Source organism: Callospermophilus lateralis, chromosome 6 (assembly GCF_048772815.1).
Source record: "Callospermophilus lateralis isolate mCalLat2 chromosome 6, mCalLat2.hap1, whole genome shotgun sequence".
Lineage (NCBI taxonomy): Eukaryota > Metazoa > Chordata > Mammalia > Rodentia > Sciuridae > Callospermophilus > Callospermophilus lateralis.
Genome location: NC_135310.1, coordinates 158,169,779 through 158,241,867, shown reverse-complemented (window position 1 = coordinate 158,241,867; position 72,089 = coordinate 158,169,779).

Genomic DNA, 72,089 nt, shown 5'->3' with positions numbered 1-72,089 from the left:
ATAAAAATCTTCAATGATATTGTAACATTGATAAACATCGAGCTGTGCAGCAAGTTTGAGTTGATGACATATTAGAGCAACAGAGATAACAAAAACCTGTAAGTGAAACTGGAATTCTAATCGTGGAATGACGGACAAGACTTATTAACTGAAGGATACGACTCTCTTCAGAGGTTAAACCTGGAAGTTAAGTCCACTCAAATTCTAGGGACCAGAGGAGGGTCTCAGAGTCCTGAGCTTTGTTCCCTCTGATTCCTACAAAGTATTGCACTGAAGTCAAGGCTGAGCTTTCCACAGGCCCATGGATCGAGGCCCACCGATCCTTAATGACACCCAGTGGTTCGACATAAAGCTATCTTTATGCAGACAATCATGAATTTATGTTTCATGTGCAAACGTTTGAACCCATTAAAACCAACACCTGGGTAGTCACTGCTGATGAGCTTTCTGGGGTCTAAGTCTACTTTCGATTTCCCAGTTTTCCAGAATTTGAGATCAGGGAGATTAGCTAAGGACGGAGTTAACAGACTTACGCCTTCCACAGAACCATTACAAAACTGTCTGCTGATGAATCAAAAAAATAAAATAAAATAAAATAAAAAAGTTTACTTTTTTTGTCCCGATTTGAACTTTTTGTGGAAGGCTGCTGAAGGACTGATTCTGTCCCTGCCCAGGGAGTGTTCTTCCAGTGACCGGCCAACCGCCACTCACGGTGCAGCCTGACCTTTGGCTGCCATGAACAGCGCTTCCCCTAGGAGGCCCAGGTCTCAAGAGAACGCACTGGCCACGCTCCTAGGGATTGGTGGACATGAAAGGTCAGTAGGGACATCTCCAGGAAGGGATACAGCCCAGGCGAGGCACTGCATAGAGGGTCACTTTGGAGAATGAAAGTCTCTGTCTTTAGCTGTGTTTTTGTTTATCAAATCTGCATTTGATGGCTTGAGCTCTCCAATTAGTCACTTAAAGTGAACTGATTTAGATGCCCTTCTACTTTTGTTTACAGATTAGAGTAAGGTTCTGTCTCTTCACTGTTTATGCAGCTCTGTGCTAGCGTTTTCTTGAGTCTGCAACTAAATTCTAATCCTGCAGCTAAGTCTTCAAACTGACTTTACATATATGTATGTTTAGGGAGGGGACGTAACTCAGAGATAGAGTGCTTGCCTGGCATGCCCAGAGCCCTGGGTTCAATCCTCAGTACTGTAAGGAAAAAAAAATAAAAGGCTAACAGTGGCAATGCCTTCACTTTAAAGAAAAAAACATTTCTGTGGCCAGTACTTTCTTTGTGATGCTGGGGATCTGATAGGGGACAGACAGTTACGAATAGTGAAAACACTAATTTAAGGGAATAATTCTATAAAATAGGCCCACTCTGCTGACCCCCACAGGCTTTCTTTTCCAAGAAGCAATTTCCTGCAGGTCTGCCTGGCTTAGGTGGATAGACTATGTAACATTCCTCAGCGAACTACCTGTTATCTGCAGGAGAAATGAAGGCCTGAAATAATGTCAATAAGGGGCACCCAAGTTACCCTGAAGACTGGGCCCTTGGGGACCCTTTTCATAGACCAGCTCCTGAATCTCAGATGATAAGGATGATTCCCCTTCACCATAAAATCTGTAAAAATATATGGTTAAGGATCCAAGTAGTACCTGTCAGATTGGGCCAAGGTGACCTAGCGTTGTCATGGCCCTGGGTACTTGAAAGCCTGATGTCACTCTGCGCTATCGACATCAAGAGGTGGACCTGGGCCGGGCTCTATGGAAACTGCTCTGGGATCCCTCATAAAAGTGGGGTACAGGAGAGGCACAGTGGCCCTGCCCTCTCTTCTCTGAGAAGCCCCACTCTACCCCTTGAGAGGGTCCCATTCCCTTTTCTTTTCCCTTCAATACACTCAAGCTGTTACTCTGAGCGACACGTCTGCAGTCTTTCCCACTTGAGCCCCCAAATTGGGATTTAAAGGGAGGGGGTCTTTGTGCTGCCCTCAGTTTCCCTGTAGAAGGCCAGAGGGAGCCCAGGTCCTCACCAGGAGGAGACCCCCACACTGAGCTGCTCCCCAGTCCTGGGATCGGTACATTCTTTCAGGCTTTTGGGTGCACTCCACAGAGTCTGAACCCACAGTCACTCTGGGCAGCAGGAATCAGGCCGCCGTGCACGCCTGTGGGATGGCCGTGGTTGAAACCGCAGCTCTCATAACTGGAGAGATGTTAATGGTTTATTTTTAAAATATTTTTCTCTTTGCTTTCTTTCTCTGCCTCGTCAGTTAAGAGCTTGTGCATATTCTCTGGGACATGTACAGTGAGAAGGTCCTTCGTGTTCATTGTGAACCTTCTGACTGCCTAACGGCAGCCGGCAGAGGTATGATTACCCGCAGTTCATCTTTGCAGAAACCCAGGGGCTGCAGGGCAAGCAGAGCAGGGACCCAGACCTGCCGCCCACTGAGCTGCTTCCACAGCTCCGCCAGCCACCTGGGTTCTGCCCATTTCTCTCCACAGTTCATTTCATTAAGTATATTTAAGAATGTTAAGAGAAGTCTCTGGACAGGGTTTCCTTTTGTCACATATGAGATGACTGATGACGGAGTGAGACAGTCTCTTCCTCCTTCATTCCACGCACCAAACCTCTCATTCGCTGAAATTGCATTAAGCCTCTAACCCAACTAAGCAGCAAAACATGATGTTTTCGTTTCTCCAAACCACCAAACCTTGCTCCTAATATCTTCCCTCCTGTGGAGTCTTTGTTGCCTTTGGTTTGACCCCAAAATATGAAACTGCCTATTCACGAGATCTCAATGACCAGGCTGCAACATTGAAGCAGGGCCTCAGACTTCAGGGGCTGACGGCGAGGGTGCAGGCGTGCTCGCACACGTGTGTGACTCCTCCTGCTGTCATCAGAGAGAGAGCCTCAGGTTGAGGGACTGGGGTGGTTAGTGCTCTAGCCTCCCTAATGGGTGGCCACCTGAGCATCCTGCATCCTAACCTGCAGGAAGGTGAAACAGGGCCTGAGAGGAGTTGAGGGCTGACTTCAATTTACTTGTTTTTTATTCCAAAGGGGAACAGACCTCATGCTTTCCTTCTTCTTATGTGTTATTAAAATAGTTTCAGATATGAATTAATAGATGAAAAACAGACAATTCTAGGGAAAATTTACTGAATGTATTTTATTATTATTGGATTTTTGCAGTGAAATCTGGAACATCAAGTCCCCACATAAATGGATCATTGCTGAATATTTTTAATTAATTATAATTCATCTGAATTATTCTGTAAGCTCAGGTCTTGTATTTTGAAAACTAAAATTGTCATCAGAGACACTAATAACATGTGCCATCTAACGTGGGAATTCAGAAAGTAAGTCAGGCAGCCCTTTTCTCTCATCTGTGCCTCTTACCAGGGACAGGTGTAACCTGATGATTAAAGAGTTAGTACCCCAAGCAGCAAGAGAACCCTGAGTGTCTAGGCACCTAGGAGAACTTAAAAGGCAGAAAGCAAAAAATGGCAAGACTGCAAGGAGAAGTCGAATAATTGACAATTATAGCTGAAGACTTCAACATTCCCTTCTCAAAGACAAAACCAGTAGACAGAAAATCAGCACACATACGGAAGAACTGAGCACCCATCAACCTGATGGATCTAGCTGACATTTGCAGACCCTATCCCTGAAGTACGACATATACTTTTAAGTGCATATATGGAACATTCATGAACATAGGCCCTCGGTCATAAAGTAAGTCTTAAGAAATGTAAAACCTAAGTTGAGATCATGAAAACTGTGATTTTTTGTGAGAAGAAAACATGAATAGAAAAGAAAGACACTCCTTGACTTCTTATCCAATCAGATGGCTCTCTCCAGAGTCTTCAGAGACAACACCCACAGTCCACAATTTCCCTGATTTGAGGAGTCTGTTGTCAGTATCAAAATTAAACTGGAAAGCAGGATAAGAAAGATAACAGGAAAATGTGCAAACATAGGAGATTTAAAAATAATCCAGGGATGAATAGAAAAATCTCCAGGATGATTATAAGCATTGCAAACTCAATAAAAATGAAAATTTAAAAGTGCTGAGTCAGTGGTAGAGTTCTTAAAGGAGAGGAAGAAAGAGCAGAGGTGTGCTTCAGTGCTGTGAGGAGATGGCAGAGTAGTGGGCAACCACAGGCCAGGAAGTGGGCAGCAACCTTGGCTGCCTATGGGAATCGCCTGAGCAACTTTGACAACTTCTGGTGTGGGCATCCCCTCTCAGAGATTCTGATTTACTTGATGTGGGCATAGCTTTGTCACTGGAAGGTAAAACTGCTGGTCCACAGGGTAAAGTCCTGGCTCATGCACTTGGCATAGAAGGTCCTCTCTGACCTCAGTAAGTTCTCTTGTGTGCTTGCTTTTCACCCGTTTTTCCCCCACCCCAGTTGCAAAGTCCTGAACATGTATGCCTTGCTATTTACGTTCCTGTGACTTTACATGTTATTTCCTCTGCTCACAACGCATTTCTTCTTTCTCGTACAGCTAGAACAGTCCACTCATCTTCAATACTGCGGGTAGTCAGCCTCCGAGATGGCCCCAGTGATCCCTGCCTCCTGTCGTCATGTTCCTGTGAGGTCCCCTTCCCTACTAGGGAGGGTGGATCTGTGCAACAATTTGATAGTGTGGAAATGACGACGGAGTATTATTTCCAAGGATGGTTCCTAAAACAGGCTGTGGCTTCCTGTGACCTCTCTTGGATCCCTTGCCCTCCGAAGACTCCATGTGGTAGGGAACTCCTCTTGACGGCAACCTCATGGAGAAGCTTTGACCAAGAGCCACCCAGCCACACACGCTAGCACTCCTGAGTCGTTGAAAATGGACATTTGCTGTTCTAAACTATTCAATTTTGTGATAATTTATAATGCAACAATATATAACCAATTAAAATTCTAAGCTCAAAAAATAGAAAAAAAATGCTGAAATTTGTGGGATTCAGCTAATGCAGTGTTAAGAGGAAAATTTAGAGCATTCTAAGTTTATATTACTAAAGAAGAGAGATCTTAAGTCAACATTATAAACTTTCACCTTAAGAAATAAAGAGCAGATATAAGCAATCTAATTCTAAAATTCATAAGGCAAGACAAAAGAACCAGGATAAAGATTTATATCTATTTACCTGGAATAATATACATATATGTTATATGCCATAACTAAATATATTAGGGTATATATTTTTATGGAACAAAACAGGATTGATAAAGAATACAGTTGATGGCGTCAGACCACCCACCATTACCACTTCCTCTAATGTTCCAGTGATACAGACAGCATGGTCTTCATTATAGACCAACAAAACGGAAGAATATTCAGAAATAAATCCACAGAAATATAACTTTTGTGATAAAAGTAGAAAAATATTTCAATGAAAAAGTGTAGTCATTTCAATAAGTTTTGTTGAACCAACAGAGCATCCACAGGTAAAAAAAATTACCTTAACTTAAACTCATATAAAAAATATACTAAAAATGATTTAATGTAGATTAAACCACCATAAAACTTCTAAATAAGGACAAAGCAGAAGAGCTTCATGACTTTGGGTAAGCCAAAAACAAAACACAACAAAACAAACAAACAACAACAACAAAAAAAAACCCATGATCTACAAAACATTGATAAATTAGACTTCATTGATATTTTAATATTTTTCTTTGTGAAGGACACAAGAAAATTTAAACAAAACTGAGCATGCTACAGAGAAGGAGAAAATCTTACAAAATAACATTTCCAAAAAGGACTAATATTCAGAATATATGTTACTCTCAGTATTCAGTAATAAGAAAAATACTAATTTTAAAATGGGCAAAACACTTGAAAGAACACTGCCTCAAAGGAGATGCAAAGACGACAAAGGAGTATGTGAAGAAATTTTCAACGTTGTTGGCCATTAGAGAAATTCAAAATGAAAACGTGATGAGATACTACCACATACCTGTTAGAATGCCAATCTGAAAAATAAACTTAAGACCCATCCTGCGCATCGCCGTGGAGTAGCTGAGCAGTGGAACTTCCGGGCACTGCGAAAGGGATGCGAAGTGTCCCAGGCACTCTGGAAAATGGTGTCAGCTTCTCATAAAGCTCAATGCCCACTTGCTGGACGGCCCTAATGGCACTGTCCTGGGAGAGGAGAGATGGAAGCAGACTGGGGCAGAGACAGACACCAGGCAGAGACCTGGACACCCCTCCTGCCCTGCCATGATAGCACACAATCTCAGCTCCGGGCTGCAGGACTCATCTTCCCGGGGCTCCTTCCCCCTTCTCTCTGCTTCCCGGGCCCTGAGCTGAGCAGCTCTCCTGCGCTGGGCCTCCCCCATGATGGGCCCAGAGCAAGGGAGTCGGCCGGCTATGGACTGGGACCTCTGACACCTGAGCCCCAAGTAAACTTCCTCCTTTAAGCTGTTCTCCTCAGGTGTTTGGGTCACAGTGATGCAAAACTGACTGAAACAAGGTTATGCAAGCGCAGCTTAATCGTGATATCACTGAAGTAAAAATAATGAAGGAGCTCAAATCAAAAATAATCAAGGAACACAAATTAAAAACGATTAAGAAGCACTGCACCAAATATTCACTGAAGTTCTTTCTAAGTCAATGGTTCTACTGTTTTAGTGGACATATATTAGGTAATCATTTAAAAATACAATACCATTTCCTGATAAGCATTGAGTGAAAAAAAGTTAAGCCAAATAAAGAGTACAGAAAATAAAAATAGTAAAAACAATAAAATGTTAAACATAAATATGTCACCCTTAGGAAGAAATAAGGATATATTTAACCTTAAATCCAAAAAGCATCATTTCCATGGAGAGGGAATTAAAATTAATATATATATATACTTCATTATGTGAAAAAATTTGAAGAAACATGAAGCAAGATATTAGTTATTCCTTTTTTTATTTCTATAAGGAAATACCTGAGGCTGAGCACCAAGTAAGAGAAGATAGTTTCAGCTCACAGGTTTGGGAGCTGAACACTGAAGTAGCATGCAGTGTTGAGGGCCACAGCCGAGTCAGGGTGACGCATGGCATTTTTGCCAGAAGTAGTGGTTGCGAGGTGACGCTAGTGAGCCATTAAGATGATGACTTTTGAGTTCTCGCGGAGTTCCCGTTGAGTTCCAGTTGAGCTCTCGCGGGGATTCCTGGAGAGTTCCCATTGGCTGGGGAAGTGCCGGAGGAGGGATATTTCCGGTTGCTGGTTCCTGGAGGGGCCGCATGGCGTTCGAGGAGAGTTCCCGGGGAGCGTGTGTGGAGTGTGCTGGTGGAGTTCAGAAATAAAGTTTGTTCCTGCTTCAGTGGCTGGTGATCTGTGCCCAGCCAGACTGCGGCAATGGATCTGGCTCTGGGGGCCCCGGCAGGACAGGAGGCCAGAGTGATGCAGCGCCAACCTCGGGTTCTCAGGACAGCTTGCTATGCTCAGTGCTCGCTCAGGTTCACTGCACTAGGATTTTCGAGGGCATGTCCTGTGGGATCTCATCACCATACTGAGGACCCCGTGTCCACCACAGGCTGGCACGGTGGTTCACATCTGTTACCCAGTGACTCCAGAGGCTGAAGCAGGAGAATCACAAATTTGAGACCAGCCTTGGCACTTTAGTGAGCAATTTAGTAAAATTCTGTCTTAAATTTAAAAACAAAATTTTTCAAGGACTGGGGATATGGGTAAAGTACCCCTGGGTTCAATCACCCCTGCCAAAACAATAATAATTTAAAATAAAAATGAAACCTCTAACACATGACCCCCCTAGGGAACATAACATACCAAAACCATGGCATTAATTAATGAAATATCAGATAGTTTTTATCTATTAAATATCTTTCTTTCTTTTTTTGTGGGGGGGGGGGTTTACCAGGGATTGAACTCAGAGGCACTCTACCATTGAGCCACATCCCCAATCCTATTTTGTGTTTTATTTAGACATAGGGTCTCACTGAGTTGCTTAGTGCCTCACTTTTGCTGAGGCTGGTTTTGAAATCACAATCCTCCTGCCTCAGCCTCCTGAGCTGCTGGGATTACAGGCATGAGCCACCAAGCCTCGATTATATCTATTAAATTTCTAATCCTCTCTTTTTACCCAGAGAAACATCTGAATTATATAGCTAACTATAGACCTTTCTTAAAGATTTGCTTTTATTTTTGATTCCTTTCTTGCTAACTTAAGATTGCTGAGTAAGGAAACCTAACTACCATTAAAAAACTAACTAACCTCCATTAGAAAGAAGTTCCATAATAATATTGACACTCCTGGTCCAAGCTTCACTAAAGTACTTTGCAAGCATTTATTTTGCAAATGATATCCCAGGGACTAATGTAATAACTGTCACACAGCAGGTCCTCAGAGAATAAATCCTGGATGGTTGTATTTTTCTTGAATATTTGATCCCTATTTTAAGATGTGGGAATTTTTAAATGAGGACAGACAAAGGGGTTTATTCTCATGGAGTTTACCTGGAAGAATGTCAGTTCAGAGACTTGGTGTTCAAATCCAGGCCCAGTTACCTACCTACTTCATAGGTGGCTGTGAAGACAAAGGAGATAATGATGGTTATCCATGCAACTAGTGAGGTGCCAAGTGCATATTTTAATACATGTTTTGACATGATTTTGCATATTTTCCAGTGCTGGAGATTGAATTGAGAAGTAGTGTTTACCACTGAGCTACACACCCAGCTCTTTTTATATCTATTTTGAGACAGGGTCTGAGTTGCCCAGGCTGGCCATGAACGTGATGCCTTAGGTTCCAGAGAATCTGGGGTTACAGACAGGTGTCCTCATTATCTCTGGCACTGTGATTGTATATTCTTATTATTGTATATACAATAATAACTTTTTAAATTGAGAGAGCAAGGAAGGGTGGTGGGAAAGGTGACTTCAAAATGGAAATAACATTTACAGATGGTCATGAGAAAAACCGGGCTAGTTATGAAGGGGGCAAAGGTTTTTAAGCAAATCAAGGATGTGGCCACTACGGGAAGGGAAGCCGAATTTGAAAAGTCAAATTGTAATGATAGGAAACTGTTAAAGACCTGTGCAGGCACAAGTTTCTTCTCTTTCAATGTGATCATGTAGAGCTCGCTCAGGATGCTTCTGGGAAAGAAGTTTGTACACAAGTTTATGGGAAAGAGCTAAAATTGTGTTTTCCTTGACAAGCCCACAGCAGGTTTTCATCTGCCTAACGGAAGGGGCGCCTCTCCCAGTTGAACACAAAGACCCCACAGGGACTCTCACAGCACTGGGACCCAGAACCCAGGTGACTCAGGCAAAGTCAGCCCATAGACCTCGCTGGCTCTGACCTGTAGCTCATGGGACACTCTCATGTGATGTGGTTTATTGTAGCATTGATTATTTTGCTATTATTATCTCCCACAGTAAAATTTTTATTGTGAAACGTGTATATATTGAGCACCTGCAAGGTGTGGCTGGGATAGAAGATGCAGATGTGTTTACAACTGGATTCTCCAAACCCGAAAGCACACCCCGAGCGTAGGAGCACTTCCAGTGTCCTAGATTGATTCGGGCCTCTTGTGCAATGCCCTGTTTCTCTGCTGAGATGTTTTGAAGACATTTCCTGATTGATTGAATGGTTAATTGAATTCAGAATAATCTAAGAAAAGCCAAATGTCAATGGCAACCAGCAGTGGAAAATAAAGATGTAAAATCGTTCTTAAAATTGGAAGTATAAAACGTGGTGTGAAGCAGGTGAGAAGCTAAAGAAGGATCACAAGGGCTCAGCATGCATTACTTCCACCTTTTCAGCTGTTGATCATATTTATAGTTTAAGTATTTTTATCTTCTGACTTTTTTCTGGGATGTTAACATTTAATTTCAAAATTAGTTCTCCATTAGAAATGTGCCTGGAATAATTTTGACATATGACTGAATGTGACTTATTGTTTTTCAAATAAGTGAAAATTGGAAAGCAGTGTGTATTTAGGTTTAGTGTAGCTTCATTTCATTTACGGGAGATATATCTACTCTACATTCAGAGACACACCAGTTAAGATTCCTCAACCGTATGAACATTTGGGACCAAATCTTGTATTTACAGGTGTTTTAGTCAGCTTGTCTCCCACTGTGACCAAAAGACCAGACAAGAACAATTTTAGGAGAGAAAAGTTCTATTGCGGGCTCACAGTTTCAGAGATGGCTGGATGCACTCCTTGGGGCCCGAGACAAGGCAGAACATCATGGTGTAAGTCTGTGGTGGAGGAAAGCAGCTCAGGACATCGCCACCAGGAAGCAGAGAGAGACTTCTCTCAACAAGAGCAAAACGTATATCCCCAAGCCACATCCCAATGACCGCCTCCCCCAGCCAGACCCTACCTGCCTACAGTTACAGTTCAGTTAATCCCTATCAGGGGACAAACGCACTGATTGGGTTAAGGTTTTTTTCAGTACCCATCCATTTCACCTCTGGAATTCCTGCATTGTCTCACACATGAGCTTTTTGGGGACACTTCATATGGAAACCATAACAATGGATCCACTATATTAAAATTTCTGCCTGGCCGCAGTGAATTTAAGTGGTCATTCATGGTCTGACAGATTCTGATTTCAGAGAGTTTAAAGTGAGAAACTGGGTAACTTTGGCTTGAAGTGACGTGGCGGTGGATGAGAAGCAAGCTGAGGGGTGAGCCGGTGGATCAGGAAGGCCATTCTCAGCTCTGCAGATGCACAGGTTTGCCCACCTGGGGATTCCAGTGTAAGATGCCCCCCTATTCCTGAGTGAGATTCAGGTATGCAAAGACAGAGGGTCGGAAGGCAGGAGGGACTGACTCACAGCCAGGTGGATATGAGCTCACAAGAGGAAGCCCTCAAGGCCAGCAAAGGGTCAATGGCGAGGGTGCCCATGTGAAAAGGGCTGCTGTGAGTCAGGTATGGGGGGATCCAGCAACACAGGCACAGGGCTGTTAATCCAAAGTAAACCCAAGTAAACTTCACTCCCGTCCACAAGACTCCCGTGAGCAGCTACTACTTCTCAAAGGGCAATACAGATCTCCAGGCTGAAGTCAACGCTCCCTACCCCAGCGTGTGTGTAAAGAAGGGTAAAAATGAAAAGCAGATTGTGCTTTAGTAAAAATGATCAGCAAGCCCGTCTAGCTAAACAGATAAGAAAAAGATGAAAGCCCCACCAAGCCAGCGAGACGCCCGGATGGCTCAGCTGCTGGGGGCTTAATTCTCCCGCTGTTCAGCTGGCCCTCTGGATCCGCAGATGCACTTGTTCTCTCCTCCTCGGCCCAGCAAAGCCGGTGGCTGTGTTCTTGGCCTCCAGCTCTGGGGAAATGCATTAAAGTAGCGCATGAGAGCGCAGTGAGAAGCCAGGGCCCTGACAAAGGACACTTATTGATCAGGTTACAGGTATCACCAATTGTTAATATGGGTGAAACAGAAAGATGACATTTTACTGAGATGTTGTAGAAGCACTGTCCCTCAGAGCAAAGCCCCGGCAGCACTGGGCTGACTCCTGGAGGTCAGGTTATGAGGGTCACCCCTCAGCGGGGAGAAGGGTGAAGCTTACAGGGTAAGCGTGCAGCTTCTTCTCCACGAGAGAAAGGGGCTCCTTGTCTGATGGGTGCGGCTCAAGGCTGCAGCGAACAGGGAGCTGAAGGACGGCCTGACGGTGCTTCAGAGAGGAAGGAACTTGTCCCCTCCCGCTCTGGAGATGGTCCGGCCCACCCAGGGCCGCCTGTATCTGTGGGTTCAGAAGCCACACAGTCAACCAACTGATGATTTTAAATATTTGAAGAAAAAAGTGCATCTGCCTGCCTGTTGCCGACGTTCTGCTTGCCTCCCATCTCCAACAGTACAGTCTGACAACACTCCCACAGCATCTCAGTGTATTGGGTATTAGAAGTAACCAGGGGCTGACGGAAATATCCACGAGGCTGTGTGTAACTCGTGTGCAAATACAACACCCTTTTGTCTAAGGGACTGGAGCAGCTGTGCATTCTGGTCTCCTGGGGGCTCCTGCAACCAGAGCCCCGTGGACACCGAGATAAGACTATGTGCATCCCTGCAGTCTTTGGGTTATCTCTTAACTGCATGGTTACGAGGTGATACAGGTCCTTGCTATGGTTTATGTGCCCCCAAAGGCCATGTGTTAAAGACTTGGTCCCCCACCTCTGGTGGGGCTGGGAACTGATGGAAACTGCAGGAGATGGGGCCTCATTGGAGGCAGGAGGCTGCTCGGGATGTGCTGTTGAAGGGGACATGTGGACTCAGCCCCTTCTTCTCTGTTTGATCCCCAGCCACCATGCGTTGAGAAGTTTTGCTCTACCCTGTGTTCCACACCATGACTTGTTGCCTTTCCCAAAGGAAAAGACCCAGTGACCACAGAATGAAACCTCTGAAACCATGAACCAAGATAAACCTTTCCTCCTTCCAAGTTGCTTATCTCAAGTACTTTGTCACAGTGGCAGAAAACTGACTAACAGCAGCAGTTTTATCAGGTCTTTTGTGAACTAGCGACTCAAATCTCATTCCACACCATTGCCCTCATGCTTTCTACAGTACAGAAGCTCATTTTAAGCAAAATTTCATATCTATGCCATATACACCTCCTTGTAGAAGCCTTCCTGAACCTTCCAGCCAGGTTAGATTCATTGCCTTGCTGCCAAACATCATGCTTTGTTTACAGTGGTCACGGCCTTTAACCGGCTGTTTATGGCTACCTATTCACTATGCCTTTTCCCCCAGTAAGACTGTAAGCCCTGAAAGGAACAAAACCTATCTTGGAAGAGGCAGATAAGTGCCACCAAAATGTCTATTCTTCCCTGCATTCACTGTAATAGATTGCTAACTTCTCCTCACAATCCATATTCTCTTCTGTAGTGACAGAATTCTGATAGCTAGAATGTAGCTATGGAGACTGGGACACCATTTTGCAACTCTGTTACCTGTGAGGAGGTTTTGGCAATTATTGTGGGTTAAATGTGATGTTTTATTTTATACACCTGGGCTTTAATACCTAGCATGCACTCGCTCATCCCCATGACCCAGGATCTGGACAAGCCTGAGACCCAGCATTGCCCAGCATCCTGCAGGCAGAGATGCAGAGAGGAAAGACCCAAACCTTGACCGAGGAATAGACCTATCATTCACTAGAACTTTCGCTTTGGGTTTTTGTGGAAACAAATAAGCTTCTGTCTACTTTAAGTATTGAATCAATTTGTATTCTCTTAATTAGAGCACCTTACTCTTCTCTGGATTAATAAAGAATCAATAGCTGGGACAGAAAATGCTGCAGCAAACCTCAATTATATGTCTGTATATTAGCTACCAAGTGGCAGGGGGTAGAGACCTAGTGCAGCCTGCAAAGGTGATGACTCTTCTTAGATTCTGCAAAATACTTAGCAGAATTCTCTCCTGCAGTAAGGTGGTTGGTGTACAATAGATCCCAACACCGTAGCCTATAAAGAATGGTCTTTGTTATACTTTGTTAGGTGAGTTACCGATTCCTCACAAATTATGCCAAGGAACTGTAGAATGAACTATGGCAATCGTAGATATCTAACAGAATAGACTGTCAAATTTAAGAGTCCCACAGGAGTGGAGAATCCAACTACATATGGCTACTGTTATTCAGAAACTGTTCCCAGGGCTCTCTATTAGGCCAACAAGGAACTAAGACACCATTCCTAGGCTAGTGACTGTGTGCAATTTCTGCTCACAGGATTTGAAATATTTCACTAGTTTGTTCCATACTTCAGTTTTCTGATTGGGAGTTTTTATTGAATTAGTCCTTGTATATTAGAAGCCACGTTCAGATTTGAGGGGACTGAAAATCACCCATAGAAGGTGAAATTTCAATACAGTTGTTATGGTTTAGATACGTGGTGTCCCCAGAAGCTCATGGGAGAGACGATGCAAGTCTGCTCCTAGCAGAAATGATTAGCTCATGAGAGATGTAACCTGACTGGAGGATGTATCCACGGATAGAGATTAACTGGGTGGTGCCTGTAGGCAGGTAGGGTGTGGCTGGAGGAGACAGAGAAAAGAGGCATGGCTTTGGGGTTCATATTTTGCTTCCTGGCTGCGGGGTTCTGAGCTCTTTCCCTTCTCAGTGTCCTTCCACCATGTGTTCTGCCTCACCTTGAGTCAGGAGATGTCAAACTGGCCAGCCATGGACTGGACTCTGAAACAGGAGCCCAAAGCATTTTTCCCCTTCTAAGTCATTCTTGTAGGTTCTTCTGGTCACAGTGATGCCAAGCTGCCTTAAACAAGGACAGAGTGATCACATGGATTTTTCGTCATTTCTGTAGCGTGGGAGTAACAGTGTTTTCTTTTAAACATCAGAATAAATTTATAGATAGATTTGATAATGAAATGGAAAGATTGTGGGAGAAACTTCTACTGATTATTAAAAAATATCCCTTCTCCCCCTCTGTCCTATTGCTACCATGGACCTCTAGCTGGCACACTGGGTCCCAGCCTGGGACCACATATCCTAACCCTCTCTGTGGCTCTGGGCAGCCGTCGAATTGCTGTCACCACTAAGATGTCTCCTTCTCTCTGCTCCCTGGACTGTCTCAGAACGTGCTGCTCCCCCAGGTTCTCACAGAAGCAGGGAAACCACAGTCCCCTTCCTTGGGAACCCACCGTGCTCTTCCTTCCCCTTCTTACTCCCACACTGGAGGCAGTGCTGGAATTAAAAGTCTGACCCAGTTTGCTCCCCAGAATGCATGTGTAGGCAAGAGGCGCTGTAACTCCCTCCTGAGCAGACTTTACGGGGAATCCTCCCTCCCTCTCTCCCTCCTCCCCTCCCTTCCCCTCCCTGCCTCCCTTCCTTCCCAGTCTGCCTGGTTTCCCTGGGACAGGTCACCTCTCAGCTGTCCTGGAGGCATTGAGGATGCCCAACCAAATCCGCGCAGTCCTTCGGGTCTTCCTAGGGAGAGTAATTGACTCTTCTTCATGCTCAGAGCCCTGTGAAGTCAGTCATTCTTCTAACTAGCTCCTGGCACAGTGTTTGGCCTAACGTTTAGGAATCACTCTGTGACATGCTGGGCTACAAATAAACTTTTAGTGCAGGTACTGGGGGGGAAAAATTTAAAATGTTAAAACAAGAGCAGTTGCATGAAAACTTCATGGGACCAAAGAAGCAATGAGTTGAGATTCACCCTTATCCTGTAAAAATTCTGTACAAACACAACAAACAAATTAACCTTCAATTTTATGTGAAAAGTAAAATAGGGATAGAATAATGTCATCAGGTGGAAAGGAAATGTCATGGTCAATGTCATGAACATTCTGTTTGTTTTCTTGTCAGCAGTGCATCTCATTCAACAAATGGGTTTGTTAAAAAACATAAAACATCTGTTTAGAACTGGGGCTATTGTAACAGATCGTAACACTGACCAAGTTTTAGAACAATAAAGAAGGTGATTAAATATAAAACCACTTATTTAACAAAGTAGTCAAGCTAATAGTAAAGCCCTGTTACACCTTCATCTTAAAAATTTACTGCATTTGTAAAGTGAAGGACACATGATTTGTTCCATGTGAATTTTTGGTAACAGCTACATTGTTTACCTTGTATGCTTACATAATGCAAAAATACTTCCAAACTAAATCCAATCTCAAATATGAAGGAGAATGATTGATTGAGACAGAAGATATAAAATTTCAAAATGAAAGCTGCCCTTTTCTCACTTACATTGAAGCAGTAATTTGTTTACCATCAATGAATAGACCAATAGCCCATTTATGTTAATACTAACATTTTGAAATATCATAGGATTATTACCATGTCATTCTCAAGTGTCATTTGTTGACTTTTCCCTAAGAATCAGATATTTTTCAGTCTAGAGGGAAATCAAGAGATCATCTTATTCAGTTCTCTGCTTTCAGACAGGTAAGGTATTAACATTCCTATGTTAAAGGGAAGCCACCATCAATGCCCTGAGAAATCTAATCACTCCACCAAAGTTCACAGACAGTTAGTGGCGGAATTTAGGTTTTATGCCTTGCAAATGCAGACCTCTTCTTAACCATTCTGCATTGCCAACCGATGACTTCAGTATTAACCTCATGAAACACTAGTCTATTGTGGCCTATTAAAAGCTCACCATGGCGAGATTCATAGAGAACGGCTGCATGAAAACTTCATGGGACCAAAGAAGCAGTGAGTTTACATTCAACTGTATCCTGTAAAAATTCTGCACACACAACAAACAGATGAACCTTAAATTTTATGGGAAGTGTAAAATAGGGATAAAGTAATGTCATCAGGTTGAAAGGGAATGCTGTTCTTTCTCTTATTTGTTTTCCCACCAGAATGTAGTGAGTTACTAGAAGGATCCTGTTGTGTAAGCTATGCTTACACTGAAAAAAAATGTAATTAAGGGGAAAAAAACCTCTCATTATGTGAATGTTTTAGTATTTACCATCCACTACTGTTATCTAGACTAGGAGATTTGTAATCAACTGTAAATTATTGCATTTGTGCATAAACAATAATTCATTTTTTAACTCCCTTTCTGAAATTGTCTCAACTAAAAGCAAAAATTTATCCTTTTTCTGACACCAAGAGGTATACAAATATGGTATCACAGAACTCCCACCTGGGACTCAGTTATAATTGTCTTCTTCATGTATCATCCCATGTTCTGAAGTCATTATCTTTCTTCTTATTCCTCAATCACCATGACAATTCTGATTTCTTTTGTTAATAGAAAAAATTTCAGATAAATTAGATTTAGCAGAGCTTATTTGAGAAAGTGTACTTAGTAGTATTCTTTCAAGAAAAGAACCATTCATGATTTGGGTAGCACTCAGAACCAGAGGAGGTCCAGAAAGCTCTGTTTAGCAGTGTGGACAATGAGTTTTACAGACTGAACCTAAAAGCAAAATAGAAAATAACTTTAATGGCTACAACTGGGGTTTCTTTCTTATCTAGTCATGGTGTGATGGTTGAATTGGGGCATTGTATGGTGTTAGCTGTCTATGATTGACTGACACCTGGCATTTGTTATATTCCGGTTAGGTTTTGGTTTGTTCCCTACTAAACTGAGTTTCCACTTGTTACGTAGGAACTCAAAGTAAAGAGATAGCTTCAGAGTCAGGGCCTCCTGCTTATTTAAGTTAGCACTTTACAATAGCTAGTTGAGTGCGCTGGTCATGGTCTTCCTAGAAGCCTTTTACCTCTGCCCCATGCAGCTAGGAAACCTCAATTCTTGACGACAATTGGTCCCAGGCATTCAAAACAGGCCACCCTCCTGGTTTCAGTGATTGGCTTAGGAAAAGGTTTGTATTAGAACTTTGTCCAATAAAATTGTATCTCACAAGGTTGCTCTGGGAAGAATAGGGTAATACCTCTTGCCCTGCCCGGAGAGTTGTACAGACATGCAGGCTGCCATGATTCTGGCTCTTTTCCCATGGTGAGAAAACCACCCTGAGCATGCAGCTGATGTGGCGAACAGAGCCACGGGAGAATCACATGGTCACAGAGAAAGGCCAAGCTACCCTTGAAGCTGGCTTCCCCTCTTTACCTCTCAGGTAGAAAGCCAAAACCTGAGGTGAGAATGGGCCAGCAGCCAGTCTGAGTGAGGCTCTCCTTTACTTACAACCCAAATTGTCTTCCGAGCTCCCTGGGGACAGGAGCCTTGTGTTACACCACATTATGCAGTGTGGGATTCTCAGATGGGGAACACCAGGCCTGGAGCAACAAGGAGCCCACTCTCTCTGTGGTAAAACTGCACAGATTGTGTTGTGCTGATCATTAAAGTCATGTGCACTAAGTTTTGAACCACTGGTGGTACAATCTGGGGTTTTATGATATGCCTCATCCATATTATTTAAACTTTTGTGGGTAACTTTTTAATCCCCAAGAGAGTGATTTTCTTATGCCACAATTTGTATACGTTGATTTTGGGACAGGGAGAGTGTCCTGTTCACCTCTGAACTCATGCCAGTTCCAACAGCGTGCGATGCATGTTGAGTGAGAGAAAACACAACCTGGCCACCAATTTAGATAACAAAGAAATTGCCACCCCTTTATCACATGTCATACATCTTCTTAATGCTTTTTTTTTTGTGTGCTGTTGCTTTTGGTGCCAATTGTTCTGCTAGGTAAAGTCTTGCACCTATTTTACAGTTAAGAAACGTTCAGCAATGGATTCCATAATATTCTAGATGCTCCCAGACCTCAGGTTTCTGTTAGTTTGCTCTCTTTTAAAGTTTTATTTCAGGCTGTGAATGACACACTGAATTGCTTGCAGGACATGGCCACAATCTTAGTCTCAGCTGCATGACCCAGGCAGATGGAGAGACACAGCATCTGCCACACATTCTGGGTAAATGTTTTGTAGCCTCTTAAGCAAATGTAAATTCAAGGTGCCCTGTCCTTCTGTCCAGACCTTTGGCTGGCCTCCAGGAGGCTTGGGGAACCATCTGTCCACTTGAGTTGATGCTGAATTGTCAAAGACATTCTGGATGTTGCCTCATTTTCTCTTGTTTACAAATGTTGTCTCTACCAGGGACTGCGGGGAGGCCTGGACTGAGAGCAGAGGATGCTGGCAGAACACTTCCTTCCTCAGGTGGCCTTTCCCATCCATAAAGCATGGTGTTGAACTCGACGTTCTCTGAGATGCCTCTGGGACCCTATGGAGAGTTTTTCTTTAGAGAAAAATATCTTCTTCCTTCTGTGTTTACTGAGGCAGGGCCTAAATAATCCTCTACTTTGACAGAAATCCTTCAAAATATATAAATAAGCAAACTTTGAATTATGAAGAAGCCATATGCATCAAACCATATGCATCAAATCAGTTCTGGTGGTGACTTCAGTACAATTCTGGTGTTCAAGGCGCTCTCTTCGAGCCCAGCTGGGTTCATCCACCCATTCATCCACCTATCCACCCACCCATCCATCATCCGTCCACCCATCCATCCACCCATCCAACATGTCTTGGACTCTCACAGTTAGGGTGACTCCTGTATTTGTTAAGCAGTGGGGTGATACCAGGCATGGGTTTCATTACACATGAATGTTCATTTCTCTGGGCTCAAGAAAAGCTCACCATCTAGTGAGGGGATAGACATATGCAAGCAATTAATTTATCAGCTGACTTTGTGAGTTGGGTACCAAGGATCAGAAAAAGGAAGGAGAGTGATAGGCTAAAGAAAAGAAGACTCAAGAGAAGCATCCATTATGGATACTAGGGAAAGATTCTTTACAGGTGTTTATGGTCTCCCGCTAACTAGAAAAATACCTTAAATAAATTCATCCCACAATTACAAGAACCTAATTAAGAAACATAAGTGATTAAATATGACCTTGGTAAACCACTTTATTGGGCAAATGTGAGCTTGCCAAACCCTGAAACCAGGCTTTGTTCCCTACAATGCACCCTGAGTCTCGCATGCATGCAGTGGGTGTGCGATAAATGCTTACTGGTTGGCTACTGGATGAACTAACATAGACTACTCCTTACTGAAGATGTGTCACTCTTTCTTTAATTGTTATGAGATCAAATATCCAACAGCATTGTATGTGAAAGGGTTTAGGTGATTCATGAAAGACAACTAAAGCATTGCAATTTCACTTTTCTAAAATTAGGAAGGTAATGAGGGTTCATTCTTTTAAATAACTTTAATACTAAAAATTGATTCTTAGAGAAGACAGTAAGGCCTTTGAGTTATAGACATCTATCAACATTGCCTAACCAAATCTGCTGTTACTGATTCTGGTTACATTTCTTAAATAGTTGTGGTAACACTTGTCACAACAGAGGAGGTCAAGTTTTCTTGGGACCCACAGGCTCAGAGGCTCACTTCCTAGAGGGCCCTCTCCATGGCTCTGGGCCCTAAGTAAAGCAGCACCTCATGGCTGGAGGCACCGCGTGGGAAAGCTCGGCTCATGGGAGTCAGGAAGCCGAGCAGAGTGCGGATGAGGCACCAGGGAGAAGACGTAACCCCCAAAGCTAGGTCCCCCGTGATCCACTTCCTCTAGCCATTCCCTACCTCATGGAGTTAATACCCCTTACAATCAATTGTCCTTTCAAATTATTAATCTATCAAATGGATGAACCCACTGGTTAGGTTACAGCTGTCATAGTTTTGAGGGGGAAATCTTGTAATTCAGGCCATAATAAGAATCCACTGCAGGCAATGATTCTTCTTAGTGGGTGGCAGTCAGAGCCAGGTGGCTGATTTTGAGCAATGGTTTAAGAAGCCTCAGAAACAAAGAAATTGCAACTATTGTTGAGACCAGAGGTGGTGAGCATGTGCCTCTGTGGCTGTCCATCACCCCGATAACAAGCCTTCTGCTGTCACCGAGAGAGCAACAGCTCTAATGTCACCAAGATTGTGGCAGCCACTGTACCTCTTTCTTTTTCCACACAAAGGAGACCCGTGGATAGTGGAGGTCCTTACATTTTATTTATATACAACAAGGCACATTTTGGATGCAAACCAATGCTTTTATGTCATTTTTACTGATGGGACCCATTTTTTTTTTTTTTTTTTTTTTAGTAAAAGAAATCACAGGCCTGAACTTTCTCAAGTGAAAATAATTCCAGCTTTTACAAGAGCAATAGAGTCATTTGAAGTGGTAGGAATGACTTAATGATTAAAGACAGATATTTTTCAGCACGTATCGGCTGATGGTGTGGGGTTGGTCAGATCTGTGTGGGACAGAATGGAGTCAAGCGATCAGATGCTTTCAGGATGTTTGTGGCTTCAAGGGAAAAGCTTTCAAATCTTTTGAAATTGCTCTGCACTCAGGCCTTTCAGGGCCCACTTCCCTTTCAGATGCAGCCATTACAGAAATGAGAAGCAGTGCAATCATTCCAAATGGGCCCAGTGTGCAGAAGGCGAGAGGGGGATTATGGGTGTCAGAGTGCTCCATGCTGGTCTGCACTCTCTGTCACCCAGCTCACAGCTCCCCAGTGAGAGCCAGGAATTGTGAGGTTGCTCCACAGGGAAAAAATAGGATGGAGATGGTATTTGAGAAAGAAAGATGGAAGCTGGATGTAATTAAAGTGCGAACATATTCCCTGTCCTCACCGCCCAGCTGCTGGTGTGGACCATTCATGAGCGACCCTCTCTGGAAGAAGCCTACAAGGTTAGAGTCCTTTAGCATTAATTCTTCATCATTCCAACCCGGCCTCACCAACTCTTGGCAGAGGTGCTGGTGGGCACTTTTCTTGCCTTTAGAGAATGCATAATCCTACAAATGAGGTCGTGGGAGCTGGCCCTAGTACATGCCTGCTGCAGACACTCCCAGTTTCCCATCCAGAGCTTCACCATCTGCCCGACAGAGCTTGGATCCCCTCCTCCCCCAGGCATGGGGTAACTGGAGCACCTACGCCAGAGTCTGCCTGCCATCCAGGATCCAAAATCTTCAGTTTGCTCCAGGGTGCATCCCCTTCACCTTTAGGGGGTACATGCCAGGACTCCCCAGGGGACGCCTGAAGCCATGAATGGCACCCAATCCTACCATTTAAAGCCATAAGTGAGCACATCATACAAGGAGGCCGTGACTTTTCTAGTTGAGATACGACAGCAGAATGAGCATGAACTTTTTTTTCCCTTCTTCATGATTTTGTAGATGGAAGAATTGTTCTTATGTTAGATCTCAGAAACCTCAGCATACCATATGTTTTCTTTCCTTAAACTGAGAACTTTCACCTTTGCCAGACAAATAATCATTTTATGGCTTTTCTTTGGTCTATCTGAATTTCCAGCATCTATGGTCCTGTTATTTTAGGACCAGTATGAAGTAAAATCAGGGACACTTGAACACAAACATGGCTATACTATTGTGGTTGGGATTTTTCACGTCCTCGCAGGCTCTTGTGTTGAAGGCTTGGTCCCCAGCGCTGCACTATTCAAAGGTGGAGCTCTGGGAAATACACTGGATCATGAGGGCACCGACCTCATCAGTGGAATAATCCCTTGATGGAGTTGTAATTTGATGGCATTTTTGGGAGATGGTGGTGACTCTGGAGCAAAGGTCACTGGAGGCATGCCCTCCGGGCCTACACCATGTTGCCAGCTCCTTCTCTCCTTGCTTGCCTGCTCCCGAGAGCTGAGCAGCTTCTGTCCACCACCCGCTCTTGCAATTTTCTGTCTTGTCACAAGCCCAGAGCAATGGAGTCAGCCAGCCCTGGCTGAAACCTTCCTCCTCTCAGTTGATTTTCTTAAGCGTTTTATCCAGCAACAAAAAGTAACACAAGTGCTTCAACGTTTCACCTGATGAGCAAGACAGCATACTGGACAGGTTGTGGGTGCCACATGGATATCCTGGACAAACGGATGATCCCAGTCCCTGCTGAGACAGAGCTGGGTAGGGAGAAAGCTTGTCTTGCTACCCAGAAGCCTGCAACTTATCAATTATGAATTGTTTACTTCTGGAATTTTTCATTAAATATTTTCAGGCCATGGCTGACTGAGTGGAACTGAGATGACAGGACGTGAAACCACGGATCAGGAGGGAGAGATAAAATAATTTCTATGTTCACATGACACTGGAAATTTTAGGAAATCCTGCCCTCCCAGATCTCTGATCTCCCCTTCTCTCTTCTTTAAGAGAATCTGGTTTTGTTTGGGGGCAGTAGGTCCATGATGCACTGTTTAAAACATTTAATATCCTGGTTCCCTTGTGGATAGACATCCAGGTCACATGGTGGCCAATGAAACATGAACTAAATCTACTAAGGGGGCCTCTGGAAGCCTAGCACTCCCTAGGTGTTGGCTCTCAAAGTGCAGCCCCCAGGGGTTGTCGTGAATGCAATTCTTCACCCAGCCCAAACCAGAGCTGTGGGTGAGCCCCAGCAACCTTTGTATCATCAAGTCTCCATGATTTTGGTGCAGGACAAAACCTGAGGATTGATGCCGTAGACCTGGAGTAACAGTTCCTGAACATGGCGGTGGACCAGGGTCAGCTGGGGTGATGGTGCTTGGTGCTTGGGTACCTGGGATGTAGATTGTGTCAATCTCAATCTTGTGGTTGTGGCCCTTGACCATAATTATGCTGTTTCTCTCTCCCCCTCCACAGAATTTTAATAGAGCATGCACGGACGGCTATGGAACATTTCACTCTGCTCAGAGTTCCTCAAGAGACAGATAAGATGGAAACAGCTGACCTGCATTCATGCCTCTGTTCACTTGATTTTTTGGAGGCCTCATTGTAAAATTTAGTAGCCAGAAGATGCCAAGAATCTCCCATGATTCCTCCTTATCCACCCCGTCACCTATGCCCTAGAAAGAAAGCGTAAAGCAGGTTGGATCACAGAGGTCCAGCCTGACTTTTCAATATGGCAGCTTTGGCAGTAGTCCTGGGGAACAAGGAGACTCAAGGGTGGTTCCCTGCAGGACCTCAGATGAGAAGACTGCTTTTCACATGTTACTGTCATGTGACCCCAGCATCCCCAGGGGTTCTTCTGGGTGTCTGCAACCAAGCTGGCAGGGGCTTTGCCCCAGGGCAAGGCCCACTCAGCAAGCAGACTGGGGCGTGTGGTTTGTGGCTGTCCAAGTTTACTCCTTTATTGACCCCAGGCTTTCCGCGCGGTTGGAGAGGCCAGCCAAGATGGCAACAGGCTTGAAGCAGGAATCTGAGCAGGGCTCACAAACTGGGTTGTGGCGCATGGGCACGGCTGGCTGGCAAGGATGCATTTGGTGAAACACACCAAATGTATCCTGATGGTGGTTTCATTCCTTGTGGGATTGGGGGTGCACAACTGAGCATCATGCCTGGGGAATCCAGTCTGTAAGGCGTCCTCTCTGAAGGTACAAGGAGCTGAGCTGAGAAACAATCTAGCTGGAGCCAGTTTGTTAGCACTGACCTCATGGGAGGACTCCCACCATCCCCCTTGGTTGAAGAGAACTACAGCAAGTTAATGTCTCACTAGGTCCAATCTTCTCAAACTTGATTGACACAAGTTTTAATGGAAGAACACAGGCTTTCCAAGTTCTTAATACATGGTTTTTGAACAAGGTTACTTGTAAACAAAGAAAAACAGCAACCTGAAATTAAAATTATCATCAACTCAATATCATAAATGGTGTATGCTGAAGGAAAAGATCTGGCTTCCCGTGAACAAGCTGTTGACCATGTGCCAATTTGGGTCCTCTGGAAAGAGGCCAAGAAGAACATGCAAGACTTGTATGAAGAGAAGTACCTGTAAAAAGAAAGAAATGAACTTAGTTCATGTTGTTTTGTGATTGCAAGTCTAATTTTTAAAAACGTCGTTTGTTAAATCACGTTTTCTATTAAAAGATTTTAAATAGGGAAATGTTCACTTAGTTATGAATGACTAGTTCAAACAAGAAAGACTGTGTTTGCAACTGGAAAGGTAGCTCAACCTGAGGAAATGGCTGTTTTTTCACACCCGTCACTTGTTGGTAGAACACAGCCCCTCGTGACTGCTGGCTACACTTACCCATCCAGGAAACGCCGGGCATTGACACGCTGATCATCGTTTACAGCTCTGAACACAAATGCACAGGTAGCTCTGCTTCCCTATGGTGGGGTGGGGCTCAGGCAGCTGCACAGAGAGTCCACCTCAGGGATTGAAAATCCCAGCAGAGTGATAGGATCACTGCTCTAAACTGACACTCTTCAGATACTCGGAGCTAGTGGTGTTATGCCAGATTCGTGGGACCCTAATAGACCTCCAGGAGCCAAGTCCGATGCAATCACACAAGAGTCTTTATTGCAAGCTCGAGCCTGGACTCACAACTGTGAGTGAGTGAGTCCCTGGTCCTTTGTTCAGTGAGATTTTATAGGTTTTGGGGGGATAGTCTATGCGTCACTACATCACACAGCAAATCATTCCACTCCGCGGGAAAGTCAAACAATGACTCTTAACATTGATTAGCACATTCACTGGCGGGAACAAATTGGGTAGGGGTGATGGGTTAGTACAAGAAGGGGATTCTTTTGAACTGATTGGTTTAGGCCAGGAGGGGTGTACGTGCTGAACTATATGGTTTCCCAACATGTTATCAACCACCATAAACTACTTGGGGGTCATCTGGCATTCCAGGTATTCTCCCTGTCTCATGCAGATTGGAGGTTGCTAGGGGGGTTGCTATGGGTCCTCACCTAGCCTGACAGAGTCAGGGACACCTGGTGCCGCAGACCTCTCCTGTTATTTACAGACAAACAACTCAGCAGGGTGGGTATGTACCTAGGAGTGCTCTGTGGGGTTTTCCAAGGACAAGGGTCACTTCCCCTTCCTTGAACAGGCTTTGCTCTGAGGCAGAGGCTGGTTTCTCAAAAATTGAGTCACATTAGTTTCTCAGTGGATTCCAAAAGGAGCTGAGTATCCGCACATTTTCAATGCAGGTTTTGAAATGGAAACCACCTGTGGAGTTGAAGTCAATTTTTACACTATCTAAAAATGAGGAACTGACCACCACAGAGTTCTCTTGGATCTCTGAAAAGTCGATCCTGGGTGGGCTAACCACTTCAGGAGATATTTGGTAGTTTCCTGTAAAACTAAAGCAACTCTTGCCATACAATGCAGAAATTGGACTCCTTGGCATTTGCCCAGCTGAATACAAAACTTACACCCACACGAAAGCAGATGTTGCAATAGCTTTATTCAAATTGCTCAAACTTGAGAGGAGCAAGATGTTCTTTAGCAATTGTGTGGATTAAGTGGATGGAGTAGGATTCGGTGCCAAACCCAATTGGGCTACCGAGTCATGCAGACTCAGGAGCCTTTGGTGGGTAAGAGAAGGGAGTTGATCTGACAGTCTGCATGTGGCACCCTGGAAAGGTGAAAGTAGAGACCATGGAAAGGCCAGGGGTTGCCCGGGCTTGAGGAAGAGGGGCAATGGACTGGCAGAGCACACAAGGTACACTGCAGTGGAACACTCCCCCTGAGGCCACTGCAGTTGGTCACACCCACAACACACAGAAGTGAACCTGATGTAACTCTGCGCTTTGCTTCATTCACTAGTGGGAAGCCGGTGTGACTGTGGGGAGAGCAGCATATGGGGACCCTTATACTTTCCTCTCCATTTTGGTGTGAATCCCAGTCTCTCCTATAACATAAAGTTTATTCAATTAAAAACAAAATAGGAGCTGCAGGAGTGGGGTAGCTCAACGGTAGAGTATGTGGTTAACATGCACATGGCCCTGGGTTTGATCCACAGTACGACAAAAAAAAAAAAAAAAGGAGAAAAAAAAAGACGACTGTGGGACTAAAACTGGGTCAGGGTAAATGAATGCTGATTTGATTAAGAAATAAGAATAGGTGGCGGAGACTCATTTCCATTTTCCTCTCCTCTTGCATGCATCACCTCATTGATTTTTTCCAATCATTGTCATGACTTTTAAGGCAGTTCACTATAAACAAAACTTCACAAAGATGCCGTAGGAAGATGTATGATATCTATGAATTTGGGAGCAGGACATTTCTCCAGGGAAAGGAGCCTGTGGAGTCTCAGTGGCACCGGCTGTTGGTGAGCCAGGCTGGTGAACAGCCCACCTCCAGCGATGACATCAATGGAATTTGTACCACAGAAAATTTTGGGAAGAAACTTCCTCATTTCAGATGAGGAAGCTGGAAAATTCATCACCATGAAAACTGTTCCATTTCCTTTAACACTGGTGGCTGAAATATAGCTTTTTTTTTTCTTCCAATAGTTACCAGGCAAATAGACAACTTTACCAGATTTACTAGGAGCACTAAAAATAAAATACTTTTAATATTAAGGGGGATGTTTTCTTTTTATTTAAATAGATTTGCAATAAATTTGTCATCTCAAAAAAACTGCTTGATGTAACTTAAAAGTCTTAGGCTGGGGAATCTTACAGAGCTGGTTGCTGGTTCTGGCTTTACCTTTTATTAACTCTGTAATTCAGAAAGAAAATCAACCCCTTTGGCCTCTATTTTTCAAACTGAAACATGGGAATAATTATAATTCATAAATGTTTATGAAACGTAAGTGAGAAAAATATATAAGACACCTGGAAATTGGTGTATGGTTGTAGAAAAATTAATTATGAGCTAATTGTTAAAATTGATAAAAATAGGCTACAATTCCAATCCAGGGATGGTTCAGAGAGTTTGTTTTTTTTTGTTCTGTTTTTTTTCTGATCCATTGCAACTCTGAAGATTTTATAAATGTAGATCCAGAAACATGACAGACTACCAGACTCAAAATAAAATGCCCAATGCTTTAGGACCTACCCTCAAGTCTACCCACTTTTAGGGCTCTGCATTTCAAAGGGTGTTTGGAAGAGGGTGTTGTAGAAACTGCCGGTTTCTGATGATCCTGGTGACTCATTCTTGGAGAAGGCAGGGGTAGAGGGGGAAGCACACCTTCCTTAGATGCCTTCATTCTCTGTGGCTTCTCCCATGTCCTGGCCCCTACTCCCCCGGCCCCCCAGGTCCTGCGGATCTGCCTTCCCTTCCCATCTTGTCTGGCTTGACTTTCTCCCTCCCAGACCCTGTACCTGACACATCATGTGACAAAGTGAAGGCCGGACCCTGAAGCTCTCTGCACAGCCTTCCTCTCTTCAAGAATGGGGCACAGAAATGAGTGGTCCACACGGTCACCCCGTGGTCCTCCCATTCGGCACCAACCTATGGAACCCAGCAAGTCTCAACAGAGGTGCTCCCCCCCCCCCCCGCCATTCCCACCCGAGCAGCTGCCCCATCGCAGGTGCCCCAGGGGACTCCCTCGGCGAGGGCTGCCCTGCGCTTCTTCAGGATCACCTTCTTTTTTCTGGTTGCCATCCCCCGCTGCCCCCATCAAAGAGCACCCTGGAGAAATGTCACCGCTTCTCCTGGACCTCCTTCAGTGCAGAACTGCTCCTCCGAGACTCGAGATCGATGCTGTTGAAAAGTAAAGTTGACTTATTTATTAAAGGTTCCTCTCTTGAGCTAGACTGATGTTTCTTCATGATGGGATGGAAGGTATGCATTTTTTTTTTGTCAAGAATATTCACAAAAAAAGACAGTGTGTCCTCCGTACATCATCATAGTTACAAAGTATGGATGTGTATCACTTGTGATGTTCCAAAGGAAAAGCAGAATGAGATGCTAGAACAGGACAGTTTGGACAACCTGGCAAAGTTTGAAAGGGGTTTGAATTTAGTTAATAATGTATTGATGTTAAAGTTTTTCTGGATAATTGGGGTTCTGTAACTTTGAGTAAAACAAATGAGAGGTGTTGGAGTTCCTGTGTCCCTTTTGCCATTTTCTAGAAGTCGAAACTTATTTTAAAATAAAATGCTTTTGAAAACACAAAGTGTGAACAAGATGTACCTGGAGATGATGAAGGGCTGGTGATCTCCCAGCCAACAGTACGTTTCTCTCTAACCACGCACTGGTTGAAATTGCTTTCCCTGAATCCTAATATGCTTCACTGATCTACAGGACACTGGGGCACAGTGATTATAGGCACATGTCTAGTTACAACGCTTAAAAAGAGTTTGAAATATAACTAAATCTATGGCTTTTTCATCTCTTCCAAGACTAAAAATGGATTATGGTAGGAATATGTTTTCATGTTTGCAAATACACTGTAAAATCATTTGTACAGAGTTCATTGCTCTGACAGATGCAAAGTCTTTATGGCCATCCTCCAAATGAAGTAAAAACTAAATTCCCAGGGTCCTTTTAGAGTTTTCCTTTTATAATATAACTCCAAACCAATTCAATTACATCTCAAATCATAAGAAGTTCAAGCAATAGTGAAACATAGATCACTTTTTTTTTAAGGCACCTGGAGTTCATTAAATTGAAATATTCTAAAGGTTTCCTTGCAGCACTTTTAGAATTTTGCATTTAAACATAATTTAGGAAAAAAAATGAATATTGTTTGTTTTAAAAATGTGTTCCTATTGGTATCCAAACAAGTCTTAAAAATAGATTCTTGTTTTGTCATTTGTGGGCTCCTGGGGCTTTTTCTATTTTTATTTTGGTGCTATCACCGGATTTGGGTTGTTGCTTTTTATATGAACTGTTTGAAATCAAAGCAGCTGGGGTTTTTTGTTTACTTGTTTGCATTGTTTTGTTTTGTTTTCGCTGAAACAATGTGCCAGTTTTGCTAGAGCTTTTGAGGACGTGATTTAATTGGGAAACCCACTCAAGAAGTTGTAGGTGGGCTCTAGTGCTGTCCTATGTGGGTGTCCCACTCTCTGTAGCTTCAGAAGGTGTTAAGGTCTGTAAACAAGTCAGATTGACACCTGTTATTTTGCCAGGGAAATGTTAGAGTCTGTAAACAAGTCTGGATGGTGCCTGGCAAAATGCCAGAGGGAGTGGTTTGTGAAGTAACAAAAGTGAGCCATTAAGTGTGGAGATTCCTTATTGGTTGATTGCTGTATCTATTTTATGCTAATTAGATAAGCTGTGTAAAATGTATAAATATCACTCAGATCCTACAATAAATGGCTTCCACTCCTGCTGCATCAACATACACAAGTTATTCGTCACCCCCCAGATATTTTGCTGCAGCCGGACTGTGGCAGATGGTGGCCCGTACAGGGAGCCCCGGGACACTCGGGTGTAAGTGGCAAAAAAAGCTGCTCGTCCATAAATAGGACGGGAGCAATCTGCTGGTCCCTAGGCAGATAGGGCGAGAGGAAAAATGGCCATTTCAAGAAAATGGAGAAGATTGATACAGTATGTTTGTGTCTTGTTTTGTCTTGAAATGTTGTATTGTCTTTGTGATAAAAATATAAAAGGGGTGAGAAGTAAATTGATAAGGGAAAAAGGCACCCCAGTGGAACCAAGAATAGTTAGGGCATGTGTTGATAAAAGCCCAGGAACTCTAGTCAAAAAAAAAAGAAAGTTCAGAAAAAGAAAGATTATCAGAAAAAAAGTTGCAACAAAAGGCTATTACTGAATACTTTTCGATACCGGAGGGTGCGTGAAACGACAAGGCGGCTGCCACCTGCCCAAGCCAATCATGGCGCAGCAAGAATTTTCCAAGGGGCAGTTTCGGGCTCTTCCTCGCCCCCCTGCCCGGGGGAGCGGATCGCCACTGTGAGCCCAAATCTAGACCTGACCTGGAGGCACAGTCTCACAGGCTTTTGCTCCCTGTGCCCAAAAACAGTTTGAGCCCAGGACTCTCCCCAGGGCCATCTGGGGCTGCCCGGGATGCTACAGCTGATAAAAGACGCTACTGGCATCCCTAAAGTTTGATCATTTCCAAGGCCAGTAATTACAATGGGTCTCCCACACCTGGAGGCTGATGAATAATAAACACTATTAAGGCTTGTTTCAAATGTAAAAAACCTTGAGATAATGTACTAAATTGTTCAGAAGGTTGTTTTCTTAGTGAAATGCTACAGGATTTTCTTTCTTTTTTTTTCTTGCTTCTTTTTTTTTTAATTAATTTTTATTGTTGGTTGTTCAAAACATTACATAGTTCTTGATATATCATATTTCACACTTTGATTCAAGTGGGATATGAACTCCCATTTTTACCCTGTATACGGATTGCAGATTTTCTTTAGCCATCCAGAGTTCCTGCCTTCGTCCTAGTGCCAGTGCTGGTGAAAACAAATGTGAAAAAATTTATAGTGTTGCTGAGAACCGGAGGAAACTTCGCCTGAGAACCCGAGGAGACTTCGGAGCTGTTGCTGTTTCTGCTACTACAACTTAAGCTAGCTGCCTACAGAACTTACCTGGACTGTGATTTACCTGGACTGTGAGTTAATCTGTTGAGACACTGCTTTACCTGGACTGAGATAACAAACTGTAATCTACAACAAATTGCAACTCAATATCTTTGCTAATGGTGTCATTGCTGGTATAATTTTTCCAAGGGCTTCTTGCATGGAGCCATCAATTAGCTTGAAATTGTAACATTTTGTATCCTTCCTTTCTGTTTCTAACAGGTTATTTATGGTGTTTCTGTAAAAAACACTATGGTCGTTACTTAAATTAAACAAAAGGGGGAAATGTTAAGGTCTGTAAACAAGTCAGATTGGCACCTGTTATTTTGCCAGAGAAATGTTAGAGTCTGTAAACAAGTCTGGATGGCGCCTGGCAAAATGCCAGAGGGAGTGGTTTGTGAAGTAACAAAAGCAAGCCATTAAGTGTGGAGATTCCTTATTGGTTGACTGCTGTATCTATTTTATGCTAATTAGATAAGCTGTGTAAAATGTATAAATATCGCTCAGATCCTACAATAAATGGCTTCCACTCCTGCTGCATCAACGTACACAAGTTATTCGTCACCCCCCGGATATTTTGCTGCAGCCAGACTGCGGCAAGAAGGTGTCAGCAGCAGCCCCTGCCTGCACAGCCCTGTCCCCAAGGGTGGCCTCATGGTCACTGCCTTGTTCTGTTTGTTTTCCTGGAGTAGCTGCGCTTGATTTCTGCCATTGTTTTCCAAGTGTGACAAGGACATTACGCTGTTGTCTCTGGCACTGTCTCCTTTGCTCCATCCACTCCCTACCTGCCTACATGCAGCCTTCATTATTCATCAGTCCACTCAAGATTACTTGTTGCGTGTCATTGCTTGGTAGGGATTTTCTAGAAAGTTCTATCCAGAAGGGGAGGTTTTTCATGTCTCTCTCCTGTGAAAATTTTTTGAAGAGTCTCTGGCTTTCGAGAGAAAGCCCACAGGGCTTGCCCCTGCACCTCTGGTGTCCAGGACCCTCAGATCACCGGTGTTCCCTCAGACTTACCACGCCTTTGACACGAAGCCTGGACATGAGCTTCCTCACCACAGAGTCTGGCTGCCTTTGCATGTGCTTCAATAGTCAGCTCAGGGGTCACTTTCTCTGGGAAGTACCACCCAGTAGTTGCTGGTAGAATAAAGGAAGGGATCAAAACAAGAGAGGAAGGAAGGAAGGAATTCCTGGTTCTATTTCCATCCTGCCCCAGAGGGTTTCCCAGAGACTTCGATTCTTGACCAGAGCAAGAAGAGTATTGGTCAGTTTCCAGAATGCTGAGGCAGTTTTCTTTTTCTCTCCCCCCCCCTTGTTCTTTGGGAAAGTAAATATGACATTTTTCTTTCTTTTTTTCTTTTTTTTTTTTTTTTGCTGCTTTAAATGCTTTATTCACTCAAAATATTCAATACAATTTCACTTTATAGGTTCTTAATCAAGAAAACAACAATCCTTAATGCTAGGCACTGCCATAGACATAATCACTTCACAGCAAACAATTCTAGATTAATTTTAAGCACTGCAAAACACACTTTTTCATGACAGTCTAATGACAGACATTCCCTCTGCAGGCCAAGTTCACAAGTCTCAAGCCTCAGGCTTTACGTCCAGCAGATGCACACTCTCTCAGACTGCAGAGACCAGGTCCGGAACCAAGGCAGGCCTTTCCTGGTGTGGCGTGGACGACCTGTTGAGGACAGGGTCGTAGGGAGAAGCTGTGGCTCTCACCAGGGTCCAGACGAGGGGGCAGAGTTTGAGAGCAGTGAGGACCACACAGAGGATCAGGAACGATGACAAGTGATGGGACGTCAGGTCCTCAGCAGGCTGTCCAGCTCCAGTGCATCCTTGTTTCGGCTGGCTGAATCCCTGTTCATCAGCTCTATTATTTATACTAAATTTGGGGGGCTTTGACTCCTTTTTCAATCCTTATCAGCTACCATTGGATTTCTTTTCTTTTTTTTTTAATTCCTCTTTTCTCATTTATCACATTTTTCTCTAGGGATGGTGAAGAAAATGGACATTTCCAACTCAGGTACGTTGCCAGCTGAGAGCGACCCATATTTGGCCTTGCTCTGAGGTGTTCTAGAGTCTTTGTTTAGTCAATGGTCTATTTTAGGTACCTAGAAAACTAACATAAGTACCTTCACATGCAGAGAAAAAAACCACCAAAGAGATAAAATGATCTAGTCAAGGATCTTTGAATATTAAGGTAAGAATTTTTTTTAATAGCTAACCAAGAGCTCCAAATGTCCCTCAGGAACGGAGGCTGTCTGGAAGGAGACCTGCTGGGGTTGGAGGGAGAACATCAGAGGCTTCCCTGCCTGGCATCCGAGTTGGCTCATGGGGATTCCATAAATCAACCAGGCCTTGGCCACAGGGGTCAGGCACTCTCAAATTCACCTGAATACAGTGCTGTCAAGCAAGATTTATTATCTCCTCTCTCAAATTTATTCCTGTTTAAATGTTCCCTTTAAAAACATTATGGTAACATCTTCCTCGCCCCCACCTACTGTCAACTTGCCGTAAAAATGCTGATGGTTCCCAGATGCAGTTATGGCCTCAGGAAATGGTAGCTCCTGGTAGTGTTCCACACAGTTGTTACCCTTGATTTGTTGCCCTTTACATAGCAGTGGGGCTCCAGATTTTTACTTTCACTTTTCATATATGTTCTCTACCTGTGCTACTCATTTCTAAATGTCCTGAAGAAAATGCTTATATTTGAGTTATCATTTTTTTTCTTCCTCCACATCTTGCAAAATATTTTACAGATACAAGTAATTAAATAATGGTTAAGTTACTGACAGAATGGAACGAAACTCCTTCCTGAATATAAGGGGCAGAGGATGCAATGTGATTCTCACTTTTTCTACATAAAGCTCCACTTCTTGTGGGTCTCATCATTGCACTGTCTGGGCAGAATCCGGTTTTCTCATTGGTCATCATAAACTGCACGAAATAATGAAGTGATATTAAGTCCTCCTTCATAAATACTCACAAAATATAAAGTGGCCTTCTCATATTACAGACTCTTTTCAGCACTCACAATAATTTTTATTTAAAAAATTTGTGCAAATATTGAGCCAATGGAATATTTGGGAACAAATTGAAGTTAAAGCAGCTGGTCTTTTAAATTGTGTTACTTTTTCCCCCTAGTGCTAGGGATTGAACCCAGGGGTGCTTAACCACTGAGCCACATCCCCAGCCTGTTTTAGTTTTTCTTTTGAGATAGGGTCTTGCTAAGTCGCTTAGGACTTCGTTATGTTGCTGAGGCTGGCTTCAAACTTGCAATCCTTCTGCCTCAGCCTCCAACGCTGCTGGGATTATAAGTGTGCACTACTGCATTCAGCCCTGAACTTGTGTTACCTTTTAACTGGTGTTGGAAAATAGACTGTTCAAAGTTCACCTTTTCACATTTTACTAAAATTAAGACCTTTTGTTTGTCCTGTGGCTAAAGGTTATTTCTTTGTGTGCAGCAGAATGTTTTTCATTCATTCAACATTTTAGTAACAACAATCAGCATCCTAAGAACCCAATAATGCTAGTTGCCAGAATTAAAAGAAATAACTGATCTTCTCTGCAGCAAAGATGTTTGAAACCCTAAAAATATACTATTGTATAAAAGCCAACTGGTTGCCATTCCCTGTATTGTTTTCAAAAGGTAACGGTGAGGATTAACTGAGGTGGTAAAAGTACATCCTACTGGACAGCGTTTATGGAGTCATTTGGATTTTTGAATTCTCCTTTCCTCATAATCAAGTGCAATAGGATTTTATTAGTCTACACAGCTGAGGACCCGCTCCTTGGGCTTATCCACTTTCATTCTGAAGAAAGTGCTGAATGGAGGTGTGCATCTCCGCATTCTCAGGCTGTCACCATGCCTTCCTCTGGATTTGCTCTCACACTCTGCATGAGCCGAGGGTCCAACGCACATGACCACAGGAGCAGGCAGCCCTGGCGCTCAGCCCAGTTTTTGGGAGGGATTCATTGATGCCCAGTGGGGTTTCGGTCAAGATTACCTCAGTATCCAGAGTACAACACAGTGACTCTGACCTCCTATCCCTCTTACCCTCCACGATTCTAAAATAAGCCCTTTCCCAGATTGCTGTGAATGTTGATATCAAAGAATTTCAGCATGGACTAGTCTACATTCTTGTTATGTCTGAGGTCTGCCTTCACCTTTCACAGCGGGGATTCATCTCTGGAGAGAATGAGCTTGTGTACATGACAGTGTGTTTTAACTCCTCGTGATAAAAGCAGTTTCTCCCCAAACCATTTTGGCACAAGTCTCGGTGTGGAGAAGGATGGACTATCAAGTTCAATCAGAGCTCTTGTGTATACCCCACCCTGTAGACTGCATTTCTTATTTTAAAAACATAGTTCTGAAGATTGTGTTCTTATTTTATTTTATTATTTTGACTTCTACTGACTTGCTTTCTCACACCCACCATGCAGGTTTCTAAATCAGGGACCAAAATCACATTGGCACCCAAATCTTGGTGCCTGGCTTCCCATACCCGGGGATACTCGGTGTGATGGCAGATCTTTTGCAGCAATGTCGGTTGCGGTTCCAGGAGCTCCCTGTTGGCTTAGGTTAAGAAACCAACACACTAGCATAAAGCAAGTAATGAAAATGAAGATGATCCTCCAAATGAGGAACTTCTGACTTTCTAACTCTCAGCAACCTCACCTTCACTCTTGAGAAAAACGTACGCCCAGAGCCTCTGCTCCCCTTCTTCCCTTCCTATCTGGTTAGTGTACGGCCGGTTCTTCATATTGGTGGGTTCCACATCCCCACATTCAACCAACCATGGACCCAAACAGGTTAAAACCTTGGGCTTGTGCTGAACATGCGCGGACCTTTTTCCTGAAAAATGCAGAAGTCCGTACATGGCATTTATATGGAAACAGGTTCTGTAAGTCACCTGCGGATGAGGTGGGAGTGCAGGAGAAGGTGTGCTCAGGTGGTATGCAGGGACTCTGCCACTTTGTAAGATGCACACAAGCATCTGCAGACTGGTTTCCAGGGGAAGTGCACTGGGACCAGTGCCCCAGGGTTGCTGAGGGACAATGGTATTCTCAAAGAACTGGAGGCAGCAAAAACCACCAAATTGTGCTGGAGGTAACGTGAGCTAGACCTCCTTTGGTGCAGGCTCTTTCACTTGTCTGTTAGCAATGTACCAGGGCATGTAAACTGCTGGCTAAACACAGACCATGTGAGATAGAGCCAGGGCCGCCAGCAGATCCCTGTCCTCTGCCAGCTGTGACCTTGGGCCTGAACTCTCTGTAGTTTATTTTCTTATGCATAAAGTGGAATTGATAATACCACATACCTCTGTGTATTTTTATGGATTCAATAAATTGATAATCTAAAGCAATTAAAGCATTAACTCATAAGAGATACACAATGAGGGTTATCATTGCTGCTCTTATTATTACTGCTATTATTATTATTCTAAAAGGAGAGCTTTTGGATAAATTTTTGTTTGTTTTGTTTTGTTGGTGGTACTGGGCATAGAACCCAGGGCTTTGTGCATGCCAGGCAAGCACTCTACCACTAAGCTACATCCCCAGCCCAGATAATTTTTTTTTTATTAGGCACAAAATCAATACACTTTCCTGGTAAGCATTTCCCATTGAGGATTTTCCTGGTGAGGATTGAGTTTTAAATACTTGTACTTTAAAGGTATTATTTGAGAATATTATAATATTAACATCAAATAATGCTGGGAGCCATCAGCCAAGTAGGTATGACAATTTCCTTGCCAGCGTACCCCCATGTTTCTTTAGTGGAAGGACTCATGGAAATAGGACATTTTGCAGGACATTGCATGTAAGGTGACCTTGCTCAAGGACCAGGGTGGATCCCTGGGTGTTTAGGGTGTTTAGGGTGTTCCCCCTTTAGAATAGGGCGTATCCTGCTGCTGAGTTCCTCTTGAGTTCTTAGGGTCAGACAGTATATTTGGGAGACAGAAGCCCAGGAGTAGTGGATTTGGGCAGAGTGTGGATTAGGGCAGAGTGTGGATTTGGGCAGAGAATGTGGATTCCCCCAGAACGTGCTTGAGACGGCCGGTGTGAGTTCGGGAATAAAGAATTGCTGTTTGAATCTACAAGCTGTGTGGAGACTCGTGATTTGTGCCCAGCTAGAGACTGCGGCATTTGGTGGCCCGTACGGGGAGCCCCGGGACACTCGGGGGTAAGTGACGAAAAAAGCTGCCCGTCCATAGATAGGACGGGAGCAATCTGCTCGTCCCTAGGCAGATAGGGCGAGAGGAAAAATGGCCATTTCGAGAAAATGGAGAAGATTGATGCAGTATGTTTGTGTCTTGTTCTGTCTTGAAATGTTGTTTTGTCTTTGTGACGAAAATATGGAAGGGGTGAGAAGTAAATTACTAAGGGAAGGAGGCACCCCAGTGGAACCAAGAATAGTTAGAGCATGTGTTGATAAAAGCCCAGAAACTCTAGTCAGAAAGACAAATAAAGTTCAAAAGAAGAAGGATTATCAGGAAAAAAGTTGCAGCAAAAGGCTATTACTGAATACTTTTCGATACCGGAGGGTGCGTGAAACGACAAGGCGGCTGCCACCTGCCCAAGCTGATCATGGCGCAACAAGAACTTTCCAAGCGGCAGTTGCCGGCTCTTTCACTGCCGCAAGCCCAAATCCAGACCTGACCTGGAGGCACAGTCTCGAGGGCTCTTGCTTCCTGTGCCCGGAAGCAGTTTGAGTCCGGACACTCCCCAGGACCATCTGGGGTCATTTTCAATGCCAATAACTAACTACAATGGGTCTCCCACACCTGGAGGCTGATGAGTAATGAGTACTATTAAGGCTTATTTCAAATGTAAAAAACATTGAAATAATGTACTAAATTGTTCAGAAGGTTGTTTTCTTAGTGAAATGCTACAGGATTTTCTTTAGCCATCCGGAGTTCCTGCCTTCATCCCAGTGCCAGTGAAAACAAAGGTGAAATAATCTACAGTGTTGCTGAGAACCTGAGGAAACTTCAGCTGAGAACCAGACAAGACTTCGGAGCTGTTGCTGTTTCTGCTGCTACAACTTAAGCTAGCTGCCTGCAGAACTTACCTGAACTGTGATTTACCTGGACTGTGAGTTAATCTATTGAGACACTGCTTTATCTGGGCTGAGACAACAAACTGTAATCTACAACAAATTGTAACTCAATATCTTTGCTAATGGTGTCATTGCTGGTATAATTTTTCCAAGGGCTTCTTGCATGGAGCCATCAATTGGCTTGGTATTGTAGCATTTTGTATCCTCCCTTTCTGTTTCTAGCAGGTTATTTATGGTGTTTCTGTAAAAGACACTATGGTCATTATTTAAATTAAACAAAAGGGGGAAATGTTAAGGTCTGTAAACAAGTCAGATTGGCACCTGTTATTTTGCCAGAGAAATGTTAAAGTCTGTAAACAAGTCTGGATGGCGCCTGGCCAAATGCCAGAGGGAGTGGTTTGTGAAGTAACAAAAGCGAGCCATTAAGTGTGAAGATTCCTTATTGGTTGACTGCTGTATCTATTTTATGCTAATTAGATAAGCTGTGTAAAATGTATAAATATTGCTCAGATCCTACAATAAACGGCTCTCATTCCTGCTGCATCAAAGTACACAAGTAATTCATCACCCCCCCCCCATATCCTGCTGCAGCCGGACTGCGGCAAAATAAGATGATGCATCCTGTTTTGAAAATGATCAGATAGGTTTTATTAGACCAACATTCTCACAGATATTTTTAAAGATATCCAAAGAACAAATATTGAAAGCTCAATCCTGGGAAAAACTCACCAGGGAAGTATAATTGGTGTTATTGGTCTTGATATGCTAAAAGACTTATGCTTTAAATTTAAAAGACTTAAATTTAGACATTAATGAAGTTTAACGAGCCTAAGGAGGTTAAATTCAAAGAAAGCCATAACTAGGTAATCTCAGTCAACTGCTGAAAGTCAGCAAGGTAAAAATTCAAAAAAGGATGCAGAGAAAAACACATCATTCCTGGAGGAGAGACTCAAAGAGTTCTGATTCATCATCAGAATGACAGAGTTCTATTGCCAGTGAGACATGACCTGCCAAGTGAGAGCAAAGGAAAAAGGTGAAATAAAATGTTCACATTTAAAAAAAAAATGTGAGAATCTGCTACTTGGAGATCCACATTACAAGCAATTCTGAAGAATGTTTTCAGATTGATTGAAGAGCCCTGCAAATAATATATGGGGTGATACTTGAGAACTTTGTTTAAAAAGATGTAAAAAATGATTTCCCCCCAACATCGCTTTCACTGAGCAATTTTTCACTTATTGGAATGGCCAGAGTCCCAAAGAGCAACACTACCAGTGCTCACGAGGATGGGGAACAATGGGAGCTCGCATTCGCTGCTGGTGGGAAGGCAAAATTGTACAGCGACTTTGGAGGACGTTTCAATGTTTGTTACGAAAACTGAGCATAGTCTTACCATACGACCCAGCGATCATGCTTCTTGGTGTTCACCTAAACGCACTGATAGATCATGCTACCCAAAAAGCTGCGTGCTCTTGTTTCGAGCAGCATTCTTGAAAATTGCCACCACTTGGAAGCCAACAAGATGTTCTCCCTTAGGTGTGTGGATACCCAAACTGCAGTGCATCCAGACAACGGAGTGTCACTCAGCACTGAAATGACAGGAGCCATCAAGCAGTGAAGAGACATGGGAGAAACTCAAATGGGTGCTACTCAGTGGATGAAGCCAATCTGAAAGTCTGAACTCTGTGTGATTCCCAGCACAGTGCCTTCTGAAAAAGGCAAAGCATTAAAACAACTAGTGGCTTCCCAGGTTGAAGGAAGAAGGGGAAGAAAAGTAGCAGTACATAGGGTGTTTAGGGCAGTGAACCTCCTCCCTAGGATACCAGATTGGTGGGTGCCTGCCATTCCAGTTCCGGGCTGTGCTGCAAATTCTGAACCTTGGGTGCTGCTGATGTGTCAGTGTGGGTTCATGAATTGAAACAAATGCACTGCTCTGGTGACAGATATTGAGAGTCACAGAGGATGTATGATTATGGGGGCAGGAGATACTTGGGAATTCTTTAATATTTTTTCAATTTTGCTATAAACTTCAAACTGCATTAAAATAATAATTATAAACAAATTACTAAATGGTAGTGATTATTAGGAGGATATGAAAAGTCTATTATAGATTCTGATATTATAATTTTCTATAGTTATAATATTTCTTGAGTTGTGGATACCTGATTATTCATCACATAATTATAATTTTTTACTTATCCAAAATCTTTAATAAGGTTTTAAGACATATTAAATTATTTTTTTGCAATTATTAACCTTTTTTTATGCCCATTAAATGATCGAACCAATTTCAATTCTTCTATTTTTATATTGTACTCCATTTAAGTCTCTCAACCTTATTTGTTTTGGGAAAAAAAAAAAACATAACATTAAATATTAACTAAAACTCCCAAGGTTGTTAATGATATGCTTTATTTTAAGAAAGCTATTTTTGGATTTAGAAAGCACAAAATAGAAATTTTTAAAAATCAGCTTTTAAAGATAATCATGAATTTTGAATGATAAATCCAATGTGAAAAATAACTTTTTATAACTATAAATTTAGCAGTTTCATATTAACTGTGCCTAAATTCTAGGGTAGCTCATTCTTTTTTATGAAGTAGGTGGGTCCTTAAAACTTTTGATATCATTCACTTAAAACAGTGGTGAATTCAACATACGCCTTATACCATACTTGTGTTTTCTCTGTGTACCATGCCTCCTCACACCCCCAGAGACCCACCTCCTCCAGCCACACCCCACCTGCTGAAAGCTACCACCCAGTTACTCTGTATCAGGGATTAAAACACTGATTATGTTAAGATTCATAATCCAATTGCTTCACCTCTGAACTTTATTGCATTGTCTCACACATGAATTTTTGAGGACACTTCATATTTAAGCTGTAACACTTGTAATTTGGCTTTCATGGAGCCTCATTGCTTAATAGAAAAATGAATATAAATTGTTCATCTAAGAGGTGAAGTTTCATTTTATCCTAGAAATACTGATTCCTGCTATTGTTAATGTTGATGTGTATTTTATGTAGAAGCTAAACTCTTAGCTCCCTGAGGACAGAGTATCTGACTAAACCACAGTCTCAAAGCTCTTCAAATAGCCTCCTCTCTTCCCAAATGAGATATTACTTATTGAATGATAGAAAGAATGAACAAGGCAATGTCACTTATTGAAGTGTGCTTTAAAAAAAGTCACCTTGTTTGTTTGCACCACCCTATAAATGTCACATCTTGTGTATAACTGATTGTATTATTCATTTAATAGCTTTACACAAGTGACTGTGTCTTTGTGGCCACATAATATTTTAGCTTGTCTTTTTCATTTATATTTTTAAATTTCTCAACAATCATCTTCAGGTCTTTGTCACTTATTTCTCTCTAGTTCCTGCATATGAGAGAGAACATTTGATCCTTGACTTTCTGGGTCTGAATAATTTTACTTAGCATGATGTTCTCCAGTTCCATCTATTTAGCTGAAAATAAGATGATTTCATCATTTTTGTGGCTGAATAGAACTCCAAAGTGCATATATACTATATTTTTTGTGTCCGCTCATCTGTTATATTGGTTTCAAATCTTGACTATTGTGAATTGTGCTACTATAAACATTGTAGTGGCTATATCACTGTGGCAGGCTGATTTTAGTTATTTTGAATAAATACCAAGGAGTGGGATATCTGGGTCATATGATAGCTCCAGTCCTAGTCTGCTGAGAAATCTCAACACTGCTTTCCAGTGTTGAGAAAGCACACTGTTTGAATGTACAAACACTAAAACAAACAAACAAATGAAAGACATGATCCAATCATTATCCAAAACACTTTGTAAACGGAATTTAAAAACCAAACACTAAAAAAAAGGTGCAATCAATAAATTGACAAATGATCCAAACAGATACTTCCCAAAAGAAGACACATAAATGCCCCACAAATACATGATAAAGTCTTCAACATCTCTAGCAATCAGGGAAATGCAAATCAAAACTGCACTGAAGTTTCTTCTCACTTCAGCTAGGATGGCAATCATCAAGAATACAAACAATAATAAAAGCTGATAGGATGTTTTGGATATTGATTGGGTCATCTTACTTTTTTGTTTGTTTGTCTTAGTGTTCAGTTTTTAAGTCAGTTTTGACGTAGGTTTTGACTTGAGGGCTTCAGCTAACTCTTCTGGTTCTGTCAATAATGGACAAGAACGTCTCAAGATAGCTTTGGGTAAATGCCAATAAAATTATTCTATTTTTGCAGATGTTTAGATTTATCTGTATCGAATTTGCCTCTGAATACATGTCTCCATGTATAATGATCTGAAGTTAAAGGATGAAAGCTGTTTTTAAAAGAAAAAAGAAAAAAGGCGACATTCAGAATCTTTACTGTAAATTATACACTATACAAAATCAGTCCAAATTGTTCAAACCCTTGGACATTCACAGTGTTATTATGCTCAGTGTTCAGAATACTGTATAATTATCCCAGTTAACAGCAGCTTGCTAGTGCTGATCTCCAAAGAAGAGATGCAAGACTTACAGAACTAAAATAAGTACAGATGTGGGTCCCGGTTTTGTTCTCTGACTCAGCATGTGAAAAACCACCACTTAATTCCAGGCTTCTGGCACCGCCTAGTTGAGATGTTAAGCTGGATGGATCAAGTGGTGGCTTGGTAAGTGAGAATTTCTGGAGTGAGCTGAAAGGCCAGGGCCGTGGGTGTTACAGAAGCCCAGTCCCTTGATGGGAATGGACATTTTTCTTTCATCTTGAAGAGCTTCCTTTCCCTCTATCTTGTCCGTTTCCTTTCTCAGCATGGGAAAGCTATTAGACAAAACACTTGCGCTTTTAGTGATGCTTTATTCTGATTTATTAGAGCAGCTGAACATAACAAGAAGAAAAGAAATGCTTGCGAAGTGGAGGAGAACTGGGCAAGTCCAGGGGTAGCACTGTCTCCAGAGGAACCTAGGACCTAAAGTGGCACTGGATGCCAACAGCCAAAACGAAAATGTGTGAAACTGTTTTTAGTAGTGCTGATCATTGACCCCTCCTGGCCTTACTTTGGTCACCGCCACCTGGGGAATAGAAGGAAGCTCTGGTCCAGTACATGAAACCTTCTCCCAAGAATAAACCTCCTTCTGCCAAGGGCTCCTGGGGGTCCTGTAAACAGGTCTTCGCTCTTCATCGTATCAATTAACAGTGGCCTGCATAAGTCACAGAGGCAGAGCTAAGTCAGAGAGGGAGAGCCTGGGTGGACGTCCTCTTGGCACAAGGAGACTAACCTACACGGCTCACTTTGTTACAGTGGCACCACCAATCTGGAGATCCTGGCGGACGATTCATTCCCATCATAATCATGGGGGACTCCTGCAAGTGAGCCTGAAAGAGAATCGAATCCTCCGTTTTTATCTTCTAATTTGCCATGTTCTGCTTAAAGCCTCACAGCACCTGAAGGGTGCAGAGCATTTGTAATCCATTTCCAAAGGACTGAACTTTGAAATCCAGCCTACATCAATAAGAGCCACAGTCCTGGACATTTAAGCATAGTTAGAAGGGGTCGTCAGGGAGGAGGCTGCTTTGTCCTGAGCACATTTCTGAGTTGGTTACTCGGTGGTAACTGGAGCTAATAGGACAGTTCTCCACGGGCAAAATGAATCTGAGGGTTTGAGGCAGTGATCCAGATAATCCAGGCAGACTGCCCACTTTTGCCTGGAGAGTCAGGGAAATTGCTGTGATTCCCCACTTCACTTAGATGGAGAAAGCCCGGCCGGCTTTCTTCAATGTCCTCGGTGTCCTATTAAGCTCTGAGTTCCTCTTCTTGGTCTTCAGGCTGGGGCTGAGCGTGTCGGTGGGAGCTCATTCTCTGCGGCTCCGGTTTGATTGCTGTTGAACTGGAGAGAACTGAAATAATAATTCTGTTGAGCTCGCGGGAGCTGTAGGGCCACGCGGTACAGTCCAATCAGTCTTGTGTCATTTAAAATGATGCCCTGTGACTAGCAATGACCAAATGCTTCCGTCCTGCTCACTCTGTCATTTCCTCCACCTTACAGATATTTATTAAAAGTCTATTACGTCCCTGTTAGGGTCCATAGTAGCAGTATGTACATGGTTGTCATGGATATTGGTCATGTCTTCTGGCCACCTTAGCCCCTGAGCATATTTCATGTGTCTTGAAAATCCCACACATTGTTCCCTGTGCCTCTCTCGGGAAGCGATCGACTCACTTTTCCAGCATCACTTTGTATTTCTGATGTGAGCTTGGTTTTCAGAAGGAAGCTAGTGGAAAGTCACACATCTAGCAGTTGGTGGCAGCTCTGGCTAAATTCCAAAGCAGCAGAGGTTTGAATAGTGATGAAGGAAGAGTTGGGCATTGCCAGTGTTGGCAAGAGATGCCCAAGGGCCACTGCTCAGGCTGGCAGTGCTATCTCCATAGACCTCGCCCTACAACCGCAGTCACTGTTCCCGACTGTCACCTCTACAACTGTGCTCTGTCTCCCCAAGGACCCTGATAGGCTACCCAATAGCTACTGGGAATATATAATTTTGTAAATAAGCTAGCTGGAGATTGTCTCTCTTCTTTGGAATATGGTTCTGTGGGGACCTAAGACAGTGGTCATTTCTATGGAGGGAAGAAGGGTGTAAGGAATGGAAATATACGTGAGTCCACTTGACCCGAGACTCCTAAGATGAGCAGGTCTTGGCCCACATTTGGCTAGGGCTGCCTAGAATTAACAGAAATGTGTTCTTTGAATAAAGACTGATGGAAGCTGCTACATAGATAATGAGTAGATTGCTGGTAGATGGATAAAACTCTGATTTCACTTGTGATCTATGATGATTTGCTGGGATTAAAAAATTGGGGGATTTCAAATTTTAAAAAGTTGGAGTTTGTGTTCATTTGCTACATTAGGGGAATTAATGCAATAGACAGACCCTCCATTTGCAGCAGTTCAACAAAATAATAGTTTAATCTTCCCTCATGTAAAAACCTGATGCTGTTGGGACCCCTCTGGAGGATAGCTCTCATCCAGGAGGAGACTCAGGCCACATCATGCAGAATGCGTGGCCTCCAAAGCAACTTCCTGTGGTGGGGAAGACAGGAAGGGGCAGGATGTCCTTAGCTGCCTTTGTTCAGAAACGACTCCGTGTTCCTTTTTCCAACCTGATTTGTAGGAGGCTGGCGGATGCTGAGAACCAGGGGAAGCTTGGTAAGCTTCAGCGCCTTGGCCAGTGGGCTCTTGGGTCATTCAGTGCCTATTTCATGTCTTCTTCCCACGTGTAGAATGAACACACACACACACACACACACACACACACACACACACACCCCTCCCCAAGGGGGATGACTAAAGACCCACCCAGTTGTCACAATTAGCTCAAGTTCCACATCTCTGGATGCTCCCCGTCTTCCCCATCATGTCCGGATGGTGCTCTTTTTGCTCCTGAATCCTGTGGACAAATGCGACCCGTTGCTTGGCCTCTTCCCCTTTCATAATCCAATATCGAGTGTGGAAACAGGGAGGGGCTTGCCGCAGGCACACGCCCGTTGTGAGGAAGGAGGAATGAAATGGCAATTAGGAGATCACGCTGAGCGCAGGTCACAAGGAGCCCTGTGGTGAGGGAGGCTCTGGGTCCCATCAGGCCTCCCCCGGCACAAGTTCCCTGGCCCCTCTCCAGGAACAGGCCCCCCGTCTCCACCCTCCCAGATGCTCTTCCTCTTCCTTCATCCTCGTTGGCAGTCTAGAATGGGTGTTGAGGGATCTTCTCATTTGCAAGTTGCCCAAGTTGCCTTGCCTGCTTCTCCTTGGGGGGCTCTGGAGACTCAGGGCTGTTTCAGTTCTCAAAGCATCAAGCCTTTTTTTATGTCAAGTGATTTGGTTTTTTGCTAAACGATCTACTTTTCGCTCAAAAACTTAGTAGGCTCCTGACCTGTCTTCATCTATCTTGTGTCCTGCACCAGTAAGTGTCCTGCACAAAGTTCCTTCTGAAACCCGAGACGTAGGCTGATCTTCCTTCCTTCTTTTCTTGCTTGGATGGCAGCTTCTCTCATCTCAGCTGAGTTTCTAGTGGACTCTTCTTCTGCACCACTTCAGAACTGCGGCCCCATGCTGTATTCCAACCAGGGCTGCTCACCTGGTGCCCTTCCACAAGGCCCTCTCCACAGGGGCCAGCGTCTTCTGCTCTCTGTCTTGGGTTTCTCTGGTTTGACATCTTCAAAGACTGTTCAGCAATCACATAGATACAGCCCAGAAAGGGACTGCCCAGACATGCGTGCCCATGGACCCCCTCTAACCCAGTGAGGAAGGGGCCCGTGGGCAGTCTTCCGCCTGAGTGCACAGTTCTGAGGTGAGCTGCAGGGGTCTCCTCAGAAGATCATGCAGGCTGACCGTCATTTGCTCATGGCTGAAGCCAACGCCAAAATGAATGTTTTCCGTTGGTTCTTTCAGTTCCTAATTTTTTCATCCATCATTCCTTTAAATCATTTTCCAAATGATCTATTTGTATGGAGGCCTTCAACTTCAATTCTGATTTTTGGGAAGGCACAGGAAAAGTAGCAGCTATCCCGAGGCTCTCTGGTGGAAAGGAAACTCCTTTATTACAAAGTTCCACCCCCCCCACCCCACCGGTCATTTTTTCCAAATGAGACGTTTCACAGAACTTTCTCCACTCAAAGACTTTCATTTGGTTTCTCTTCTCTGACTGTTTTTTTTTTTTTTTACTTATTTATTTGTTTGCTTGCTGACTTTATTCTCCACATCATCCAAGTCCTGAATTTCTGAACCTCATCTATTCCAATTGGTTTCTGCTTACCCAAAATGCTGATAGCTTTTTGGACCTCATTTCACCTCCATAGTGTGTTGCCCACTACATCAATAGTAGCCAATTCACAAAACGCACTTCTGCTTTCCAAGGTCTTCCCCTAAGTTGCAAGAGCAATAGGCTCAGCCCCCTTGCAATCACAGGAGACAGTGCTGCTTGATATCTTGGGCCAGCTAATCTGAATGCCTCCATTCCTTTCTCCAAGACATCTCCTCCCCATCCACTTTTGAGCACTCACCGGAGAGCATACATTTTATGATACAGCAGCATCCAACTTCAAGTACTAATTTCTACTTTAGGGTATTTAACAGTGATGGTCACAAGCACAAAGGCTGAAACCCGGTGATGAACATAATAAAGGTGCGTCCCACACTCATGCTGTCCCAAGCCGGTTGGATCCCTTCCCCCACCTTGCAGATGGGTCATCTGGTGTAACTGGCCTTCAAGCTCTCTGTGCTGAGGAGAAGCAGGAGGGAGACGCCCAGCTTAAGACAACACACATTGTTCTGGTCAAGGTCTGTGTTCCACAGGCTCCGATTCCTATGACTTCTCCCCAGAAGGGATTTAGAAAGCAGTGATGGGTGTTTGAGCTTGTTCCTTTCTACTGCTCTCAGATGGGTTTGGTGCTGGGAGAGTTTGTAGACCATCCAAGAGAAAAACAAAAACAACAATTGCCTTCAACTGGTGGCCCTGCTGTTGCAAGGTCCTTGCCCACAGGCCTGTTTCTTCATGGTCTTGGTGTCCAAGTCACTAGGCGCTTCCTGGTGAAGGACCTGAATTCACCTGCTTGAAGAACCTCTCCTCTTCCTCATCCTTTCCCAAACTCACCCCTGCTTTTCTCCTGGGGAGCCAGGGTACTTCAGCTGCTGCAGATTTTCAGGTTAACTGACCTTCTAGAGAGAGTTTAAAGTGAATTTAAACTCCCCAGTTTTAGGACCCTTATCTGATGTGAGGTTCAGACTCCTATCACCTTGCCGCAGCACTCCGCCTCGCCTGTAGCTGACCGCTGCGGCTCCATTGCAGAGTGTGGTCTCTCGGATGACGAAGGAAGATCCTCTTTACAGACTGATGAAGTGGAACCTCCAACTCCACATGTTGAACTTAATCTTTGTGGACAACTAATAATGATCATCCTGCCTCCTTAAAATTCTCCAGACCCCAGATAATTTCTCCAATTCTTCATTTTGATTGAGTTATACAGTCTGTGAAATGTTTAAAGTCATATTTGATTAATCTTTCATTTCAAATATAGGGTAGCATTTCCCCATGGAAAATCGTTTCTTCTTTCTTTCACCAAAATTGGATTTTTTTGTGCATGGACGGTGGGGGAGGTGGAGACTTGAGATGGAATTTGGAGTTGCCTTTAAAAAAAAAAAAAAAGATGGTTCTTTTTCCAGCAGTCGTCAGTTTCTCAGAGTTCTCGCTGCTGTTAAATCACTTACTGTACAAGATGAAGTCTTTCTTGGTGGAGAAGCAGATGCATTTCAGCTGCCATAGCAGTGAGATTCACTCTTAGAAACAGATCCCTGGGCATAGCTTCCGTGGGCCCCTGACTCCTCTGGGCTGAGGGGAGTTTACTGTCAAAGCACCACACAGACTTCCTTCCCCAGCACTTTAATCCAGATTCACAATCTTGTCCTTCTGACGACAAGCATCAGAGAAAAAGCAAATCTTTTTTTTTTTTTCTTTTTTGTTTTTTATAATCTGGTCCTTTTGCATTGACCACAGCCCCCTGTGTGGCAGAGCTTTATACAACGGGTAATATTTGTCTTGTTGGCCATGCATGTTTAGCATTTATCTAACACTGCCTGTACGTTTCAAAGATTTCTGGGGTAGTCACTGGATGTTGATGAGACTGAATGAAAAGAATTCTAAACATATCAAAAGGAAAGAAAAGGGGCCAGGTGGTTCTCTGACGGCTGTTAAATGGGGGACTCCAACAACACAGAGGAGGGTCTTAGGTAAAAGCACATTTTGGGAATGTCATTTGCTGTGATGTTTGTCTCCCACACTAACTCTCTCTTCTGGGTGGCTGTAGGACATCAGGGATATGTTCTCACTGAGATGGTCGTGTGGTAGGAGAGCCAGGTGGCAGAGGGCATGCTTCTGCGGGGTCACCAGATACCAGGTTCACGGATGAGCACAGGAGAAGGGCAGCAACGAATCACTAGGATGGCCAGATTAGACTGGCTGAGACCAGACTGGGCCTAGGAAGAGGATGGGTAGAGGAAGAAGCTGGAAGCTTCAGTTCTTCGTGACCTGGTGTGCTGTCAGAATTACCTGGCCTTGGGCCCTCCTGCTGGGTGCTGGCTGGGGCTGGTCAGGTGGAACCTGGCTAGCACAGCAACTTTTCAAACAATGGCCCAAGTGAGTTGACCCGTCTTGGAATATCACAGTATCCCATCACTTTTATTAAGATATGTGTGTATGATTTCAGTGTTTGGAGATTGGCAACAAAGACACACCATCAAAATTTATCATTGAGGAAAAAAAAAGTAGCTTTAAATATGTTTGTTAAAGGGAAATAGTACCTACCCGGTTTTAATTTATACATATTCACTGATATTCTGACAAACCAGCTTCCTATTTTCAAATGGCACTCAATCTCTGTTCTTTATTCTTTTTGTAATCTGAATAGATTTGGCAATTACAAAAAAAAATAATAATAACTTGTGAAAAGCTTACTCCAAAGTTTAAAATTCAAATTAAAAATGCCTTCCATCAAGCACACACTCTGATAGGGCAGGACACACAGAAGTTCAATACCCATTTTCTAAATGTTGACTGCCGTCTGAGTAGCCCAGATGTCTTCTGAATTAGCAGGGTTTTCCTCTTTCCCCGTCTGTCACTGTGAATCTTCTCTCTTTGCCTATTTATTCGTGCACACACAACAGCAGTAATTGGAAATTAAGTCTTATAAAATGAATATCCATCTTTCTGTTACTTCAAAGCCACTTTTTGCTTTTATTTGAAGAATTAATATGCTCATTCTCATTTTGTGGAAATGCAGACAAAACACATGTCTCTTCTTAATTCTATCTATGAGATTAATATATCTGTGGGATCCTTCTGCTGGATTTGAATAAAGATTCAGCTGCTGTTTTGAAAGAGCAATGATAATGTAGGGCCACCTTTGGGTGCCTAACACAAAGCAGGGACTCCGCCACTAGGAGGAACACAAAACAACTGAGTCTGAAATCGTTTAGCACCTGTGTTTCAGGTCAATTTTGAAAAATGAAAATAAGACCGTCATTCCATGTTGACTGAGTGGGATGGTTGGAATGGCAGTTTCTACTCATTTTCTGTCCGGCTTAGAGGAAGGCAGACTCTGCAGCAGTTCACAGCAACCCCCTCTCCATCTCTAGGGCAACCCCTGGATGATGCTCTAGCCTGGGGATCTGACCTCAGGTCACTGCACCACAGCCACTGTGGTCAACAGACCTGTCCACTTGGTCCAGACTGGCGGATCCTGGCAGGGGTCCCAGGAGGAACAGCTCTCCTCCTCTGTAGCATTCTCTGCAGGGAGCTGGGGAGCTGCAGCTCTGTCTCCAGCCAGGGCCCCCTCTGCTGCAAGTGCTCCTGAGCTGCCGCTTCTCAACCTCACGCCCTGAACACCAGGAGACCTGGGGACCTCCCTTCTCTGTCTGGGAGAAGCTGAGTCCTCAAGACCCCCCCCCCCCAGAAGGATGACTCATGCATAAACCTGGGAGACGTCTCCTTCCCTCCCCCAGAGGCACAGGGCCATCTGCAAGGAGCAGCTGTCCCTTCAGGAACAACAGGCTGTGATTCCCAAGCCGACTCCACGTGCATGAGAGTCTGTGCGGGTCCCTGTCCTGGTTTTAAAAACGACTTTTTAATAACTTTGACTCTATGATGACAGTGGGTTTGGGGTTGTCTAGCCCCATACACTTATTTATTTCTGATTAACAAGAGTTTCCAAAATATGTCCAATTTAATGTTGAACATGTCCTCATAAATTCTTAATTATTATTTTCTAAAAATTTAATAGATGGGTCTAAGATTTGGGGATTTTTTTTCTATGAAGAAAAAGATTCCATGTCTCTTTAGAAAATATTTTCTGGTGGTCATTCATAAAGATGACTTTCATCATGAGGACATCTCTCTTTTCCCCACTTTTTTGTAGATTTTACTATAAATATAGGAGATTATAATACAATTTTAAATAACTTTGTTCTTAATAAAGCTTTTATAAAAATGTTGTCTGATTTTCTATCTAGAAGTTCACTTAATAAATAAAATAGAAAAACAAGAATCTTTCTGTACTTTCTACTTAATGAGGCAGTACTCAAGTTACCCTGTGACATTTGTTTCCAAGTGAGATTTGTCACTCTCTTCAATTAACATGGGAGAGAAAAGAGAAGGAAAAAGAAGCACACCTGGGGATTTCTGAGTCCTGACTCAGAAAACGGTAATGAGTAGGTAAAGAGTATGAGAGAGATCACAAAGTGGTTCAGCCTAATTTCTATCATGAAGATTATTTTTAATGAGGTAACTTTTGTAGAGAAAATGCCTTGCCAGAAATTGAAATTGAATAGCTATGAATAATAATCATCCATCTGGGATTTTAATATTAAAATTATGAACAGAGAGAAACATGTTTTGTATTTTAACATTATTTGGGGGCAAGAGTGCTTCCCTCCTAACCAATGACTGGCTATTCTGTGACGGCCCTGTCCTGGAATTCTCTCCTCCCTCCCTCAGCACCTGAGGTCCTGGCCACCTGCTAAGGAACAGGGCTTTGGACCAGAAGAGAGAACGCCACCCCACATCTGGAGTCTCCATCTCTCTGTCTCTTTCTTTGCACTTCATGACTTGCGAGCTATTTCAGGGAGAGATCTTGATTGAACTACATTTGGGTTTCCTGATTGAAGGGATTGGAATGTGCCTGAGGAAGCAAAATTCTGAAAATAAAGTTGGAGACTCAGTGCTAAATGCTCGGCAAGCTGTTCTAACCATCTCTGCAACTGGGAAGCGTTGGCTAATGCCTCTCCTGGAGAGCAGCCCGGGCTAGCTCATGTCCACACGTGCAGTGGAGCCTGTACTGAGCTCTCAGGACTCTCCTCCTCTGGCCGATCTAGTGGACAACAATTCCAGTTTCATACAGAGTGTTCGACAATAATACTTCGGCTTCTGTGTGTGGACGATGTTGCGCATCACAGCCTAGTGAATAGGATCATCTGGGAACTTCCAGTGCACACTTCCTCTGTATAAGACTGTCCAGACACATTGGAAGCCCCATTCCGCTCTGCCTGGTTCCTCACAACACTGGAGATGGGTGACCTGCTACAACCACCCAGCTGCACAGCCCCTCGGAGATGGGTATGACCCGCCAAGATGCCAATCAACCTGCTGACTACAAGACATCATGAAACAAGACTCCGTCCTCGAAACCTTATCCCTGCCTTTAATGTACCCCCTTACATAAACCATGGGAAGCATTTTCTAATTGTCTAGCTCCATCTCCTGGGTGGACTGGACCTATCAGGGGCTCCAACTTTTTGAAACTATCTTTCTGACTTTGTCTTTGTTCTTCACTAATTATTCTAGACTTGAGTTTCTTAGGCTTAACCCTCTGAGCAGACAAGAATTCCCTAGTGAGGTGCTGGCCACCCATGATATTTCTTCATTCATTTAAATGATAGGTAGAAAACTCAGCTCTTCCCAAATTTTTATTTTAGTTGAATGATTGGATCCATATAGAAATAAACTTTTCTTCTTCTAGAAATTCTTTAGTATTTGATTATTTGAATATAGACATAAATGCTATATAGATTAATCTTGCTCATGAGTTGAATACTGCCTAAATAATTTTTGAATAGCATGCCACCGTAGAAAAATTTGTTAAATTTTCCATAAGTCATAAGAATTACTTCTTAAACATTTTCTTAAGTGTTTTAGATTATGAATCTTTGCCCTTAGTTATAATACCAATATAAGGAAAGTTCATAGTTCTTTTTTAATATTCATTTGTTAGCTGTAGTTGGACACCATACCTTTATTTTATTTATTTATTTTTATGTGGTCTTGAGGATTGAACCCAGGGCCCTGCATATGCTAGTCAAGTGCTCTACCACTGAACCACATCCCTAGCCCAAAGTGTATACTTTTATTTAGGGTTTTTTTTTTAATTATTATTAATTCTCTTTCTGACACTTTTAAGTGAGTTGCCTTCTGATGAAATTAGGTACTTAGTCAAACTATTTAAAGAAAATGAAGAATTGGAAACAAATGAGAAGTATGTGCTATGATGTCCCTGAGCAATGAGCTTAAATTACACAGTCAATAAGCATTCCATTGTAGTCTTACTGCTAAAGATCAAGGGTATAAAGCATGTCATTGTATGTGACAATTCAACCTGAATCAAGACGAATAGACACTGACCCTGTAGGTAAACATTGCTAATCACCACATGAATCGATGTGCAATCTGAAATGATCAGAGTCCCATGCTCTTTGGCAGAGTTCCATCAGAGGGAAGAAATACAACCAGAAGAGAAGGAGGGAGGAAGGGGGTTCTGCAGCACCTAGGTGATGCTGATGGCATGGGGAGAGGGTGAGTTTCTGGCCTCACATTTTCTTCTGACATTCTTTCTAGCATCTCATGGATTTGCAATGGTCTTCTGAAGGCTAGGAAACTCTCCAAGCTCAGCTCATTGGTAAAAATCAGTTTGAATAGTAAATACTGAGCAGACTTTCTTCTCAGGGAGAGAAAATAAGGAGGTGAAGAAATACAAACCTGGCCATGGAAATGCAACGGCCTTGGGTTGCCCATAGGTGCTGATATTGACTCAGGAAGGTCCCTGGAGACCAGCGTCAGGAGAAGCACCAGGCAGGCTCTTGAGCAACGTCAGGATGTCAGTACCAGGGAGAGGCTGGAGGAGGAAGCTCAAGACCAGCAAGGTGATCACGCCCAGGGAGGACGGCCCTGTCTCAATGGTTCTTTCCAGCCAGGATCCCCACTGCTGAGGCGCAACTCTCCCAATCAGGCTGCACAACAGGGAGCAGGCAGTCCAAGAAACCCTCTCCCAGGCCAGACGAGAACATAACCCACACTCATCAAATGGTAATGCAAGGCCAGAACAAAGAGCTGGAAGAGCAAACTCATTAAAAAATAATGTCGCACACTTAAGAAAACAGCTAGTAGGAAGATGGGGACAAGATTTTAAAATGTTAGGGAAAGGTATGATTTTTCAATAAAGAAATAATAAGTACCAGTGGACAAATTGGATACACATGGTAACATTGTGTTTAAACATTTTGTGCCTCCGCTGACAGGGACTGGTCATCTGACGTCAAATGGACAAGGACTTCTTATTCTAAAACTTGTTCTTGTCTGGCATGGTAGTGCATGCCTATAATCCCAGTATTCGGGAGGCTGAGGCAGGAAGATCATGAGTTCAAAGCCAGCCTTAGTAAAAGTGAGGCACTAAGTAACTCAGTGAGACCCTGTCTCTAAATAAAATTCAAAATAGGGCTCTGGATGGGACTCAGTGGCCAAGTTCCCTTGAATTCAATCCCTCACACCAAACAAACAAACAAAAAACCAAAAACTTGTTCCTATCATCTTTACACATGCAGGTAGTTTGTAACTTTGTTTTAATTAAAGATGGAATTTTAAAGTTTTACAAAATGTTTTCTTGCACAGTATTTTAATTGGCCTTTATGGCAATGTAGTAAGATTTGGCAAACTATGTTTCTTTAGGTTTATAAAGGGGGATCCTAAACCACAAAATTGTTAGGTGCTAAAGTTCACAAGATTTAAACTCTAATTTGCTTAAAAGCATAATTTTGGTGGAACTGGATCGTCTTTCCATGAGATCACTGTAGTAATGTTTATGCCCTTATGTTCTTGGATTTTATTCTACCTTAAATATGTATACAGTGCTAGAGGAAAGGCCTCTGAGAAAGTTTGCTGTAGATTCTTTCCTTAAGGGCAACAGATGACAAGGGTCTAAATATGCACAGATGCAAGATGGGTTAAATAGTGAAAACTGCACAGACCACTGAGGCACGCCCTGCATGTGCTATGTGAAGAGCCAGATTGAAAAGAAGTGGATGTCTTCTTGATTCATATGTAAAGATGAGACATGTTCACGACACATACTACGGCAATGCTTTAGGGAAGAATGTTGTAGTTCTGTGCACCAAATTGCTAAGTGAGGGAATGCTTCTCAAGGGGTCTTGTTTTCAAGTGAAGTTTATGCAATCTTTTTATTTTTAATTTTAATTTTATTTTATTGTTTACTTTTATTGATTCATGTTTTAAATACACGACAGTGGAACTCATTACAATCCTTATTACACATATAGAGTACAATTTTCATATCTTTTAATATAGAGTATGTTCACACCAATTCATGCCTTTATACAAAAACAACAACAACAACAAAACTATGCAACCTTTTTAAACTAAGTTTTGTGTAAAATTAGCAATTCTAAAAGTGAAAATAAATCTAAAAGTAAGATGATAAAGATACATGACTATACAAAATTCTTTCTGAGCTTATCTTCATATATGATATCATAAGAGTTTGGCTTATGGGTCTTCTAAAAACTCTAGCAGGTTGATAGAAAAGTTTCTTACCCATGCCTCTTAGGGAGAGCAGTCCGAAGTTCTGTATTCAAATCACAATTCTGCCATTTCTTCAGCCAGTCACCGAGTACAGCTGAGCCTCAGATTTCTCATTGATAAAATGAGAGCATTAGAAATAGGAAGAATCTGTTCAGTGGATCAGACAACTTAAAAATCAACCCAAAACATGAAAATCAATGCACTTCAGTGAGATAAATGAAAAACTCTTTTCTGAAGAACTGTGGCCATATTTCTTAGAAATATATTTGTGAATATTTTCAAGAATATTTTAAAATGTCTGGATATGATTAAATGTCCTATAAAGAGGGGAAGGGCCAGGCTGATCACCAACCCCAAACTTGGGACAGGGGACAAATCTATAGCACTGAAATTGGAGCTGTTTTGTCAGATCCCAACTGAAGGTGAGCAGAGTTTAAGAGCACCATATGGCCCTTACACTTGTCCTTTAGTTGGGTAAGCATTATTACGACCATTTTCATAGCTCTTTGTTTCTAATTCATCAACTCAGGTGTTGGGGTGTAGGTGGTCGCCTTGTCGGCTCACCTCATACGACAGTTAAGTTTTGTGTGTTGTGACATAAACCATGAGCACACCACAAGTTTGTTCACAGACGTTCTTACATCACAGCTAATTGAGCCTTTCCTCCTAGAAACAAAATAACCCATGAAAATATAATTCAAATTTGCACAATAGTTTCCCTTTATCAAATATTTAGTGAACAGGCACAGTGCAATTTCAATACTTTAATATTTAATAATAAAAAGAGTGTTCTACTTTATTGTGATATTAATTCAATTTATTGTATGATAACTTTAACCTCTGTTCCATTTTATATTGAGCAACATTTCATGTATACAAAAAGCATAGAAAATAGAAAAATCATGCCAACTACTCAGTATATCAAATCCCAATATTTTGCCATAGTGTCTCGGATACTTTTAAGAAATGAAATATTTCAGAAACATTTGAAGATCCCTTGTACCCAAAAAAATATCTGTTTCTTCCCCCCTCAGGGATAATAATCGCGTAGAATTGGGTACTCTTCATCCTCTTATATTTTCCCAAACCATTATTTCATTAATAGCAATCAACATGTAATACACAGAATTGGTTTGAAAAGTTTCTTTTCAACCCAATTTGTTTATCTCTTCAATTAAAATTTCAAAATGTGAATTTTGATAATTTAAACAGATGTATATAAACACCATACATTCTTATGTGCAGCTCGATTTCTTTACTCAACACTGTATTATTCATATTCACATATGAAGTTCTGTTTTAATCATTCTAACTTTTATTTAGTGTTTCACTGTGAATAGGTACCAGAGACACACTAACTACTAAAGAGAAGCCTGTTCAATGGCATTTGTTAAAGCATCTCAGTGGGCACCAGGACCCTGGTGTTGGGAGTGTGTAGAAGGGGAGAGACAGGGCCAACTCTGAAGACAGCAAGGTCAAGTGGGGTTTATCACCCAAAGGAAGGTGGGTTCAGTGGATGGAAACCGACTGATGGGATAGGTCAGGGCAGGGGACTAGCCAACCTGACCTGATAGGATTCTTGCTTAGGGCACACTGGGGTGAAGGCATCACCTGGAGAAGCAGGGTGGGTGGATGAGGAATCTGATCGGATACAGAGAGAGCTCAGAGATCCAGGGTGGGAATTTCCTAGTCAAAGCTGTATTCCACAGGGAAGTGCACAGTTGGGCCTAGAAAAATCGGAACTGGACTGAAGTTTGGTCAAGCAGAGGATCTTTGTCATGACATTCGCTTCTTATTACTGAATCATTGTTATCTTTAAATTACCAGGAATATTTTAAATCATCTCCACTACTTTCCTTATCGTAAACAACACTTCTGTGAATATTCTCATACATGTCTCTTTATCCTTACATAAATATTTCTCTAAGATACTTTTGAAGATATAAAATTCTACAATCAAAGATCATACACATCCTTCACCCTCCTGAATATTTTAAAATTAGTCTCCAAGGAACTAATACTAATATCTACTACATCCTCCTTAGCAGAGTATGTGACTTCTTTTTCTCTAAATTTAATCTTGCTATTACTGTTGGATGTTATGATTCAGTATTGTATTTAGCATTTATCTGTCTCCCAATGAGGCTGAGCATGTCTTTCTTTCTTTTGGACATTTAAATTTCTTCTTTTGGGTATTCCTTGCTCTTAATGTTCTTCCCATTTTCTTCCTGAGCTTGCTTATTGATCATAGGGTTGGAGAAGATGAGGGTAATATTGTGTGTATTGTTGATTAGGTCACTGAAGAAACATTCTAAATGGCAAGGGTTTTGCTTGGCTTTTTGCTCTTTTAACGCACTGGTGCTTTTACATTTAATGCAGTAAATGGATGCATCTTCTTTCTAGAATTTACCTTTTTCATTATTTGAAGAGGAAATCATCTCCTGGTTCTTTCTTGTGTGAATGTTTGGGTGTCTCTGGTCCTTTTCTATTTTCTGCTTCTTGCTACACGACTTTGCTCTAAGCTTCAGCTCAGACTCAGTTCCCTCCTGTGTGGGGTGAGGTAGGAAACACCTCTGCTCCGTCCACCTGTGTGCCCAGTTATCTGAGCCCCATACATCTTCCTCATGGTTTTCTATTTTACTCTATCATACATCCAGTGTCCACATGATGCAGGGCTGTGTTTCTCTGCTTCAGATTTTGTTCCAGTTGCTGTTTTTTTTTTTTTTCCTTTTGGTCTCTGCACTTAAAGCCTAATTTCTTGTGTATTACGCCGAGTCATCTTTTTAATCTGGCTAGGGAACAAACAATTTGTCCTAGAACACCCTTTTCAGGCTGGTGTTGACTTTTACCATTTCAGGATGGGAGGTAAAGGGACACGGGAGACCAGAGTTGACCCCCTCACAGGGGATTGGTAGGGGAAAGGCGTGTGGTGACCAGTTCCTCCCTCTTTGGCAGGAGGTTCCCTCAGTGAGAGGAGCTGTTAAAACTGAAGAGAAGCAAGGTCCAGGCCAGAGAGCACTGGCCTTGTCAGGGACGTGCTATTCCATGTTCTTTCGTTGTAAAAGGTGCATCAAATCAGCATTCTCTACTTCTTGGAGTGTTACCTCAAGAAAGGTCATACCTGCTCTGCTCTGGCTCGGTGGATTCTGGCTTTATGAGCATCTTGCAGATGGCATCTTAGGAGACAGAAGTGAAAGACACTGAGCTCCTTGGGCTCCTGTAACTACAAGCAGACACAGGTGCACAGCTGTGTGTGACTTCCATCCCCCATCTGTCCGTCCGTCTGTCAGTCTCCTCGTGCACTGAGCAGGCTTTGTGCACAGGGTGCTGGCTGCGTGGTAGCTGCTCGAAGAGGTAGTAGCCAGTGTGACAGGAATCTCGGAAGGCAGTGGAGATAGAAGCAGCCGGTGACCTGGGGGTGTGCTGCGCTAACAGCTGGTGGTGGTTCATGAGATTACAGGATCATGTGAAGCCTTTTGAGCTCTGTTCTCCCTAGAGAGATTTATTCCCTGTCTGGAGTAGGGGCAGGGGCACCAAGCACCATCCCCTCTTGCTTCTCAGTTTTGACAGGGATCCAAAGTGACCTCGTGGCTGGGGCTTTGGGGTCCCAGCCAGTATCCTTGTCCATCTTCAATGATTAGTTCCAGGACGACATCTGGAAATGGTGTGAGGCCTTGATGTTGGCCCCTCTGTGAACTAAGAACCTCTCTATTTTGTTACCACTCACCTCTGCATCTCCAGTTCTGCCCCATTTTGAATATGCCTTTGGTTGGACGTCAGGAGGGATCTTCTCTGCCTCTTCTCCTGCCTCCCCCACTTCTGCCTTCTGAGGGGGATTCTGCTCTATTTTAATGTAATTATATTCCACACCCTCCTCAGTTTAGCAGCATTTGTAGATTAGAACAAGAACCATGGATTTTTTTTTTTTTTTTTGGCCTGCCATTTAGATTAACTAAAGAAGGGGAAAAATGAAACAAGACTTTCCCGCTGGAAACGGTTCAAAATTGTATTCATTTTACAAAACACAGGGGCCTGAGTAACGGGAAGAAAGATTGTCCCTCCCACCCGGGCCCTGTATAAAGCAAGGACTCTGAAGCTAGCTGAAGGTGCACTGTGGTTTAGTGTGGGTCCTGTGGCTGGGACACTTGCAAAACCAGGAGCTTAGGCAGAGCCCAGCTCGGAGCTGAGTAGGACAGAAAGGGGATACTTCATGACAAAGAAAAATAATTGTGATGGAATCTACCAGATTTCTCATTTATTTTTGTGCTTTTTTGAGAGTTTTATGACCATACAGAGTGTTCTCTCTCTCTCTCTCTCTTTCTCTCTCTCTCTCTCTCTCTCTCTCTCTCTCTCTCTCTCTCCATACATATATTTGAACAGGAAAGCTACTACATAAAGTATTTTAAAATAGAAATATTTGTAGTATTATTCTGAGAGGTTAGATAATAAAATTGACATATTTATTAAGCCCCCAAAAGTGTCTGTGCTCACAGTTTTAATAACTGGAAGCCAGGAGTGTGCTGTCTCCGAAAAACAATAAAAGGCATTCCCCCCCCACCTCACCCCTCCTCCTCATCCCCCCCACCTCACCCCCCGCCCAGGCTGCGACATACTCCCAGGAGAGCCGCAGCCACTCTCCCACCGCACCCCTGGCCCTGCGTGCTTCCCTGACATACTCGCGGGCCACCTGGTCAGTTAGCGGATGCACGGAGGCCAGTGCTGCGCTCAGCACAGGAGCCAGGACTGCAGCCGGGCCGAGGGCAGGCTCCCCCTTCCCCCAGGCTGGCTGGAGAGGTGCCATTAAACGACAGTCCTGCTGTGGACACTGTGTGCAGTTCACAAATCGCCGAGTGTTGCAAGAGGAAGCGAGGCACCATGACAGGCACCAAAACCCATGGGGGAGGCGGCGTTGAGACAGTACAGGGTGGGAGTGAGCTCCCCGACGGAACTGCAGGGAGCTGCCAGGGAGGGAAAGAGACCTGTGCAAGGACCCTGGGGTGGGCAAGGAACTTACCGCACTCAGAAGCAAGACGACGATCAGTGTGGCCCATGGAGGGTGGGCAGGGGACCAGAAATGAGGCTGGGGGCAGGTATGTGGGCGTCAGGTAAGAGGCACACCTGGAGGGTGTGATAGTCCCCAAGCAGGATAAATAGATTTGGAGCTGTCTGAGGAGTGACTCCTCACTATTGAGGTTCATGTTTATCCTCCCAGCTAAGTGTTCCCTATGTGTCAGGTTTGGGTTAAGGTTTTTGTGTATGCTTAGTCCATGTTCAGAAGAATCTCCGAATAATTTTATAAATGAGGAGAAAAGAATCTGAGAATTTGTATTATGTGAAGCAAAATTCAGTTGCCAGAATTATCAATATAAATAGTAATAAATGCTGGGAAGGATGAGGGGGGATGTACACTCACACCTTATTAGTGGGACTGCAAATTAGTACATCCACTCTGGAAAGCAGTATGGAGATTCCACAAAAGACTAGGAAAGGAATCACATATGACCCAGCTGCTCTATTCTTTTTATTTATCCAAAAGAACAAAAATCAGCACACTATAGTGCTGTAGCCACATCAGTGTTTATAGCAGCACAATCCACAATACCAGCATATGGAACTAATCCATGGGCCTGTCAATAGATGAGTGGATCAAGAAAACGGGATAAACACACAGAATGAAGTTTTATTCAGCTATGAAGAAGAATGATATTATGACATCTGCCAGTAAATGGATGGAACTGGAGAACATCATGTTACGTGAAATTAGCCAGATTCAAAAAAATCAAGAGTTGAATGTCCTCTCCCGAATACAGAAGCTAGAGCTAAGTAAAGGGGAGAAAGGGTGGGGCAGTCTGACGTCATCAAGACAGAGGGAAAAATCAATGGAGTAAAAGGAAATTGAGGGGCAGGGAGGAGGGAAGGGAAAGGGGAGGAAATGCAGAACACGTTTGACAAAATTACGCTATGTGCATGTATACACACCACAGTGAATTCCACCTCTGTGTATGGGCCATTCTTCACAGCTGGGGCCTCTCTGCAGCTTGAAAGAAGTCTGTGCGGTTGCAGTCCATCTTCAAGTCGCTCCCGCCTTCCCCTCCACCAGTCACCCTCTTCCCATTGTCCTCTACTGCTCTCCTTGTTCTAGGGCACAACTCTTCTTAATGGGCAGGGATCTCGGGAAGACACTTTACCCACAAGGTCACAGGGCCCGGCTCTGTTGATCTGGCAGATGGCTCCGACCCATCATCTTCTTAGTTCCTGAGCCTAACCTTAACTGCTGCTCTCATGCCTCAGCTCCTTCTCTGCCCCATCTCATCCCCTTCTGAATCCATGCTCACTTTAATGAACTTTTGACTCTTTTCCTTTTTCCCAGAAAGTGTGGAGGGTCCCGTTGTTGCTTCTTGAGTCCCAACAATGGCCAATGCCTGCTGACATTTTCCTCCATGCTAACCTTGTCTGAAAGGAAGGGTGAGGGTTGGAGATTTGCCACCTTGCTCTGTCTGTGTTGTGCTGCTGTCATGGAGTGCCGGAGGCGGGGGGATGCACAGTGGACGGAGGTGTGCTGGCCAACAAATGTGGAGGCTGGGCAGTCAAAGATCAAGTGACGCTCAATGGGGACAGCCTTCTGGCCATCTGTGTCATGACACGGTGGAAGAGCAACAGGGCAAAGACAGGGAGCGAGAGAGCCAGAGGGAGCTGAATTCCCCTCTGTGAAGGTACCAGCCCTCCCAGGAAGGCCCACACCTCCTGGCCATAAGGTGGCTCTCTTACTGCTGTTCAGGGGGCACTTAGATTTTCACGTGAGACTGGGAGACAAACTTTCAAACTGCAATGCTCTTCTTTACCCTTCGTAGCTGCAGGGTGCCCGCTCCCAGGGATGGCGGCTGGACCCCTCTGAAACCCTGGTGCTGGCTCATCCTGTGCTTCACCAGAGCTCACTTGAGACAAGAAGAGGGTGGTGTCCAGAGAGTTAAATGGGGTGTTAGCAATAAGTACTCCAAGATGGTGCCTTCCTTCATCTTTCCTTTCTGCTGCACCTAAAAATACAGAGTGCCTCAAAGTTCGATCAGGTGCTCTCCTTCTTTCATCCTCCTCCTCCTCCTCCCTCTTTGCTTCTGTTCCCTCTACAACATTTGAAATGGAGACGTTAAACCACATTCCTACACACCAGCTGCTTGTGATATGTCTTTCCAAAAAATATGTGTATATTTTATTCTTTCCCCAATAGCTGTTTGGACCCCTCCTTTTGAGGGAAATTGAGAAGATTTTCTGCAGCTGGGCTTCTATTTCAAAGGCGAGAGGTGTTGGGACCCCAGTAATTTCCGTCTTGGTGCAGATAGTATTATGAATCACAGCACCCAAACATAATTTGGTTCACTCACTGGAGGCAAGTTCAGTAGACAGCTCTCACTATTTTTAATTTAACATATTAAATATCAAACTAGTAAAATATATCCCGACATTATAATCTTTGTAATTTATCTTTCTAGGGAAAATGCATTCAAGTTTCACTGTGATTTATTTAATAAACATGCATAATCTTCAAAATATATTCACCTTTTAGAGACAGAGAACATCCATGCATTGGAATATACAGATAGTTTGTCAAAGGGACACCCACAACATTATTGTACCCTGTAACTCTGGACTGGAAAAACAGAAAAAAATAAGTGGGGGCCGGCAATGTTCTCAAAATGGAAATAAAAATCTACAAAAAACAGTGGAAGAAATATTAGATAGGAGACCCAGAGATCAGGTCAGCTGGTGTTATGACCTTAGTCTGGTCTAAGACTTTGTCTGACATGGACAGTTAGCCCCCTTGCACCTCAGTTGCATTATTTATAGAAGAAATGTGATCTTCCCTACTATGTCACTGCAGTGTTCTCTAACCATCCCTTTATTGTATAGCCCCTCGCTGGCCACCGAATGGGCCATGCTGGTTCTGCCTCCGTGCCCCTCTACCTGCTCGGCCTGAGCCCCTCTCCTCACTGTGGCTACCTGCTTGTTTCCTGCCACCCCAGCGCCTTCCGTCTTCTAAAGCTCCACTCAGTCCTCCCTCTTGCTGTGAAGCCTGCCACTGCCATACTAGCCCACACTCTGCGATGCTTGTGAAAAATAGTGCCACACTCAATAACAGGTCACCTGCTGTCACCAGAGAGTTCAAGGAAGGCATGTGAGCCACGGAGATCACATACCCAGCGCCCATCCCTGCTGTTCAAAATAGAAAAATAAGCTTAGTGACTTCGGCCGATGATCTCGCTGCTTTGATTCTGTTTCCCAACTTTTAAAATGGAAGCCCCATCATGGAGCTTGTCCTGAGTGTTAAATGACAGGAGCTTATTAAGTGCCTAATGCACTTTACAGGGTCGTTAGTGTTCACTTCCCTGCTGCTTACTAGGGTCATCAATAAGAAATACGTTCTGAGCTGAATCTGAAGAAATGCCTTATACCTCCAAAAGAGAATACGCATTTTTTAAAAGGGGGGTGGTTATTTTAAATTTATCACTAATTATTGAACACAACTTAAGAATTTAGTAAGCAATTCTCTTTTCCCACATTTTGATTGGTGCATTATGGTTGTACATAATGATGGGGTCTGATGTTATGTGTTCCAACATACACACAATGGAATGATATTATTGGCCAGCATCACTGCCCAGCATCTCCTTCGTCCCGTCCCTCCCTGCCTCCCACCCTTTGTTCTTTGTCTTTACTGATCCCCCTTTGATTATCAGTAAATCCACTTCCACCTTTCTTTTCCCCCTTTTCTCTACCTTCCACAAATGAGAGAAAACACGGAACCCTTCTAAGTTTGGCTTATTTTGCTTAACATAATGGTCTCTAGTTCCAAACATTCCTACAAGTGACATGATTTCATTTTTTCTTTATGGATGGACAAAACTCCATTGTGTATATATACCACAAGTTCTTTACAGTTCCACCAGCAGTTTAAAAGAATTCCTGCATCTCCACATCCTCTCCAGCATTTATTAACATCTATTATTACTTGTATTCATGATGACCATCACTGTGATTGATGAACTGATGAACTCTCACTGTAGTTTTGAATTGCATTTCCCTGTTGGTCAAGACATTGATCGTTTTTCCATGAATTTGTTGGCCATTTGTGTTTCTTCTTTTAAGAAGTGTCTGTTTAATTTATTTTCCCATTGATTAATTGGGTTATTTTATTTTCTGGCGAAAAGTTTTTTGAGTTCTTTATATATTCTAGACATCAACGCTCTCTTGGAAGGGTAGGAGGTGAAGATTTTCTCCAGTTCTGTAGGCTCTCTTCACATTCCAAACTGTTTCCTTTGCTGTGCAGACTCTTTTAAATTTGATTCTTCCTGTTTATTAACTCTTGGCATTATTTCCTGAGCTTTAGAGGTCCTGTTGACAAAGTCATTGCCTGTGCCTATATGCTGGAGTGTTGACCCTACATTTCCTTCTAAAAGTTGTGTAGTTTCTGGTCTAAATCTGAGGTTTTGATCCATTTTCAGTTGATTTCTGTGCAGGGTTTAGATAGGGGTATAGTGGAATTCTTCTACATATGGGTAAGCAGTTTTCCCAGCACCATTTCTCCAGTGGAGGTTTTTGCCACCTTTGACAAAGGATTGGATGACTGTATCTGTGTAGGCTTGTGTCTGTGTTTCTACTCTGTATCATTGGTCTATGTGTCTGTTTTTGTGCCGGTACCAGTTTTTGTTACTATGGCTCTCTAATATATCTGAAGTCAGGTATTATGATGCCTCTAGCCTTGCTTTTTAGGTTTAGAATTTCTTTGGTTATTCTGTATCTTTTATTCTTCCAAATGAATTTTAGGATTCTTTTTTATGGTTCTGTGATGAATTTCACTGGTATTTTGATGGGGATTGCTACTGAATTTTTGGTAGTATGACCATTTGAAGAACATTAATGCTGCCTGTCTGTCAGCATGGAAGGTCTTTCCACCTTCTGAGGTCTTCTGCAATAACTTCCTTCAATATTCTGTAGTTTTCACTGTAGAGGTCTTCCACGTCCTTGGTTAGATTTATTCCTATGTATGTAGGTAGATATTTTGAGGCTTTAGTGAATGGAATCATTTTTTTGATTTCTTTCTTAGCAGATTCAGTGTTCATATATAGGAAAGCTATTGATTTTTTTTTTTTTTTTGTATGTTGACTTTGTAACCTGCCACTTTGCCAAATTTGTTTATTAGCTCTAGCAGTCTTGGTGGAGTTTGTTGGATCTTCTATGTATAAGATCATATCCTCTTCAAATAGTGATAATTTGACTTTTCCTTTCCTATTTTTATCCCTTTTATTTCCTTCTCTTGTCTAATTGCTCTGGCTAGAATCTCTAGGACTATATAAAATAGGAGTGGGAAATGTGGATATCCTTGTTTTAGTCCTGATTTTAAAGAAAATGCTTTCAGTTTTTCCCCAGTAACTATGAGGTTGGCTTTGGATTTTTCACATATAGCCTTTATGATGTTGAGAAATGTTTCTTCTATCTCTTGTTTCTTCAGGTTCTTATCATGAATGGCCACTGAATTGTATCTAAGATTTTTCATTCTGTTGTGAAGAACCTCTCTGCAGCCATTGAGAGGACTAAGTAATTTTTGTCCTTAATTCTGCTTATGTGATGAATTATATTTATTGATTTTCATATGGTGAAACATCCTTGCATCACTAGAATAAGACCATCTGGGTCATGATGTACAATCTCCTCGATATGTTGTTGTTGAATGTGATTTGGTAATATTTTATAGAGTACGTTTGCATTTCAGTGTATCAGGGATCTTGGTTTGTGGTTTTCTTTTCTTGATGTGTTCTTATCTGGTTTTGGTATGAGTGTGATCCTGGCTTCATGGAAAAAAAATGGGACATATTCTATTCCACTTATTTTTATTTCATGGATTAATTTGAAGAGTATTGGCATGAGTTCTTCATTAAATGTCTGGTGGAATTTTGCTGAAAATCCATCTGGTCTTGGGCTTTTCTTTTTTGTAAGACTTTTTATTACTGCTCTCTCATTGCAGTTTATCTGTCAAAATAGATTTTTCGTGTCCTCTTGATTCAGTTTTGGAAGATTGTATTTGTCTAGAAATGTACACATTTTTTTTCCGGTTTTCCAACTTATTGGAGTGTAAATTTTCAAGATGATTCTTAACGACCCTCTGGAATTCTGTGATGTCTGTGGTGATCACTGCTTTTTCATCTCTAATTTTATAAACTTGGCTCTTTTTTTCTTTTGGTTAGTTTGGATAAGGGCATATCAAACTTGTTTATCTTTTCAAAGAATCAATTCATTGTTTTATTGATCCCTTGTATTGCTTTTTTTAAAAAAACAATTTTTTTAAAAAAAATATTTTTCAGTTGTAGTTGTCAATACCTTTATTTTTTTTAATGTGGTGCTGAGCATCCAACCCAGGGCCTTGCATGTGCTAGATGAGCACTCTACCACTGAGCCAGAACCTCAGACCTTGTATGGCTTTTTAAATTCTAAATTCCATTGATTTTTGCCTCTGTCATAATTATTTTTTTTCTTTTTATTGGTTTAGAAATTAGATTGTTCTTCTTTCTCAAGGGATTTGAGATGCATTGTTAGGTTGTTTTTTGGAGGGGGAATCCTTCCAATTTTCTGATGTAGGCACTCATAGCAATAAATTTTCATCTTAGAACTTCCTTCATAGTGTCCCAGAACTACTGATATACTGTATCACTATTTTGATTTGAGTCTAAGAATTTTTAAGTTTCTTACTTGCTTTCTTCTATCAACCATTCATCATTCAAAAGTGCATTATGCAGTATACTAACACATGAAAAATTTATAATTCATGCAATCTCCAGTAGGATCAAAGTAAACATTATCAATAAATCAAAATGACAGGAATTAATAAATAACTTTCTGTAATTACATTGGATGTAAGTGCTCTTAATTCCCCAATAAAAATAATAGTTTTTTTAAAAAATGCAATTCATGCAATCTCCATGTGTTTTTATAGTGGCAACCTCCATGTGTTTATATAGTTCCACAGGGTTTCATTGTGTTGATTTCTAATTTCATTCGTGATTTGATGAGATTCAAGGAATTTTTTTTGTATTTGCTAAGAGTTGTGGCTTAAAATATGGTCATTTTTGGAGAAGATTTCATGAACCACCGAAAAGAATGTATACTCAGTTTTTGGTGGATTAAATGTTATACAGATGTCTTCTAAGTCCATTTGACTTATAATATTTATAGTTTCAAAGGATCTTTACTGAGTTTATGTCTGGATGACCTATATAATGGTGAGAGAGGTGTTTAAATCACTGAGTATTATAATATTGGGATCTATCTGAGAACACAACTCTCTTTTATGTGATTAGTTGCACCCACAATTGGGACCTAAATATTTATTATTGTTATATCTTCTTGTTGGGTTCTTTCTGTTCCACACACACAGTGACTTTTTTGTTTCTTTTGATCTTTTGATTTATTTTAGTTTTAAGTCTGCTGTCTCAGATATGAGAGTAGCTACTCCTGCTTGTTTGGAGGCTCCATTTGCAAGGTATATAAATTTCCATCCTTTCACTTTTAGCCTGTAGATTTATTTATTTATTTATTTATTTATTGCATCTCTTGCAAGCTTAGGTGACAGATATTTTATTTCACGACTTGTAACACATCATTCCAATCCCTCCTGTCTTCTAGGGTTTGTGCTGAGAAGTCAGAAAGAATTCTGGCAGACTTGCCTCTAAATGTGACCTAAAGTATTTCTTGTGAGTCTTTAAAACTTCTATTCTTGCTCTGTATTCTCAGCATTTTAATTATGTCATGTACATGTTCTTTTTTGATATTGTCTGGGTTATGAATGCATCAGATATGTGGATGCCAATCTCCTCCAGGTTTGGAAAATGTTCTGTTAGTATCTCCTTGAAGAGGTTAAACACTCCATTGGCTTGCCTCTCATACCCTCCTCAATTTCAATCATTTAAAAATCTGGTCTCCTAATGTTGTTCCAGACTTCTTGTATATTCCGATCATAAATTATTTCTTTTGTTATTGCTGTCTCAAAGTTTAAAGCTGGCTACTTTGTCTTTCAGCTCTGGGATTCTGTCATCAGCTTGGTCTATTCTGTTAGAGAGACTTTGAACTGAACATTTTATTTCATTTACTGTGTCTTTCATTTCCAAAATCTCTCTTTGTTCTTTTTTTCTTCAATATCTCCACTACCTTTTGAATTACTCATTCATAAACTTTACTGACTTTCTTAGGTCATTCACCCATGTTTCTGTGTTTTCTTGGAATTAATTGATCATTTTTATAATGATTCTTTTGAATTCTTTAACTGGCATTTCATCCACTTCAGTATCTTTAGGGTCAGTTGCAGGTGTATTATGAACTTTTGGAGATGTTGTATTTCTTCTTCTTCTTTTTTTAATATTCCTTGCATCCCTTTGTTGGGTTTTATTCATCAGTTGGGTGGGGTTTCTCTTTCTCTTTCATGTGTGGGGCTTTTTAGGGCACAGTCTTCATTTGCCAAAATGTCCTAGAGTGATCTGAATTGAGACTCTCTCTTGGGTGTGGTAGGCATAACCTTTGTGTTCATTTGTGTTTTTATTTTATCATTGATATCCATAGGTGGAACCTGAGAGCCCAACCCTAACCATTTATATTTGTGGCCTGGTACTTACTTTTTATTCTTTATGTTAAAGTATAGCTATGGATAGAGTGTCATTAATTTGTATCTGGAGCAAGGTGCACTTTTTGTTGAATTGAGTTCAGCAGCAGAGTCTCTACCCTGTGAATTTGTGTGTCCCTCTAGTTTCACAGCACCTCACAGAATGGGTGAAACACACAGCAGCAACAACCAATGCAATTGATATACAGCATTAAAATAAATACCTGGTCCCTACCAGGACACATACAATGCAATTATCACAAAAACTAGATATGATGGGTGAGCAATCGCCAACAGCAAAATAAAGAAGTAACCATAAACTAAATCTGGCATTAAATCAGACAACAAGTGTTAACTGTGTTAATGGCAACAGTCTAAATGGTGGGGGCAGGAGTTACATAAACCAACTCCTTCTAAAAGATGGTAAAAATATAGCTAATTAGGAGAAAATATGTGTGCTAGGAAGATAGAGAAGAGTTTCCAGTTTCAAAAAGTGAACAGAGAGAATGCTGAAGACATGTAGCAGATGATGGTCATAAGGAAGAAGAAGAAAATGTAGAGGTGATAAAGGGAGAGAGAAAGAAATAAACCAAGAGAATTGGCTGTTAGCCGGAGAGATAATAATAAGAGAGGCAAGAGCAACAAAGCAAAAATATAGAAAGCAAAACCCCTTATGTTGATAAGAAAGGGAAAGAAAAAATAATTACCTTAAAGAAATGCTGTAAAAATGAATATATATTAATTCATATTTTTTCTATTAAAGTATATCTGTGGATATATATATATATATATATATATATATATATATATATATTTTTTTTTTTTTTCTTTTTTTTTTTCCCAATGAACCATCTGTAGGTTGGTCAAATTAGTTGACAAGCATTGGTGGTCACTCTAAGCCTAACTGTGTTTCTTCCCATTTCTTCTTGAGCTAGGTATTGAGCACAAGCACAAGAGCTGGGGGTTGTTATCTCCTTACTTGTTTTGTGTTGCTCTCTGACCTGCCAGTTGGGTTTCCGAAGAGGGAAGCGGGTTGAAGTAGCTCTCGGTTTCCCTTTTCATCAGAATGTGGGAAGATGAAGTGGGAGGTACTGGCACTTGGAGTTTTGCCTGTACATATAAGATTGATGCAGTCTCAGGGTGGGGCTGCTGCAGGATTCTATGAGGGGAGTTCTGGTAGGTGAGACTTAGGTCTACTGAGGCCTGGGGGCTTTGTTGTGTGCCATCTTCTCTGGAGAGATTAGATCAATGTACCCCTAGTGCATAGCCCACTGTTGATCTCTGTTGGGAATCTCAATTCCCGGCACCTCATGGGGCAGGGGATCCAATACTTTACCCCGTCTGCTGCCCATAAACACAGTCTGCCCAGGTTCAGTCCCTGAGTGTATTCACACCTGCCTCTTTAGATTCCCTGCCCACTCCAAAGTGTCACATGAGCTGCCAGATTCAAAGAAGAAGTGAGTTGGGTTTCCCTTCACTTTTCAACTTGAATGCCCCATATGCAATCTTCTCTGTGCCTATTTCACTCACATTCGGCTAGGTACGCCCTAGAATACATGGAAGGCATTTTCTAGGACAGTGTGCCAATGTTTGCTGTGACCTTCTGTCTCCCACAGCTGCTGCTGCACTGTGGCCACCTCAAGGTGGCCCTGCCTCAGCTCTCCGGGGCCAGCTGAGTCACTCAGCACTTTCCAAGCACCAGTGCACAGTGCAGCTTGTGGATCAGCTGAGTTCAGGCTGCATTTCTGATCCCAGGGTTTTCTGAACCAAATCTCTGTTTGGCGCTGTTTTCCTTCCCTCTGTGCTGAACCAGTGCAGCTTTGCAGCAGCTGCTGCAAACCCTCTCTGCTCCAATGGAGTCTCTCTTCTTTGATTAGTGCACCTGAATTTCTGAGTCTCTAAGACACTCTGACCATCCAATACTGAATTTCAGTGAAGTCTCTCTTTCGCTCACCCAGCTGAGAAGAAGGACTCCTTCCGCTGGAATCCCAAGCCATGGAGGCACAAGGAATGTCTCCTTCCTGTAATGCCATCTTGAATGTGTTCCAGTAAACAGGTACTTTAAAACACTCTTCAGCTAAATAAAGTGGGTTGTTTAAATATAAATTCAAAACAGAGCAAGATCTTGTGTAAATAAGAATTGTCATTGCCCCAACCATGTCAACAATGATGTGAGAAGCTCAATGTGATACTTACATAATATGATCAATCAATACAAGTAAAGAGATCAACATGCAGGTAGAAAGAATAACAAGGAAATAATGAACTTAATAATCAATACCAGGAAATCTTATTTAATGTTTGAAAGTAGACGGAAAACCTGGCACTACAGTCCTCATGAAAGTGGGTGATGCTTTCACTTAGGTTTTGGACTGTATGTTTCCTATTAGTTCTGGCATAACCTTGAGTTAATCCCCCCAAATGTCCTGGCATTTCCAAATCAAGGATTTTTGCCCAAACCTGCAACTGTGTAGTGGACAACATCTTTCACACCCCTCTGGGTTGATTTATCTGCTTGACTTTACAAGATGAGACAGTCAGCAGCATTCAAGTGTGCAAAGTTTCAGCGAATGTCTCCCATGGTGTACATCCCGTTCTCAGCAATAGCGCTTCTCAAACCTGATGGAGAAGAATCAAGGGGATAAACTTGTGAGGCAAGTAATTTCAAAAGGAGGAAATTTAACTTTCAGCCAGGATATGCAAGCAAAATCAGCAGGTCTAATCATCATTTTTTCCATCAACTAAGTTTGGAATAGGTACTGATGGAATGTCCATGGGATCCTGGTTCTGGTGTGAATACCAATCTGGACTTTTTCTACCATGTGGCAATCCTTCCTTGGAGAGATATAAATATGCTTTATTCTCCTTATGCATTCTGACATCTAAAAAGTGAGCATGAATGTATTAACATTCTCCTTTACATACCGTATGGCAGGTTGCTAAACTATGTTTTAAAGGATGACCTTGGTGAAGTAGAATCTACTTACCCTTAATCATTATCTTTGTGATTTATTTATTGTTTTTTTTAATATTACTTTTCAGCTGGGTGGGTGAGCAAAATTTGCAAATTGAACACTGATTTCAGGTGTTTATTTTTAAAGATAACTTTCATAGCATGCTCTGAGATGAGTTTGGATTCTAATTTTTTCTCTTTTAACTTAAAAATGCATAGCTCTGCTGCAGCCTGAGTGTCAGTCCCAGAAAAGGACAAATCTATGGGCATATTTTTCTTAGTTGTCAAAGGATGACAATTTCTTTTTAATGTCCTTATAAAAGCAAGAAAGTAGACTAAGTATTTCCCATGGATGACAGGAAAAACTGTTTTATGGTCAAGTGTGTTTGGAAGATGGGTTAAAACAGGACCCAGATTTATTTTTTTCTTTGGTAATTCTCCAAGCTGGAATT